Source organism: Triticum dicoccoides, chromosome 2A (genome assembly GCF_002162155.2).
Source record: "Triticum dicoccoides isolate Atlit2015 ecotype Zavitan chromosome 2A, WEW_v2.0, whole genome shotgun sequence".
In the NCBI taxonomy this organism is placed as follows: Eukaryota; Viridiplantae; Streptophyta; class Magnoliopsida; order Poales; family Poaceae; genus Triticum; species Triticum dicoccoides.
This window is the reverse complement of record NC_041382.1, coordinates 739,062,472-739,133,762: the sequence shown is the minus strand read 5'-3', so window position 1 is coordinate 739,133,762 and position 71,291 is coordinate 739,062,472. Positions and strand designations below refer to the sequence as shown.

The following is a 71,291-nucleotide window of genomic DNA, read 5'->3' as shown; positions in this document are numbered from 1 at the left end:
CAACCTGTAAATCCCCTGTAAAACTCCGTACGTCTAGCAAAGTCCAAATAATAAAGTTAAAAGTTACAAACACCAGAAAAAGTTTCGCAGTTTAGATCGATCAGCCTTTGCAATGTGGTCTATAAGGTTATCTCAAAAATGATTGCCACAAGACTAAAATTATTTTTGTCTGATATAATAAGTCCAACCCAAAGTGTCTTTGTCCCAGGGAGGTTAATTACGGACAATGTTCTTATTGCATATGAAAGCTTACATACAATTAAGCAGAAGAAAATAGGCAAGGAAGGGTGGTGTGCGGTTAAGTTTGGTATGCATAAAGCCTATGACCGGGTCAAGTGGGTGTTCCGGGAAGCTATTCTCCTCAAGCTTGGTTTTCATGCAAACTGGGTGAATATGGTTATGTTATGTGTATCTCCCGTTTAATATAGAGTCAGGTACAACTCGACAGAGACTGAAGCGTTCAACCCATCGAGAGGGCTTCGTCAGGGGGATCCTCTCCCACCACATCTTTTTCTTCTCTGCACGGAGGGACTAACTGCCCTACTGTACACACTTGCTGATAAAACCATCCATGTAGATACGTTTGTTACATATCAATGTCTCATTTATATTGGTAAATTTAGTTTGGTCCACTGTACACACTTGCTGATAAAACCATCCATGTAGCATGCCACTTCAGTACATGGTGAACAACCAAGTGGCCTGCTTAGTAAGGCAGGTTTTGGTGGTGCCAACACAGGCAGTTTAACAACCAAGAATATCATGCGGAATATGGAAGCAAAAAATTTGTATCATAGATATATGATATGTATCTACTTGCCATGAATTTAAAATCAAAGTTGATCTTCACCTTTAAAACCAAAAATATTGTTTCTATGAATAGTAGTCTACTTTAACATTCCCACCGAATTTTGAATCGTGTAAACTACACAATTGGATATCTTTTCATTTTTTCCTATGTGGTTTGGATTTACATATCAAAACGTGTGGCATGGTTTATAGTTCATACATACATACATACATACATACATACATACATACATACATATATATATATATATATATATATATATATATATATATATATATATATAATTGTAAATATTGTATAATCATCTGTGATTTTAAGTCGAATTGTGCGACAGTGGCACGGTGGCATGTAAATGAAGGATACCATCAGATTATTCTTTTCTTACACATTTACCACACGATGTATCTTTTCAAAGCAGTATGAGCTCTACGTTCAAACTTGAAAACTCATCGAAAAACTTACGTTATGATTGGTGAATAGTACCTTTTCTATCTTTGTTTTAAGTTTTCAACTGAAAATTTGCAAAAGAATAATCGTGATGTGTGCATTAGGGTAACGTAGCAAGTCGGATTATTATGATTGGAAATATGGAGGCAAGTTTTACCCAGGTTCAGGTCATCACGGTTGAGGCAAAAACTCTACTTCCTACTCCTTGTTTATCGATGATGGGGTGCACCACAACATGGATGTCCGTAGATGTATCGAGGGGGTGAAACTATGCGATGTAAGGTACCTACGACTATCCAGATCTCAACTTATAAAGGAGAACCATGCCTACGATTATAGACATTCTAGTTCGCTACGGTGGTTTGAAGAGTCCTCTGAGATTTCTGGTGATTCCTTTATCTTTGGAGGGTCGTAGGCAGGACAATAGACCTGGGCCATTGCATGGCTTGGTGGGCCCATACTTGTCCTGGTGGGCAGACTTACGGTAGCCTCGTATCTTTTTCTAACCCAAGTTTTAAGTAATTTCTGTTAGAAGTATAGTAGAATCATATCACTAGCATTTGGCTCATCGAAATATGTGAGGTTAGTCCAATCTGTGGTCTTATGCAATGTTTTTACCTGAGACATGATGGAAAGTCGAGATGTAAAGCTATAGATGATGTCTTTGAAGAACATTAATGCAAGTTTTAGTTTTATCACAAATATTCACCGTTGATTCCTATTTCAGCTTATTACATATATTGTGTTCAATAATAAACAAACGTTGGATCATTTCAGCAAAGAAACATTGTTATCTATCATGGAGAACCTTACTGGATGCCATCCAAATAGACACGCTTTTCTGTCCACGAGTACATAGAAATAGAATCTACACAAGACTAACTAGTATGAATGACTCATGAACTAAGTAAAGGAAGTGCTACATGATAGATAGAAAGCGCTCTCATGACACGATCACCTAATCCCTACTCCTTCGTACAACTTCCTTTTAAAGTAACTACTAAATGTGTACGCGCAATAGACGTTGATATTAGGTAGTATATTAATTGTCGCATATATTAGGTATGATACTATTTACGTGTTAATTATGTGATTACTGTTGACTTAGATTCTTGGCATGATACTAATTTCACACATGGGGTTAGAGCTAGTTTGGGTTAGTTGGAGGCTCAAATAACCCAAAAGTATCCAAACAGGGAGGGTTAGAATGGGTTAGTTTCATCTAACACAACTATCCCGGTGAAGAGGTGCTTATTTGGGTTAGAGTGTGTTAGAAAATAACTCTAACTCTAATTGTGTTAGAGTATCCAAACAGGGCCTATGTAGGATATTCTTTATGAATTAGTTACATGATTACCGCAAGTCTGATATTTGGTATGATATTAGTTGCATGTTAAATATGTTGAGCACACACCATGTGTGAACTGGTTTAATGATTTAGATTAGTTGGATCTACCCCTTGGGCACTTTTACATTGGTATATAGATACAGATGTTGATGATGACGGCCGACCATAGCTCGTTCCAGCTGCATTATGTGTCGACCGCATGAGCATGCGACACATTGATGGGAAATAAAAAGTAAGTTACCTCCGCTGAAGATGGTTTAGCGTTATGTTTCTTGAAACTTCATCCGGACAGATGAAGGGGGGCTACAGTGGTAGCCTTTGACATATAATAATTAGTTATTTCTTCTTACATGGTGATGTAAAATGATAAGGATTTTTCACAGAAAAATGTAAAATGATACTAGCAATCAAGTTTTGGGTGAGACATAATAATGTAAAATCTTAGCAACTTCTTTACACAAATGGAAAGCCTTCAAAAGCATGAACCCCTCCTGCATGTGTCTAACATTGATGTGAATATGCAGAGTGGCGATGTAGCGGACGGGCTCGCATGCTCCTGTTATGTGTACCAATGGGACAAGGTCACGTGGGGCTGCAGTTATTGCTGATGGAGGATACTGGCTGGTATACACGGACCGAACAGTGCACATACGGTCATGAGTCCGTAGAATCTGTGTGACGGAGTTAAGGAGAGCTCTGACGGCGTTTGTCAATTGGACGGAGAGCCCCCGGTTGGGATGGATTGGGACAGGTTCAAAATCTTTGGGTGCGTCGTCTGGTTTGGGACAGGTTCAAAATCTGTTGGATACAGTACTACTCAGTACAGGACGACTCCAACATTGCTTGACCTGAATGGCGTTTGCGAGGCCTGAGCCTGTCGACGGTGGACTGGGAACAGTCAACGGGCAAAGACGACCCTCACGCATCGGGATGGACAAAGAGTTAATTGGCTTCGTACTAGTGATGCGCTTGCGCCGATCTTGACGAGACTCCCAGTATTTTAATGGATTTGTAATTAATGGACTCCGATTTTGACAGTCAATTTTACTATCACACGGATTCAAAATTGGTCAAGAACGCTACACTTTTATTGCGTGCTGATTTAACTGACAAACAAGTGAACATACATATTTTTCAAGAAATCTGCAGGGGCACGCAGATCCCAAACCCTGCTCAGTCGCTCGATTGCCCCATGATTCATGATGTAGTTGGATCCTACACGAGGGGACAATAAGTTTTTAAATTTTAATCATTGAAACTTACAATTTTGCATCTGAAATTTTTTATTTTCTCGGTCACGAGTATCAGATTGCAGAGTTGGAACTTGAAGGTACTTTTTTGGCCAGTCGCAGGTGCTAAAGTCACGATTTTATCGGTCACTCATACTAAGTTTCAAGAATTAAAAATTAATATGTTTTTTCAAAATTCCTCAAGACTTACTTAAAATGGATCTTACTTGAAAGCCCCTATCACAAAAAAACATGAATATGAAAACAAAACTTAATTTGAACTTTTTATTCAAGAGATATAAAAAGTTTAACAATTGAAAACAAAAGAAAAAACACGTGTGAGGGACTCGGTGCCCTCGCACCTGCGTGTCCCAAATCCTCTCACATTTTTTTTAGCAAGCTAACATATGCAATATTTTTTTAAATGCAATTGTTTAGAAGTTCTTTTTTCTTGCAAATAACTAAATGGAAGTTGCACCAGAATCACGTTCCTTCTGTTATAAGTTAGCAATTTTGGTTATGCACAACTAAAGTGAACACTACAACCCAAGCAATAATATAACATATTTACGGCTTAGCCACTTCTTGAAATAGGCCCGCACCCCACTTTATATATAAATCATAAATCACAATACACTTTCCATCATGTCTTCAAGAACTTTGTCGACACTCATGTTTGCAACTACCATCAACTTTCATGTACCCTCAAATTCTAGACATATGGTTTAACAACAAAGGTGATCAGCTTGATAATACAACATCACTGTAACTATATATGTCATTATTATTAATTTGGAAATCTATGGAACATTAGAACTTGCCCATCACCAATCACAACAATGCTAGGTGAGTTGGTGGATTAGCGCAAATGAATATCTCTCTGCTATGTTCGTCTCTGAACACCCCAAATGCCCCTGCCTCATTATTTTGGCTTTCGAATTTGAAACTTTTATATGTTTTAACAAAAAATTAATTTAAGTTTCATTTTCAGATTCATATTGCTTGTGACAAGGGCTTTCAAATAAGATCCATTATATATATGTTTTGATGACTTTTTGTAAAAAAAATGTTAATTTTCAATTATTGAAACTTAGTGCGAGTGAACGATAAAATCGCAAGCTTAAAAAACGCGAACATTGAAATCTGAATGTTAGTGCGAGCGAACAATAAAATTGACTTTTCAGAAACTTTGAACGTCATAACTGTAAGTTTTAGATACTTAGAACTTTTTTGAGTTGAGATACTTGAAAATTCGTGTGCCAAAACTTGGGGTCCATAAAATCGCCAGCGTGGCCGTCTTGTGGTGTCAAAAAAAGCGTGACCATCTTGCTAAAAAAATCAATGTGTGTGGTGGACGTCCGACCGACCACCATACGGACGAGGGGGTGCTGCCGTGCATGCGTCCAGCATTATGCACATGTGGGTACAGCTCGTAGACGCCTTCACTGCTACGTAGATGTCCGTCGTTTCTTACGTCCGTTATTTGCATTAAACAAGCCACAGTACACGTCCTGAAAATACACATGCGGCCTAACATCCGGAAGCGAAGGAACGACTCACGATTCCGTGAGTAGGCGAGCCCGTCCTCGCCCATGAATTTTCGGTGAATATGTAGCTATTTTAGCACGCACTTGATCCCCTGTTTTGAATGGATCTTGAAGACTTAATTATGAAGGATACTCTTTGCGTATTGCAGGGAAACTGCATATCCTGCAGATAAAGGGAATATTCAAGCAGACTTGACTTGCAGTATGTACGTTTGATTTCGAGAGATTCAATCGCCAATAAGTGTATCATGTATGATGCATGACATCACTCGCGGAAAGAAATGAACATCATCGTGGAGCTCCCTTTCGCCTTTGTTTTCTCTAAAGGGCTGCGCATGCAATTTCGCCTCCCTAACTCGCCGTGACTACAACAGTATTCTATCTGCAAAAAGTAATTAACATGGAGGATCAGCAAGCACTGGAGTAACTTGGATTCCATCGTGGCCTACAACTTGTTGGTTTTCTAGCGAGTAGTACTGCCATGGGAAGCCCTCACTGGTTGAGGTAACTTTTGTTTCTAGCCGAGGCAATGTTAACTTTGTCCGGCAGTCGGCAGGTGCATGCATCATCTCATGTGATTGCTCCGGGGAGCTGGGGAGTGCTGTTTGTGGTTTGTGACCGTGTCCGTGCGCGTCACCTTCCTCGGTTGGGTCGAAAGTGATGCAAGTGCGTCACAGATTCTTCTGGTCTGATATTATCTCGGCCTCGGGTGACGAATGGTAAACCGGCGCCCAGGTGTCGAGTGATGACGGCGAAGGTACTCTATCGAACGGTGCTCCCAAGCCAAGCCGTCGGTAATATATGCCCTGTGGCTGATGGTGGCCCCCGGAACAACGATGTTTGTTCTAGGACTAGTAGTACATGAATGCATATTTTGTGGGGCTTATTGGAGTACTTTAACCTGGTCATTTTGTGGCATGGAATAATTTGGCACTAGGAGAATGCCGTCAACATCGTTAACATTCTTGTCAGTGTCACTTCTACCATGGACTGTGGCGGTTGAGTAAATTCACCGGAACGACATATAGGTAGATAAATCGATCTGAGGTACTGAATCTTCCTCTTGACTTGTATTCACTTTTACCATGAACTTGCCTTGCTCGTTTTGTCCTAGGAGCAAACTCTGGTGCTAGGTAAGGTAATTGACCTGCACCAGTAGAAACCAACGAAATGCCCTGCCAATGCCGTACAAAGATTTCGCAGCCTCTGGCATTAAGCTGCCGAATCCATTTATTTACTGCTTCCATTTGCTAGCGAAACTCATTTGGTAGCTTTACAGGTGCACCTTTTCCACACGCATCTATTTCCTCCGTTCGGAATTACTTGTTTCGGATATGGATGTATCTAGAACTAAAATACGTTATGAATGTATGTAGAACTAAAATACGTCTAGATATATGCATTTCTGCGACAAATAATTCTGAACGGAGGGAGTACGAGTAGCGACGGTCATCAAATCCCGCCCTGCATGCAGTACCGGATACCGTTCCGTTTCGGAGCCAAGAATGAATCCCGCTCCTTACCGGACCCAAGATTCTTTAAACGTCCGGAAGAGCCTCCCCTCCCACCCTCGCTCTCCCTATAAATACCCCGCCCTCCCACCTCCCATCCTTCATCTCCAACACACCCGAGCCAACAGAGGAACAAGAAAGAGCAGAGCATCACGTGGCCGTAGCGAGAGAGAGAGAGAGAGAGAGAGATCCAAGTGCCTACAAGGCTAGCACCTAGCACACCACCGCAGGTCCGCAGCACCAACAGCACGCATGGCGCGCTGGGCCATTGCCATCCACGGCGGCGCGGGCGTGGACCCCAACCTGCCGGAGCACAGGCAGGAGGAAGCCAAGCGGGTGCTGGCGCGGTGCCTGCAGGTCGGCGTCGACCTGCTGCGCGCCGGCGCCGCGGCGCTGGACGTCGTGGAGGCCGTGGTGCGCGAGCTGGAGACGGACCCCTGCTTCAACTCGGGCCGGGGTTCCGCGCTCACCCGCGCCGGCACCGTCGAGATGGAGGCCAGCATCATGGACGGCCACGGCCGCCGCTGCGGCGCCGTCTCGGGGGTCTCGACGGTCCGCAACCCCGTCTCCCTCGCCCGGCGCGTCATGGACAAGTCGCCCCACTCCTACCTCGCCTTCGACGGCGCCGAGGATTTCGCACGCGAGCAGGTAATTAATCCTAAGATTACCCTCGGTTAATTCTGGTTGCTACCAAAAAAATGCACCCCACTCAAGAAGGAATGCATAAACTGCCTGCATGGCGATCTAATCAACATATATCAGGACGGTAATTAACATTTTTAAATTGAAAGTTCACGTGACGGAACGGACGGAGTAGTATGGCATGCAGCCGCACTTTCTCGAGACACGTGTGGATGACGTGTGGGGCACTGTGGTGCGGTACACCATGAGTGCACATCTGCATGCAGCTAACTTGCACGGGAAATACCGTTCCTTCCAGACACGGATTTTCATTTAGGTAAACATGGCATACATACATGTAGCTTATCTGAGCTAGCTTTTCGTGCATGTATGTATGTATGGGGCACTGGGGTTAAGATACAGCTTGCTCAGCACAGCAAGTTAAGAAAATGCACGTGCGTGTATCCCTTTCGTCCCCTGCTCTGTGGAGAAATGTGTGGACCAAGTAGCACTGCGAGTTGATTTCACATCCAGCTCAAAGCAACACCAACGTAACCTGTCTGTCTACGGCTTGCTATTGGTAGTCATGTGCACCGATTAGTAGGTACTCCTTCCGTTCCAAATTACTTGTCGCAGCTATGGATGTATCTAGATGTATTTTACTTTTATATACATACATTTCTGCGATGAGTAATTTGAAACGGAGGGGCTACTATAGAGGGAGTACATGATATCATGATGCAAATAGATGAACTTTTCATTTTGAGTAAGAATCAAAGGGATAAGAAAACATGTGAAAAGCGAAGGGAAAAAACATGGGTCTCGTGGTGGCACCAGCCGCCTCGCACCTACCAAAACCATGCATCTACGCACCTTCACGATATCTCCATGCCTCTCCAACTTAAATTTGTCCTCTGCTATTAAAATTCTACTAAGCCTTAAAGTTTTCAGTCAAGATCGTGCATAGCAGCCGCACAAAGGAATCCATCTTGTCGCATGCAGGAAAGAAAATGGGCCGATGCATGTGCATGATTTTCTTTGTCGTGGCCGGCACATTTTTTAGTTAAATTATTCAAAACGAACAGTTAGCTAATCAAATCAAGCAGTGGCGGCCAATAGGAATCTCGTGACAGATCCATGAACCTAGGATGGCTACTGTAAGCCTCTGTTTCTGGCGCCAAAACTTGTGCACGGCATCGCCTCCTCCCTGCGCACCACTCGTGCCGTGTGGTGGGCAGCCGTGGCATGGATTCCTTGCCGGATCTCGTGCCGACCCGCCGGGACCAGGCCACTTGCTCCCCGTCCGACGAATCCGTCGTCCGTACATGGTCCACCACCCCCGACCATCAAGTGACAGCAACTGGATCTGATTCCTACAGAATCCCGCGCGTTTTCCCTGCAGATCTCGTGGCCCTGCACTGTGCCGCAAAATTAAAACGAATCTGCGATCTTTATATGCATCCAGGGTTAATCGGGATTAAACACAGATTGATTTTTCAATGCGTTGATCTGATTTTGATGTGTTTGCAGGGCCTTGAGGTTGTGGACAACAGCTACTTCATCACGGAGGAGAACATCGGCATGCTCAAGCTCGCCAAGGACGCCAACACCATCCTCTTCGACTACCGCATCCCGCTCGCCGGAGCCGACACTTGCAGCGCGCTGGCGGCCGCGTCAGAGAAGAACAACAGCAACGGCATGGTGATGAACGGGCTGCCCATCAGCATCTACGCGCCGGAGACGGTGGGCTGCGCGGTGGTGGACTCCAACGGCTTCACGGCGGCCGCCACCTCGACCGGTGGTCTGATGAACAAGATGACGGGTCGCATCGGCGACTCGCCGCTCATCGGCGCCGGCACCTACGCGTGTGGGCACTGCGCCGTGTCGTGCACCGGCGAGGGCGAGGCCATCATCCGCTCCACGCTGGCGCGGGACGTGGCCGCCGTCATGGAGTACAAGGGGCTGCCTCTGCAGGAGGCCGTAGACTTCTGCGTCAAGGAGCGGCTCGACGAGGGTTTCGCGGGGCTCATCGCCGTGTCCGGCACCGGCGAGGTCGCCTACGGGTTCAACTGTACCGGCATGTTCCGGGGCTGCGCCACCGAGGACGGCTTCATGGAGGTCGGCATCTGGGAGTGAGCAAGCAAGTGCGTGGAGTCGCGGTGGCCGCTCTGAACGTTCGTGTGTCTGCATCTGGCCATCCTGCGATTGCCATGTGGTTCTAGTCTGGGATCCTGATTTAGTAGCAGTAGTAGTGGATCGAGGATTGGGGATTGGAGGAATAATGATGATGATGACGATTGTGGCAGCCGTGGAAAATAATAATGTGAAAAGTTCTATGGCTTCTGAAATTACCTGTCTTGTTCAGTTCTCACTCTTCCTGAACCCTTCTTCAGTCTAGAACGTGTGTTACACGCAGTCTGGAGTAGTGGCTTGAAACAGATCCATTTTTCAATCATCTTTCTAATATAAAAACAATTTAAAACAAAACAGTGAATTCTAAGCATGATATTCTTCTTTTGCTCTGTAGCAAACGAACGAGAGTGAGACTACTTCTTTTCAGTGAGAGCTTGGCCGAACTTTATGTGCTAGCAAATTAACTTTCCGGCCTGTGTAGTCCCGCAAAAAAAAACTTTCCGGCCTGAGTACTACTCTTCATATGAAGAAACAAGGCTTAGTGGGCCCACCGTTTGCCCATCACCCAAGAAAATGATACTCCCTCGGTATCATAATGTAGTGTATATATTATTTATTTTTGCGGATGTGGTGTATATAGATTTTTTTAAAATTCAAACTTAGCGAACTTTAGCCAAGTTTATGAAAAAATTTATCTATATCTGCGATATTAAACATATACAGTATGAACATTCAACTCACGATATCTGATGATATGCATTTGGTTTTGTAGGTGTAAATATTTTTCTTTCTAAACCTGGTCAAAATTTGACTTTAAGAAAGAAAAAAACTATAAGCACTACATTATGAAACGGAGGGGTAAGACATCGGTTTCCTCTCTATTTTTTGGCGATAAAAGATTATGGTTTTCTCGTTTTAAAAAAAGTGCAACAAAAACTGTCCATATATTTTATTTTATGGATTAATTAAACAAAACATCAATCTTGATGCAGGAACAATACAAGGATTAACTTTGGATGGGTACTTAAAACCCTTCAATGACAAGCATAGTGTCCATCGATGACTAAACGTTAGTGAGATGGGAAAAAATACACCGACAGACAACATGTGCATTAGTGATAGTGGCATCTAACAGGAAAAACAGTATCGACCATACCGGCATCAATGTGGGATCTTGCCGAACATGATGTTAGTCATCGGAGACAAACGATGACAACACTACCCATAGTGAGCTAGACCATTCCGGGGGTTTTCCCATATGTTTATCGTTCTTTTGTTATTTCTTCTGTGTTTTTTTTCTCATTTTCGTTTTTTTGGGTATTCTCTTTCCTTTTATGTTTAATTTTTTCTTTCTGTTTTATTTTTCAAATACAAAAAAAATCATGAAACAAATTTTGAATTCAAGCACATTTTGAAAATCGCAAAACATTTCAAATTTGTGAACAATTCAAAAAAGTTATGATCATTTTCCGAAATTCCTAAACATTATTTTTAAACTCGTGAGCATTGTTTCGAATGTCATGGACATTTTTTAAACCAGTGAACTTTTTTTTTGAAGTCATGAATTTTTTCCAGCTCAAGGACATTTTTTTATAATTAGTAAAACCTTTCGAAACTCGTGAACAATATTTGAACTCATGAAGATTTATAAATTCATGAACATTTTTTCTATTCACGAACCTTTGTGGAAATTCATGAAAATTTAATGAGTTCACGGGATTAGTGAATCAACAAATATTTTTTGAATGGACGAATATGTTTTGAATTTATGAACTTTTTTAAGATCATATATATTTTTAAACCATGCACATTTTTCAATTTGAAACATTTTTTGAATTCATGAATATATTTAGAATTCGCGGGATTTTTTTAAATTAGTGATAGATTTTGAATTCTTCGACTTTTTCTGAATGGATGAACTTTTTTTGAATTTGTAATCACTTTTCAAAAATTTGAACATTATTTGAAATTCATGAACCTTTTTATTTAATTCTTGAACATTCTATGAATTTAATTTGAAAAGAAAAGGAACAGTAGAAAAAAAGAATACGTGCAGTGCTCGCTCGTGCATTGGCGGGCCCACTTAGCTGCAGCGCTGGCGTGTGCGGTTGCTTCATTTCCACCGCATAGGTCGCCAAATAGGAGGTCCCCAACTTTTTAGGTATTCAATCACCCTATAAAAACAGCCTAACTGAACAATGATCCGGTGCTTCCTATACCCATTAAGCGTTAAAATACTGGAGATTCACATGGAGGATGCGAAGCAAGGTGCTCGATTGGCCGGCCCATTTTAGTTAGTGCATGCACTTATGATTCCGGTTTTAAGAATAATTATTTACTGCTTTTTACCGGTATTGGAAAGCTTCCAGATGGTTATGGCATGCTTTAAATTTTTTGTTTGTATTTTACTGGTTTTTTTTGTTTTGTTCAGTATTTAAAATATCTAAAAAATATTCAGTTTTTCTAAAAAAATATTTGCTTTTTTAGGCTTGTAAAAAAAATCATGTTTTTATACGAACTTGTGAATTTTAAAAAATGTTTAGAATTCCAAAACATTCATGCTTATGTACACATTTCATAAAAATGTTTGGCTTTTCAAAGAATGTTGACAATTATAAAAAATGTTCGTGTTTTCAAAATTGCTCATGTTTTTAAAACAATTATAATTTTCAAAATAATATTATCATCTTATGTGATCACAATTTAAAAAAATTATTGCATTTTGAGGAAAAAGTTGGAATTTCAAAAAGTGTTCAAAATACTAAAAACCATATTTTCCAAAATTGTTTGAAATTTCAAAAGAAATCATGTTTTCATAGAATATTCATTTTTTAAAAAGAAGTCCACTTCTTTCAAAAAATGTTATAAAAATTATTCCTTTTTAAATAAGTTTTTCATGGTTTTTTCAGTAAAATGGAATGGAAACATAAAGGCGCTAGAACCGTCCTCCCAACAGTAGGCATGCTCGATAGATGGGCCGACTGGTCGAGTTGGGGCACTCTACGCAAAACTGCGCCAATTCGACATAGAGAGCGTCGCATTATAATGCCCACTGATCCAGTCGTAGAAATAACACTTTGCAAGATGAAAACTAATACATGAAGGGATTAACCAAAGTCCACTGCCAACACATATGTTCATTACTCACTTTATATCATAACTACGTGAAGTTCACACGTCGAGTGGAAACGAGGTGAGACCGACAGCCCAAACATCGCAGATAAAGAGATGGATTCAGCCTCCAGCGGGGCAAGCCAATATCAATGTTGATGCATCGATATCTCATGGAGTAGGCACAACAACAGTTTGCAGAGACCATCTGGGTGTCTACCTGGGATCTTCGGCTTTTATCATCAGAGGTATGGTGGATCCGACAAGTTTAGAGGCGATTGCATGTCGTGAGGCATTGTCTTTGGCCGAGGACTTGGGGCTTCAAAATCTCTCTATTACGTCCGACTGTGAGATGATAGTGAAGCACATAAGAGAAGATAGTGAAGCACATAAGAGAATCATCAGGAGGAAACTACGGTAGTGTGATCAAAGAGATTAGCTCTTGGAGAAACATCTTTACTTCTTATACTCCCTCCGGTCCTTTTTTACTTAGCATATAAGAATTATCTGAAGTCAAACTTTGTAAAGTTTGACCATATCTTTCCTACTTATAAAGGTTGGAGTTGGCGATAAGTTCACATGTGGGACCATCAACCTTAAACAAGAAACAAATGCACCAATACCCAGATGTGAGACCAACTAGCTTCATCAATAAAGAAAAGCACCTCTACCATGTGTGAGACAGACAACATTTACCAATAAACAAATGCAGTGCTACCCACATGGGGCCAACAACCTTCCAAAACATAAATAAATATACCCTACTCATATGTTGGTCCTACCACAAATAAACAACTACATTATTACTTTTATGTGAGATCAACACTTAAAAAAAGAACACATAATAAATGTAGAAATGCAACTTCAACTCAAAATAATGCTTTAGTTTTTAGTTTCTTCCTAACCAATTTCTCTCAGTTCTAGTATATCATAGAATTACGGGAGTGAACAAATTGCAATTCCAAAGTGAAGATAGCCATTGTTCTATGTTTCAACATTCAAAATATTGTGATCGCTTAAGATTCGCCAATAGCCGCCATATGAGTTTTCCTAGTATTTTTGTTCTTTTTTAATAAACTGCGTACAAAGGCGACATGAGAGAATATTTTGATGACTTCCTAAGCGAGTGACTGAACTTCTCGTATCGTAGCAACCCACGGACATTGTGCTAGTTTATATGAAAATATCAACATCTACACTACTAAAGTTATATAATATGAAAATTAAATTCATGACACATCTAATGATATTGATTTCGTATTGTGAATGTTAATATTTTTCAACAAAGTTGGTCAACATTTGTGAAGTTTGACTTCAGACAAGTCTTATGTGCAGAGTAAAAAGGGTCGGAGGGAGTATTTTTACTTACGAGTCCACGAGCTTGAACTATGAGTCTCATAACCTAGCTAAGCATGCACTTTATTTGAATCAGGGATGCCATCTTTGGATGGATCATCCACATGATCCCAATGTAATACCTATATCTATTCCACTTGATGAATAAAACTTGGTAGGTTTTCCTAAAAAAAGGAAAAAGAATTTGCACTCTGCATTAAATTTTGATGGGCGTTTAAACACCTCCGTCATGTCCATCCGTCGGTGACTAAACCGTAGTGAAGACAAAAAACACCACCAAGCATCGTGCTCTTTCGTGATAGCAACATCAAGCAAAGGCGGAGACAAACAATGTCAACACTACCTGCCGTGAGGCGAAACCGCTAGAGTAGCCCCGCAGGCCGACAAGCACAGCAACACTGTCGCACTGAAAGATGCATAGGCAGAGTTTCTCGATGGAGTCGGTAGATGAAGCAGATCAGATGTGTCCCTCAATAGAGAACCAGGCCAGAAGACGTTATTTGTCGCGGTCATAACGAAAATGCGCTTTGGGCCGAGCTACCTGGAGGCCGTTATCACATCCGTTGGTACTTGTCGTGATCAGCGTTGAGCGGGTATGCAGCTACTGTATTTTCAGTCGAGTCTGTTGCACAATGCCCGTATTTGCGGGCAAATAAACAGCGCCAGCTCATGTACACAGTCGGCGCAGCAGTGCGGGCACACATGTACTTTCATGATATAGACCCACGCGTACAACTGCGGCGTGTGTCAAAGCAGATGCTTGAGTTGCTGAGCGCGATAACAAGGAAAGGTTTCGCGCCGCTGATGACATGCATGCTGGACTGCTGGTGCTAGTAGCGACGTGATGCTCTTGGACAGCTAGTGTGATGATACGAAGCACACAAACGGGTTTTGGTGCAAATCTCTGAACAACATAACACGGTGCTTCATAAAAACAAAATAAAATAAATTCAATGAGTTAGCTGATGCATGTAATTGATTTATAAAAAAGTATATAATTGGATAGCATTCGGTAGGGCAGTATTCCTTTCTACATGTTTTTTCTTTCAAAAATGTCATCATAATATACTAGAGTGCATCTTATTTGCGCTGATTAAGAAACACTCGGTATTAAGTGTGGTTGGCTTTTTTTCTGATAAAGGGTGGTTTTTACTGATTCATAATGCAACATTAAGGGAATACCTGCACAATGAACACGAACACACACACACACACACGCACACGCACACGCACGCACGCACACACAATCCTGCTGGCAGATAGCAAAGTTATACAAGACCAAAGCTATGCTTGGGATGAAGAAAAAAAATGAAGCGATCAAAACACAAGGAAGTGTGGCTGGCTTAACAACTGAAGCGTACTGATAGTCATACGGACTGCAACCTTTGGTAAACAAAAGAGGTAAAAAACATCATTCCGTATGCGTGATTTATCTTGTGTCTCGCTAGTATCCGGTAATTAGTTTTTTTTTTTTTTGCTATGAGAGTTCCTTGGTGTTTTAATCTTTGGAAAACACCGATTGGTACACTCAAAATGGCATGGTGTTGACATGGGAGGCAGTGATGCTATGACATCGAAGAACATAACGAGGATGCATCGTTCAATTTCTAAGGGAATTCTTACTAGGGGACGACTATTTTTCAAATAAATCGCTGATATAAAAGTCAAACAATTTGAAGCCATTTTTTAACCGATCAAACAAACAAAAAAGGTGATCCAAAAATAATGGGGGAAAGTGTGTACATGATGATTGCGAAAAAAATGAGGGCAAAGGTTATTCATGACGAGAACAATTTGAATTATCCATAATTCAGCTAGTTTTTTTAACCCATCAAACCAAAAAAATGATGATCCGGAGAGGTTCATGAATCTAGTATCTCTTGATCCAGAATATCAAATAGGACGAACGAACGGACCTCCACAAACATATTTGCATCAATGGCATCAAACAACAGTGTGCATGAAGAAAGTTTCATCGATGGTGCAGGTTTGTTTATTCGCCGGAGAGGGAGGGAGGGTAGTAATGATGCCTAGATGCTGTTCGTGTGCCTGGCACGGCACCTTTGAACATGACATGCATGCATAACGCTGTGTACCCGTGGCCCATGTACAATCGCAGCACCGCAGCCCATGGCACCATTGTATTGGAATTGAATACTCGGCGTATATCCACGAGAAAACAGATCAGCACACATCACAACACTATCCTAGATGGCACAGATTTCGGCCTCCAGATAGCTCGGCCACCAAAACGCCACACTCCAGTCATAATCATTATATTGGTTTGTTTATATAGTAAGTACATTGTACATGTTCAGTTACAAGTCACACTTTGATCTTCCAAAATCTTGTTTGAACAGCCGATTGTTTACTGCGCCGAGGTTGGCTAAACTGCAATTTATACCCTCTCTGCAAGCAAGTGCAAGATCCGTGGCTCACCTCCTATTCCAATGTACGTTCACTGTCCGGATTTGGACCAAAATTTGCACTTGGCTTGGCATCCTTGACTCCTCGCCAATGATTTGGCGTCATGAAGACTCAGTTAGAGATTGATGGATTAAGGCGGTTAATGGTGGAGGTGACCGCAGGAAGGCTATCGCCTCCCTGATGTTGCTTGTCTCATGGAAAATTTGGAAGTAGCGTAAAACAAGAATTTTTCAAAAATGTCCTCGCCCGACCTCCATTGTTATCACAAAAATCAAAGAGGAGGCCCATCTTTAAACTTGGCGGGAGCCATGCAGCTTAGTATTGTTATGTCACGAGAATACTTTTTTTGCCGCCTCGCGGCTTATGTCTAAACCTTCTTCTTAATCAATGAAAATTGTCAAGTCTTTTACCTTGTTTTTTAAAAAAGAACGTGAATAATCAAGAGTGAGGTCTCTCGACCTTCTACATTCTAGCACCAAACTATAATTGCTAAGCGCTACAACTCATGATGCTAGACAACACTAACTCATCAAAGTTAACTAGCCATGAGCCAATGAAGCCGCTCGCATAATGGTGTCCTCATCGGACGAAGCTGACATGCGCGCCATCGTCGCATACACAAGGGCTGAAATATGGTAGCGGAGTGCTGCGTATCGAGCTGGCGGGGGTGGTGGATGTTGGCAGCGGCAAAGCCATCTTGCCCACCTGGTTACCAATGCGCGAGCAAAGGAAGGGATACGATGCTATGACTTGGGCATGGTGAGCTATAGGCGAAAGCTTTGCGCCGACCTTGATCGATGCCGACGACCACGATGGCCTCGACCGTCGTTCACCTTCTTGGAGGCGTCCTTGCGGAGCCCCTTCACCTCCTCTGCTATTTGAATGTCGAGCTCTGCGGGTGAAAACCTAGGTTCCGGCCAAATAGGACTGGTGATATATTTGTGTGCGTCTATACCTCGCTCTTAGAAGTGTTGGGCCAACATTCGGGTGCAGCCCATTATTAGGTATTTTTATGTTTCTTAAATATATAAAATAAATATTTATCCCACTAGTTTATATATAACTAATTTAATAGTAAAATAAGTATAAAAATTAAGTGTTATTAAAAAATATGCTCATATAAAAAGAATAAAATCATGTACTTCTAAGAGAACATTTCCTGTATTTTAAAGTTTTCATGTATTTAAGAAAATATTCGTATATTTTAAAAAGTTATTTACAATTTTTTTAAATGTTCATAAATTTTTTAAAAGTGTTCACATATTAAAAAATATATCCATGTCGTTAAAGAAGAAGTTATGTGTTTTTTAATTGCCCACTTAATTTTAAAATATTTCATGTACTTTTGTAGAATGTTAAGTAATTACAAGTATTATTATTTTTAAATGTTCACGTAATTTTAAAGTGTTTTCACATTCTAAAAAAATGTGAATATTCATGTTACTTAAAATAGTGTTCTCACATTTCAAAAGTAATTTATAGAAAGGCTTCCACCCATTTAAATATATTCATGCATTTTTCAAAAAATAGTTGTATTTTGGTTAAAAGGAAAATAAAAACAGGATAGTGAAAAAAGATATAGACAAAAAAAGGAAAAAGAGAAAAGAAAAAAAAACAAGGTAATGGACAAAGATACTAAAACCAGGAAAAATCCAACTCCCGGAGTAAAACCATGCAACACCACACACAATATCACGAGTGAAAAAGAAAAACACTAGGGAAACCCAGCCCAGACCCTGCAGACGACCAGGTCTTATATTTCACACGAGGAGATAGAGACATAGCGCATGTTGGTACTATCTAATGTTATGTTTTTGTACGTTTGCAATCATGGGATCGGGACGCTCTTACATAATAAGTAGAAAGTTTGGCATGATAATCTTTATCTAATTCGGCAGCAGTTGTTAAGTAACCCCAACAACCACGGATAGGGCTACCTCATTCATGTTTCGAAAGTTGACCATCAACGATGGCGATCTCTTCTTTTTTCTAGTTCCATCCCATGGCGATCTGTGCGACCACTAACAAAAGAAGGCTCAGCTGATTGTGTCATGTTACGGCGTCAACTCTAAAGTGGTATGTTTGGCTCTACCACACCCATCTCTGTCTTGTTTTTTTCCCGAGATATTATCAATTTGGATTTAAACTCTTCACTTTGTTTGGTTGATCCCAACCTTTTTCTTCATGCTCAATCCAAAAAATTGCTTCATTTTCTCTGCAAGGAAGCAATTATGTAGAGTTAGTGAATTACCCAGATATGAAGCTGTTATTCAAAATTCACAGCAAAACTTACAATAAATATTAATTCAGTGTTGCACACCTACGTTGTACTTCCTCTAGCGATGCAGTCCATGAACACAAATGATTCTCTGCAGTGTTGTGAAAACATCTGAAACAGTAAAATAGATAAATAGATTGGTCATCTTCAACAGCTAGGGCCTCTATAAACAACATCCATATATGTTTCCCAATGGGCATCTGAAATCCCTACTAATTAATTGATGATTAATCCAATGAAATTAAGCACTCTTACGTACTTTATTTATTTGTTTCCTCATTTATATGATGGGTTAAATTTGACGAACACTAGCAGAATTTTTTTCTAGGTCAAACTGTCTTCCAACATTGAATAAGTTCCCTGCTACTTTCAAAGATGGCAGAAAATATAGTAACACAACGCATCCGGGAAGAGCATAGATCGAAATGGACTGCACGTAGCAATCATAATATAAAATATTTTACAGAAGATGAGATACGAAGATTTACCAACAACTATGAAACTGTACTCGGTAAAGGTGGCTTTGGAGAAGTTTATAAAGGAGTCCTTGAGGACAAAAGTATGGTTGCAGTCAAGAAGTTTATCTACAATGCAAAAGAAAGTTTTGACAAAGAGTTGATCGTCCACCGTGAGATCAATCACAAGAATGTAGTCAGATTAGTCGGCTACTGTGTAGATGAAAATGCCCTTATGGTGGTCACGGAGTATATTTCCAAAGGAAATCTAAGTGACTTCCTTCACAAGGATAGCATTCCCATCACTTTGGATACACGGCTAAGAATTGCCATTGATTGTGCAGAAGCATTGGCCTATATGCATTCACAAATGTATACTCAGGTCATTCATGGTGATATCAAGCCTGATAATATACTTCTGGATGATGGACTCAGAGCAGAAATATCAGACTTTGGAATATCAAGACTAGTCAACACTGAAAATACTCTATATACTCTAAATAATATAGGAAGTATCGGCTACATGGACCCTCTGTTTGCTCAGAATGGTCGCCTCACAGCAAAGAGTGATGTTTATAGTTTTGGAATTGTACTCCTGGAACTGATCACTAGAAAGCAGTGGCGGAGCTAGACAAAAATGCTTGGGGGGGCCGAAAGACAAAAATCCATGATGAGCAACTGTTGTTGAGAGGAAATTTATAATAAGTGTAGTTAGTTCTCAGTTGACTGAGACTTAACCAAGCCTCAGTCGAATGATATAGTATATAAAAAGAAAAAGAAAGAAGCTGAAGAAAAGAATGCACAATTCTCTATACAAGATCTAAGGGATATAGTATCGACTGAGACATAACGAAGTCTTAGTCCACGGAGACTTAGTAAAACTGATTTATAATGTGTACAGTCCAATAGTGCAGTCAACGGCTGACCAACTGCCACTTAGAGAAAAAATTGTAGTGCCATCACCAAAAACTTCCCAATTAGTTAGATCAAACCACACAAGAAAAAAAACCCCAGTTTGACTCATTGTATATCAGTGTTGATGTACAGGCAACACTCTTCAGATTTAGGCTGTGCGTCACGGCGGGGGCAGCTGGTTGAGATGAACCACACCATATTGTAACACTGAACGAGTCATCCGCTGCCTAAATACTTCAGCTAGTCATGTGCTGCCGCTGATCTATCCATGCACGAACGTGCCCTACATTTAGGCTCTCTCTCTCTCTCTCTCTCTCTCTCTCTATATATATATATATATATATATATATATATATATATATATATAGACACACACACACACACATGAGCTGAGAAGCACGTGCCTGAAGATGGGTTAGTTCGTTGCTGCACTGTACTCGTGTATCAGCTCTCTCAGCCTCTTGAAGTCCACGCACTCTCTGCCAGCCCTCTCTCCTCCGCCTCCGTGCCTCGTGTATCAGCTCCGTACCTCGAGCAGAAGGTGCAGGTGGTGCGGGGACGGAGTCAGGGAGACGCCGCATCGGCGCCAGTCGCTGGAGGTGGGGGAGCTTGCTGGCAAGGTGGGCGCGGCAGGTCCGAAGTGGAGCCGGGAGCAGTCGGAGCTCGGAAGGAGGGATCGGGATTCAGGTATTCAGCGGCGGCGTGCGGCGGCTTCGAGCTCGAGACAGGGTGTTACGCTCCCCTTAGGTACCTTAACTCAATCACTAGCTTAATACAGAGGAATTGGAAGGTTTCGATCTAGAGTTCTTGGATACAGGAGGGAAAAGGGATCGGGAGAGAGAGAGCCGCCGCCAGTGTCTCGTTTCTACCTGCCTTTCTCCAGTTCGGCGCTTGCTCAAGTAGTTAGATCGTCCACTCTGGACCGGTGTAGCGCTTGTTGGGCTCGTGGGCTCTCCGGGTCCGTTGCTGCACTCCATCGCCTTGACGGGCCGCTGTGGCAGTGGTAGTAGGTTGGTCCGTAACATTCCCCCCTTCTTGAGAATCAGCTTGTCCCCAAGCTGGAGCGGCTGGGTAATGGTGTTGGAGCTCCTCGCGATCTTCCCAAGTCGCCACAGAAGCCGGTTGCCCCGTCCAGCGAATGAGTACTTGAGGAACCAGAGCCGTACCGCAATGGTGAAGGCGAGTGTCGAGGATCTCCACGGGTTCGGGGTTGGGCGCTGCCTCCGCTGGCAGCTCGTCTAGGGCTTGTTCCACTGGCAGCAAGGCCCGGCGCAGCTGGGACACGTGAAAGACAGGGTGGATGCTGCATGAGGCGGGAAGCTGAAGCTTGTAGGTGACTTGGCCGACTTGTTGCACCACCTGAAAAGGACCAAAATACCGGAAGGACAGTTTTCGGTTAGCTCTCGTAGCTAGCGACCGTTGAATGTATGGTTGAATCTTCAGGAACACCCAGTCTTTCACTGCGAACACGCGGACTGATCTCTTCTTGTCTGCGGACTCCTTCATTTGCTGACGAGCACGAAGCAGGTGTTGCCGGAGCAAGGCCTCCATTTGCGCCCGGTCTTGCAGCCAATCGTCCAGGTCCGGCACCGCGCACGACATGGGGTCGATGATGCCAAAATGCCGTGGCGCATGCCCGTACAAGGCTTCAAATGGGGATGTTCCAAGGGCAGAGTGAGGAGAAGTATTGTACCAGAACTCGGCGAGGGCCAGCCAATGGGACCACTTGGTCGGGCAAGCATGGACGAAACATCTCAAATAGGTCTCCAAGCATTGATTGACTCGCTCGGACTGCCCATCTGTCTGCAGGTGTCATGTCGTGCTCATGCGGAGTTCGGTGTGAGTCAGTCAGAACAGCTCTTTCCACATAGTGCTGGTGAAGATGGGGTAGCGGTCTGAAACAATTGCTGTTGGCAGTACATGGAGTTTGTAGATGTTGTTGACAAACACCTGAGCCACTTGAAATGCCGCGAAGGGATGCGACAAGGGAATGAAATGGGCATACCAGGAAAACTTGTCCACCACCACCAATACACTGTTGTATCTTGCTGATTGCGGTAACCCTTCCACGAAATCCATGGTTATAACTTCCCAAGCCTGTTTGGACACCTGCAGTGGTTCCAGGAGGCCAGGATACCGGACCCGTTCTGGCTTAGCTTGTTTGCAAGTCTGGCATTCCTCAACAAATAGTCACACGTGTTGCTTCATCCCAGGCCAAGTAAACAGCCGTCTCACTCTGTGATAGGTGACATTGAAACCTGAATGTCCACCAATGGCACTTGCATGTAATGCAGACAACACCTGTTTCTGAAGTTGTACATTGTTGCCGAGCCAAACTCGTCCGTGCTGCTTAATGGTTCCAGAGTCCAATGTGAATCCATCCGTGTTGGCTGTTCCTGTGGCCAGTCGTGTTAGCCATTTGCGCGCTATAGGATCGTCCTTATACCCTTGCTGAACTAACTCCAACCATGCCGGCACTGCTACTGTGATCGACGTAAGGTCTCCTTGAGCTGGTCCGGGACGCCTGGATAGTGCATCAGCCACCCGGTTGTCCATGCCGCGTTTGTAGACAATTCTGTAACGCAGACCAAGCAGTTTTGACATGATCTTCTGCTGCCACGGGGTTGCCAACCGCTGGTCCTCAAGGTGGACCAACCTGCGCTGATCCATATGAATGAGGAACTCATCACTCTGCAAGTATTGGCGCCAATGCTCCACCGCTAACAGGATTGCCAGTCCCTGCTCCTCGTAGGTGGACAGGGCGCTGTTGCGCGGGCCTAAAGCCTTGCTCAGAAATGCCACTGGATGCTTGCCTTGTTTGAGGACTGCCCCAATCCCCTTGTCCGAAGCATCTGTTTCCAATTCAAACTGAACCGTGAAATCTGGCAATGCCAAAACTGGTGCAGTGATCAGCGCCTTTTTAAGCTCCTGGAAGGCTGCTTCCTCCAATGATGTCCAGCGGAACACGGTGTTCTTTTTAAGCAGGTCTGTCAAGGGAGGACTGATGATGCCAAAGTTCTTCACAAACTTGCGGTAGTAACCCGCGAGGCCAAGGAAACCGCGCACTTCCTTGACAGTGGAGGGTGTTGGCCATTTCTCGACGGCAGCAATGTTCTTATTGTCGGTGCGCACCCCCTCCCCACTGATCTCATGCCCCAAGTACAGCAAGCTCGGGCTGGCAAACGTGCATTTGCTCTTCTTGACTTTTAACTGATGCTTATTCAATAGCTGGAACACTTGTCGCAGCTTATCCCGGTGTTGCTCTAGTGTGGCACTGTGCACCAGGATGTCTTCAATAAAAACCAGCACCCCCTTGCGATTAACTGGAGCTAGCACAATATTCATCCCCCCTGGAAGGTAGCAGGTCCACCTGTTAGGCCATACGCTAGCACCTTGAACTCAAAATGCCCATGGTGGGTCTTGAAAGCGGTCTTGTACTCGTCCTCGGGTTACGTATTTGATGGTATCCGGCTCGGAGATCTGAGCTAGTGAACCACCTGGACCCCGCGAGTTCATCCAGAAGCTCGTCGGTGACCGGGAATGGAAAACGGTTCTTGACTGTTATGGCATTGAGCTGGCGGTAGTCTACACAGAAACGCCAAGACAAATCCTTCTTCTGGACTAGCAGTACTGGCGACGCAAACGGGCTGGAGCTGGGCGCAATAATCCCCTGAGCAAGCATGTCCGCTACCTGCTTCTCAATCTCGTCTTTTTGAGCTGGACTGTAGTGATATGGGTGGACATTGACCGACTTTGCTCCCGGAAGCAGAGGGATGGTATGATCGAACGAACGCTGCGGTGGTAGCCCCTTCGGCTCTGCGAACAGGTGCTCAAACTCGCTGATCAGTGACTCAATCTCCGCAGGCACCGGCACTTCTATCAAGCTTTGCTCCCCTTGCATAGTGGCACAAAGCTGAACCATGTGCACGACCCCAGCGCAATGCAGCAACTCAGCTAGTTCCTCGCCGGAAAGGGATTTGCATTGGCTAACATCTGCCTTCGCCCCTTGGAGGTGGATGGTGGAGCCTTGGTACTCAAAATCCATCGTCTGCTCCAGCCAGTGCACTTTCATGGGGCTGTGCTGTGCTAGCCAGTCGATGCCAAGAATGACATCATAGCACCCCAACGGAAGTACCTTAAGGATGGTGTCGAAGGTGACTCCATGGGTCTGCCATTGGCACTTCGGCAGTTCTTGATCACAGCGCATGACACCACCATTGGCCACCCGCACTGCCAACGGGTGCTTGGCCTTGACCACACCTTGCAGCCGAGCGGCGAGGGATTCGCAGATGAAGCTGTGGGAGGAGCCCGAGTCGACGAGCATCAACACCTCCTGGCCTTGGACCCAGCCGTGGAGGTGCATGGTGGTGTTGGATTCCCCTCCGTCGAGAGCCTCCTTGGAAAGGACGCAGCAATCTGCCCCTTGCTCGCTTGCCGCCTCGTCTTGGTTCAGGTCGTTGGAGTCACTTGGCTCGCTGTGCATCATCGCCAGCAGTTCTTCCACCACGTGCAGCTGCACGGTCGGTCCACAGCGATTGTCGCGCCCCCAGCGCTCGCCGCAGGTGAAACAGAGTCCCCGCGCGCGCCGATATGCGCGGAGAGCTACGATCTTGTCCTCCGCAGGTTGCGAGTGCGCCGCCTCCTGTGCGCGATGGTCTGTGCTGCGCCCCTCCACGGGCACTGCAGGCTTGGTTGGAGCGAAAACCGGCGGTGGAGGCAAGGGCAGGGCCGTGCGCGGCACCGCTCGAGACGATACCGGTGTTGAATACCGACGATCGTCCTTCTTGTCCTCTCTGCGCATAGCTTCGAGCACCTCCTCCTGTAAACAGGCAAGATCGACAGCAGTATCGAGCGTTTTTGGTCGATGTAAAACTACTGCAGCTCTAATATCTTTTTTCAACCCATCAATAAAGTGTGTAATGAAATACGATGGCTCCCATGATTCATGGTGTGCCACCAAATTGTGCATGAACTGCATGAACTTCTCTGCATATTAAGTCACCGAACCGCTCTGCTGTAGACGATTGAATTGTCGCAACAGGGACTGGAATTCCTCTCTCCCAAACTATGCACACACTGCTTCTGCAAACATACCCCAGTCTGTATATATTAGGTGCGCCTTGGTGGATTGCAACCAAGACAGTGCCCCATCGATGAAATACATCGCGGCGCAGCTCACCCAAGTGTCAGGACTAAGCGTACAAACTCTGAAATACGCCTCACATTTCAAACGCCAAGCTCGTGGCCCATCTCCATCGAACAGAGGAAAATCAAAACATGGGGGAGGTGGAAATCGGGCGAATCCGAATTGACGCTCTCCCATAAACGAACTCTCTGCAGCAAAAGGGTGGAAATCGGCCATACCCGTGACCGGAGGTGCCCGCGGGGTCCGTTCCCCCGGCGACAGCCCCCGGTGATCTTGCGTCTTGCCGTGGCCAGCGGGCCCGTGGCCGTCGCCACCGCGAGGCAAGAGGCGCTCGCTGAGTTGAGGAAGACGTGCGTCCGCGATCGGAGCAGGCTTGAGTGGCGGTATTGCCGTCGACGGAAGGAGTGGAGGCAGATCTGTGAGACGAATTGGCTGCGCCAACTCCGTAGCTGTCGTAGATGCCGGATCGGGCACCGGCGCGGTCTCTGGCCGCACCTCCTTAAGTTCCTGTCGCAGCTCGCCCACCTCCAAGCGCAGGTCCTCCACCGAGCGCTCGACAGCCGGTCGCCACCCCTAGAGCTCGAGGACGATGGGATGGATCTCGCCGATCTGGGCAGATATGCCGCTGATCGCCGCTGTCAGATCGGCCGGGGCCTTGTTGGTCTCCTCAATGGTTGTGTGCTTGCCGCGGCGAGTTTGGATGATCGAAGGAAATCGAGCGGCCAGGGTTAAGGTGGTGGGGGGAAAAGGCTGCTGATACCAAATGTTACGCTCCCCTTAGGTACCTTAACTCAATCACTAGCTTAATACAGAGGAATTGGAAAGTTTCGATCTAGAGTTCTTGGATACAGGAGGGAAAAGAGGATCGGGAGAGAGAGAGCCGCCGCCAGTGTCTCGTTTCTTCCTGCCTTTCTCCAGTTCGGCGCTTGCTTAAGTAGTTACGTCGTCCACTCTGGGCCGGTGTAGCGCTTGTTAGGCTCGTGGGCTCTCCGGATCCGTTGCTGTACTCCATCGCCTTGACGGGCCGCTGTGGCAGTGGTAGTAGGTTGGTCCGTAACACAGGGCGACCTGGACGACGAGAGAGGCAGACGTGGGCAATGGGCTCGAATGTCTGGGCTTTGTCATGAGTGGGCTTTTGCCAACATATTATATGAAGTACTGCCAACGGAGTTTCCCTAAAAACAAAAAACTCGTCCAACGGAGCTGCAAGTTTGGCCGCAAAACAGCTCGATGAGAAAATCATTAAGCCAACCACAATACTGCACCGCCAAAAAAAATACAGGTACTAATAAACAATGAACTACCTTCTCGGGCCAAAAACAGAGGCGCGCCACGGTGGCCGGCCGTCGCCGCTGCGTCCCGACGAGCTGCCGACGTGCGCCCGTGTCGTGGTTCCGACTTTAACTGAAAAGCCAAAAGTGCATCTACTACTACTATAAAAGAAAGAGAGGACGAAGAACTAAATCATCCTATCCATCGAACCTGCAATTTGATGGTCTACATCCCTCCAGAATACTAAACGCATTTTACGCTTTAATTACCCACCATGCCATTACTTAATTAATTACCAATCATTGCCATTGGGTTAACATCGTTCCCCGACCACGTCGATCCCCTCTGCCCTCTCGCAACCAGCAGTTTTGGCACCGCCCCACCCCTCGCCCGCCCTCTTGCTGCAGCCGCACCAGCCAACCGCCTCGACCGCCGCCGGAGAACCTCCGCCCGTGCCTCCCGCGCCACGCACCGCCGCGCCGTCCACGCTCAAGGCGCCTGGACCGCCGCGCCGTCCGCGCTCAAGGCGCCTGGACCGCCGCGCCGTCCGCGCTCAAGGCGCCTGGACCGCTGCGCCGTCCACGCTCCATCCGCCCGGACCGCCGCGCCGCCAGGACACAGCCCGCGCCGACCGGGTCGCCGCGTCCACGCACCGCCAGGACACAGCCCATGCCGGACCTCCACGCTCCAGGTGCTTTGCCCTCACATTCTTACTGCTTGCTGTCACAATTTTTGGGTTTTTGGTTTGATTCTACGCTTCTAAATTCCGCTGGTGTTTCTGCTGCTGTCAGTTCTAGGCATTGTTTCAGCCTGGTCAGATTAATCATATACGTACATGAGCTAAGTAAATTATGGAGAATCGATCTGTTCTTTACTTGGACCATGATTTTGCTTCAGTTGCTTATTTTTGTAGTAGTAGTAGTATACTCCTTTGTGACAATCAAGAATCTACTAACCGTATTGCCAGTATTATATGTATATACTCCATATGGTAGTATATACTCTGATAATTGTTGTATATACCTTATTTGTAAAATAGTATGTATATACTTCTTGCTAACTACTCTGTATTATCATAGTGGGTTAAATAATTTTTGGTCTTCTAACTCTCTAGGATTATTAGCATCTTTGTGGGCCTTTTCAGTTTAAAATAACCTATTGATTTGATCAATAGAACAGATCTCACTTTTAAAATAGTGGTAGTTTCTCTAAAGTTCTACTTATTTAATTCATTATTTTGGTATCCACATCCAATAGCCTTGCTGTTAATTCAAGCTATGTTTATATCTTCTTCTAATAAATCAATTTACAGTGCCACAGTTAAAACAGATGCAAATTTATGTATTGCTCTAATTTCAATCCTGCACTTTATCTATGTTGCTTGCTCTGAACTCTGTAGTCCCACATTGCACATGCTGTTCCAATCCTGCACTTTATCTATGTTCAAATCCTGCATTTCCGGATATTGCATTTGCTTCTTCACCTCTTTCTGTACTTTGTTGGTTCTTCTTAACATTTGTGTTTTTCCTATAAGATGACGAAGAGTAATCCAGACAAAGTTCCACGAACAACTACGCATCGTTCCCCATTTACAGACATAACGAACTCGTCTACCATTGAGAACGCAAATGTCACTACTAATAGTCAGCAAGCAAAAAAGACTACATGGTATGCCCAACTGTCTGATGAGAAGAGAGCAGCATTCCTCGAAAAACGTCGTATGTCCCGACAAGAAAAGAAGGCTCAGTCTCTGAATATTATTACTGGTCAACTAACACCTGAGGCACATGCTTCGTTAGGATCCAAGGAATGTACCCCTTTGAGCAACATAACCAACACACACATAAATGGTATGTTCATACTCCGCATATCATAATTATTGAATGACCATTTTCTCATTTTGCTTGTTCGCCTGACTCCTGCCTTATGTCAGATGCAAGATGTACAGGGGACTCCACGGCTGCTGTTCGACATTCCGGAGATGCTAATGTCGGGCGAAAAAGGACTGCCAATAATTGGTATGCTCGACTAACAGACGAACAAAGAGCAGAACACTTGCATAAGCTGTGGTTGGTCGGCTGCAAAAAAAAGCTGTACATGACAGTGTTACGGTCGAAGTGCCTCACAGCTCGTACTCGCAATCTTCACCTGGTAATACCACCTTCAAATACCACTATATTAATGACACATCTTGCTCTGGGTTTATGAGTTTGTCTGCTCTTCTTCAAAACAGGTTCAACCATTACGGTACCAACCTCCGAGAGTACTTGTCTTCCCGTGGCACGGCACATATCGACAACTGCAACCGGCGCACCACCTGGTCAGAGCACCACCATTTGTTTTCAGTTCAAACTTGCAATGTCACATAAATTGTCGACTGAAGCCGGAATGCTTATCATCCCATGTTTTTCTACATCAACTGTAGGTATCACACATTATGGATCGGCACAATCCAGTATCACCCGTGTGGGACACACGCTGGTTGGAGAGCCAAATACAGAGGACAACGATTCTGATGATTGGCTGCATAGGAATCCAACTTATGCACGGAGAGCGAGGTCGGCTGAACACAATGACTTTGTGCCAACGAGTTTTATCTTCAGTCCGTCCATTGAACCACAAGGTATGCTGAAACTTACCAACAATTATTCATCCTGTTATATTACAACACAATGTCCTTTGGACATGACATGGAGACTTCTACCTTACCTTATATAGATTCAGCTGCACGCTACGAGAAGGAGCGCATTCGTAAGAGAACGAAATACTCAAAAATGAGCTCGGACCAGAGAGATGCCTTATTATATCGGGTTCGCGAGTACAAGAAAGGAAAGCGGACGACTTGTGCCTCATCCGACCAGAACGACCATGCTGGTAAGACATCTGGATCCGTGTGCAATTATTCATCCTGTTATATTACAGCACAATGTCCTTTCGACATGATATGGAGACTTCTACCTTACGTTATATAGATTCAGCTGCACGCTACGAGAAGGAGTGCATTTGTAAGAGAACGAAATACTCAGAAATGAGCACGGACCAGAGAGATGCCTTATTATATCGGGTTCGCGAGTACAAGAAAGGAAAGCGGACGACTTGTGCCGATTCCGACCAAAACAACCATGCTAGTAAGTCATCTGGATCCGTATGCCAGACACCATGCACACCTGCCATACAAAACAACCACATATGTATTTAATTGTCTGATTGAAATGCATAGTATGGTTTGATGGAGATCTTAAACGCATAAGCCACTTGATATTCGCACTGAGAATGCTATTATACATTTGACAACCTTGTCTGCTCTCTTGGGTTGGTTTTCCTATGTCTTCCACGAGTCTGCAACATTGACGATGACTCTGATGTAGCCGGAATTTTTGAGCCAATGAGACCGGATGTTGAAATTGAAGGTGTGTTCTCTTCCCTTCCATGATGGTACCCACATTCATTATATTTAGCTGATTCAATCATTGTGTTCCCATAGAAAACATGGACACCTCCCAGGAGGGAGAGACTGTGTATGATGATGATGATGAGGAGGAGAGTAGGCGCTTTAGCGCACAAGGTTACTTATACCATGAGATTATAATTCATTACTGTTGTGAGTCACTATTCTTTGCGACCCCGGATTTAATTCTTGCTCGTGACTTTCCAGGTAATGACTTCGAATCGTACAGAGTGACAACTGATGGTTCGTATGCTTATGAGACTCATGATCCTTACGACTACGTCTACCACAATCTACCCACCAAGCATCATGTTTTGAAGCTAGTAAAAGATTGTCTCCATTGTGGAGCAATTAGGTTCCAGTATGAAGGTCCAGCCTTCTGGCAGAAAAGGTAAGGTCAAGGTATTTATCACAGAGGTTCCTCAAGAACTGCAACGATTGTTTTCAAGTCAGGTAGATGGGGATGCAAAGTACTTTAGGCAGCACATTCGATATTTCAACTCCCACTTCTCCTTCACAAGCCTTGGAGTTACACTGGACAAACGGGTCAACACCGCGGCAAGAACCGGTGTATACACCTTCCGTGCTCATGGTCAGTTGTACCACCGTCTAGACCATCTTCTACCTGGTGATCACGGACCCAGACATTTGCAATTGTACATTTATGATGCAGATGAAGCCTTAGAACATAGGGTGAAACGCTCTCCAGATCTAGATATCAACCTCATACGGAAGATTCTGCGTATACTGGAGAACAACTCATATGTCAAGACTTTTAAGAGCCTTGGTTCAGTTCCAGACCTAGCGGAATATAAAATTACACTCAACACAAATATAAAATTGGACCAGCGGAGGTACAATGCCCCTACAGCTTCACAGGTGGCTGCAATGTGGGTTGAGGGTACTGACCCGCAACACACTTTTGATAGAAGTGTTATTGTGCATGCAAAAGGGGACCGTCCTTTGTACATCAGAGCCTACTATGGATGCTATGATCCTTTGGCGTACCCATTATTGTACCCGGTTGGGGAGACAGGATGGTAACAAATTTGTTCGTCCAATTTGCATGGTGAGTGTTCTATATCACAAAGTTTGAAGCAAAATTGCATCCTAACATCATGCATTGCTCATGTAGGATGGTTATGAGTTGAGAAAGAATATTTTGATACACTTGCTCGAGTATGATGCAAATGAAGCTGAAGACAATATCCCATATGATGTACAAGAAATTCTCAAGTGCCTCAAGTAGGAAGTTAATAAGAGATGATAAACTGGACTTGATATCTACGCATTGGTAGTCACACTGTAGTATTTTTTATCAAAATTTATTTTTCATCTCCATGGATTTGTTTACTGTATTTGCCATATGTTGTGGCTATTTATTTATAGACATGAATTTTGCGGTGCAATATGTTTTGGAGACTGAAAAAATTAAGCTCCGGCACAGCACAGATGCAGTCATTATCTTCTTTTCAATTTTATTATGCTCTTTGGGTTGGTAACAAATATGTGCAAAGGCATGTAAAATATATAGTCTTCCGGCTGTCATAAAACTCTTCGGTCGGTATCCACCGACCCATTGCTGTCAAACCCTACCTATATGGATTTGCATGCTACTTAATAATGCATGTGCAATTCACGTTCTACGGGTCTGGACAAGGGAATGGCCACAAAAATTGACGTGTTTGTCTTCTATCTCTAAATAAAAAAGGCTATATATGCAAAGGCAGGCTTATTTGTCTTTTCTTGATTTGTAATATTTTCCGGTGCAACCAAACTATCTTTATATGCATGTTATTCTCATATATACTTGGATATTAATCGAGATGTGCATTTGCACGTGCACGCTTACTAGTACTGAACAAACAGAACAACCCTCACGCGTCTAAGTTGCTGGTTCAGACATTCTACTGAAACTGAAGAAACAAGGAAGGCAACTAGGCAAGGCACACTGATTTTTCTGCAGCACCAGCCATGAGCTATCAAGACCTACGTACTTCTCAGCGACAAAAGGGAGTGCTAACATCCCGCCGAGCGCAGCTGCATCTCGACTGATCGAGCACGCAGTCATGGAGGAACGACCAAACTGTACAAGGCCATGGTACTTGGCAGCCGCGTCTCGTAATGCATCTATGCCAGATTGCTATGTCCGTGTGTTGATCTACGTAGAAGCGTCCTTTGCATGATTATGTGTGCAGTGTGGAACTTATGTCTCTGCTTTGGCTGATTGCTTTTCAAAAGAAGATAGGGAGGTCAGCAGGAGCGTACTGTCAGCAAGAGCCAGCGATATAAAATGATCATCGACAACCCGTCTTACTTGACAACAAGAGCAACAAGGACGTTGATTATAGTCACATATTGTATAAATTTTGATTTGATGCATATAGAACAAGGCATTATGCAATTCCATAGTGTGTCATCCAAGCAAGATTTGGTATTGAAACCTCACTGGGAGTCCATGGGCCAATTTCATGACATCCAAACAAGTGAAATCGTATTCATGCCCATTACAGTTTCCTCACTAAATTGGTATTGAAACCAATTCAATACGGAGTCCTTCAATACAGACATCCAAACGCAGCATAAGGCACATCAGGATGTGTCTGTGAAATGCAGGAAATAGGGTCTGTCAAGTCACCCCAGCCGGTGTGCCGGACACGTCGGGCGTATAGTGGCTCAAATTAGATGACCGCGGTTATAGATGCCCCAAGTATAGTTTTATACAACTTGCTTTTTGCTTGAGCGGAAGCGGGGGATAATAATGTGGAAATCGCGCCTGCGCACGCGTAGGAGACAGGAACATGGGGGCTCGACGGTGAAAGATTGAGGGGTTGTTTGGATTGTGACTATGGTTGTCATATATTGTCATATTATTTTTGTCACATTTTCCACACTTGCCTAACTTAAGTTGCTCAAATTGTTAGCCAAACTTTGGCTTGCCTAAGAGAATCTTACTACACTTTTTGTGTTTATAACATGTGGGGTTTACTGCTCATAAAAAAAATTCTTGCCTTAGATGTGGCTAGAACCAAACACACACCTAACTTGATCAAGTTTGTCTAAAATGAGATGTGATAAAGTGTGACGAGATGTGACTAAAAACTAAACAGCCTCTGAAAGTGGCAACCCGAGGCGACGGCGACGGCGCCCGCGCGAGATGAGAAAAAGAACGAGGCACAGCGTGCCATTTTTCTCACCAACTGAAAGTCGCCCGTCTACGATACGGTCGCAGTTTCAGGTATGGCCCAGTGGCAGCCAAAGTATGGACTTAGCTTGAGTAGAGTCAAACAAAAGCCAAACCACCAGTCAAAATAAACGGTCCATACGACTCGCAGCCGAGATCCGACGGTCAAGATAATCTCAAGAGGGAGTGGCCTGAGAGTGTTCCGTATCCTGCGGGCTGAAGGGTTAGCCATACATACGTCTGCTCTTTCTTCTACAGATCCATTCCATGGCGGTCGGCGCGACCACTAACGAAAGAAGGCTCCATTGACTCAGCTATGTTACGGTGTCCATTCTCCTCAAGTGGTATGTCTCCATGTCTTTACTTCTCTCTGTTTTTACCCCTAGATATTAGCACTTTCGGTTTTGAATTCTTCACTTCTTTGTTCAATCGATTTCAGCATGTTCTCTTCATTTTTAAAACTTTGTTTCATTTTTTCGGCTAGGAAGCAATTATGTAGAATTACCCAGATCATATCATGGTGCTGTTATTCAAAATCCATGGCAGAAATGAACAATAAAAATTGTTAGAGAATAGGCCCATGGCCCCGGGTGAGAATTTTTGCTCGGAGCCTGAAATTTTGCAAAAATCCAAACTCACCAGCTTACAACATTCAGATCATACAACACCCAGCCAGCAAAACAACCAGACCGCAACAAGCTACAAATTAACAATACATAACGTATTAAACTATAAGTTATACAAACACACGTGATTCTCTGCATCGTTGTGTAAATATGTAAACTAGAAATCCAAATTGCTTATCTTCGGCACCAAGAGGATGATTAATCCAAGGAAATTAAGCACTCTTACGTGCTTTGTTTATTTTGTTTCCTTGATTATTAGAGCAACTCTAATGGGGCGACCCATTTCGTCCGCCGCCATTCATTTGGGTCGGCGCGGACACAAAAGTCAGCCCAACGTGCCGACCCAAACGGACACGCATCTACTTTTCGTCCGCGGGCTACCCATTCCCGACCTATTTTTGAGCCGGATTTGCGTCGGCGCAGACACAAGACGGACGCGCGTGCTCGCCCTCTCCCCTTCCGGGCCCGCTGGTCGGTGGCACATTGGCCTCCCCTCTCGCCCCAGCCAACAACAACCCTCGCCCGCCTCTTTCGTCGCCGACGCCACCGCCCATTTTTTGCCGGCGACTCTGCCAGCTGCCGCCGCCCACTCCCCCGTCGCCCGCCACTGCCGTTTTGCCGCCGCCGCTCCCCTCACCGCACAACCGCCCGCGACCAAGAAGCCGCCTCGCCGCCCCAGTCAGATCTGACCGGCACACTCGTCGGACGCCAGCCCACTCATCGAATGCCGGCAGGGCAACTAGCTGATCCGTGCACGCCGCGACTCCCCTCGTCGGCCGTCTCCTTCTTCGACGCCCGCAAGCTGTTCGACAGTTTGCCAAGGTACGAAATGGACTCCGCCGATGAGTTCTTCCACAATTTCCTTTACGACTCCGATGATTCGTCGTCTGATGATGAGGAGGAGATATTGGCTGCCGTGTTGGTCCATCACCACCTAAACAGTCAGTGCCCGTTGTTCTGTGGCTTCATTTCGGGCCACCTTCCGGCGTTGAATTGCAACCGAGAGAGTGGGCATTTCCTTCTCTGGAAGGACTACTTTGATACAACAAACCCGTTGTTCAAACATCATAAATTCCGCTGCGTTTCCGTATGAGTAGGCATGTTTTCAACCGTATTAGAAAGGGAGTGATCGGCTATGATGACTATTTTGAGTGCAAAGAGGATGCCGTCGGCAAGATTGGTTTCTCCTCTTATCAGAAATGCACTGCCGCCGTTTGAATGCTTGCATACGAAGTGCCCGGTGATCTCATTGACGAGTACGTCCGCATGAGCGTGATTGGGAAACTCACGTGCAGCTGCAAAATGATTTGGTTGAGTATATGTGGGCTCATGTTGGCAACCAATAGATGCATCTTCTTTTATTCGTTTGCAAAACTATGTGAAACATTTTTATTTGTACCCGGCTTATAAAACTATACTATTATTCGGTAAACTATGTTATTTGACAATATGTTTGAATGCAAATCAATGTAATATTGGGCGGCCAGTCGGCCACGCCGACACATATGGGTCGGCGTGTTGGGCGCGCTGCCGACCCAAATATAAAAGAGGGCGGACGCCGGGTGGGCGGCCGACCCAAAAGGACAAAAAGCGGACGAAATCGCCGTCTGTTTGGGTCGCCCCATTGGAGTTGCTCTTATGTTGGATTAAATTTGACTTTTACCACTACCAAAACTGTTTCTAGGTCAAATTGTCTTCCAACGTTGAATAAGTTCCCTACTACTTCCAAAGATGGATCATCCAGAAAATATAGTAACACAACTTATCCATGAAGAGCACAGATCAAAATGGATAGCACGTAGCAATCATAATGTGAAATGTTTTACAGAAGATGAGATAAAAAGATTTACCGACAACTATAAGACTTTACTCGGTAGAGGTGCCTTTGGAGAAGTTTATCAAGGAGTCCTTGAGGACAAAAGTATGATTGCAGTCAAGAGGTTTATCTACAATGTAAGAGAAAGTTTTGCCAAAGAGTTGATCGTCCACCGTGAAATCAATCACAAGAACGTAGTCAGATTAATTGGCTATTGTGTAGATGAAAGTGCCCTAATGGTGGTCACGGAGTATATTCCTAAAGGAAATCTGAGTAACATCCTTCACCAGGATAGTATGCCCATCACTTTGGATACACGGCTAAGAATTGCAATTGAATGTGCAAAAGCATTGGACTATATGCATTCACAAATGTATACTCAGATCATTCATGGTGATATCAAGCCTGCTAATATACTTCTGGATGATGGACTCGGTGCAAAAATATCAGACTTTGGAATATCAAGACTAATCAACACTGAAAATACTCTATATACTCTAAATGTGATAGGAAGTATAGGCTACATGGACCCTCTGTTTGCTCAGAGTGGCCGCCTCACAGCAAAGAGTGATGTTTACAGTTTTGGAGTTGTGCTCCTGGAACTGATAACCAGAAAAAAAGCAAGAACAGAGGATGGGGAGATTGGCTTGGTTGAAAGTTTTAGTCAATCTCTTTCAGAAGGGATTAGGAGGGTGAGGGAGATGTTTGATTCTGAAATTGCAACATCGAGCGACATGAAGACTATTGAAGAGATTGCTAAGTTGGCAGGTAAATGCTTGAAGATGGAACTTACCAAACGTCCTCACATGTTAGAAGTTGCAGAACGTCTTCGCAAACTTAAGAAAGCTGCATGTCAGGTACAAGAAAGACCAACTCTGTTTTCTTGGATATGGAAAAATAAACAAGCTCCAGCCAAAACACCACCACTAGAAAGCAGCAGCAGTAGCCAAAACGCGAGAACTGTAGCTCCAGCTGAAAAGATGCCATCACAAGAAAGCAGTGGCAGTACCCTCAAAACGGGAATTGTGGCTGCACTCAAAGCGGCACTATCACAGGTAAGCCATGATAGTACACAAAATGTGGGAACTTCTATCATTGGGTCGACAATGACAGGCCAATTGTTCGACCTGAAAGACCTGCTTGGGGCATCGACTGAAGTTCTGGGCAAGGGTACAATCGGGACAACATACAGAGCAACACTAGATAGTGGATATGAGCTGGTGGTCAAGAGGCTGAAAGATGTGGACTTGGAGGAGGCGGTCTTTAAGCGGCTTGTTACGTTGTTTGCTGCCATCCAGAACAAACACATAGTGCCACTTCTATGGTATTACTGCAGCAAGGATGAGAGGTTGCTAGTGTATAATGTAGTCCCCATGGGTAGCCTAGCAAAAGTACTCCACGGTAATGTATACACTGTACAATGATCATATGCCTGCCTTTACATTTCCTGAAGTGTTTGATGCATCACTAATTTCATGATATGTGAATCTAGGCGACCAAGGTTCTGGCCCAGCTCAACTGGACTGGGAGCAGCGGTTGGCTATCTCACTAGCTGCTGCGCGTGGTGTGCAGGCTATCCACTTAGCTGGGCCATCAAGCTGCCATGGCAACATCAAGTCTTCCAACATCCTGCTCACCGGAACTCACAACGCATGTGTGTCGGAGCATGGCCTGATAACACTTGGTATTTATTACAATGCCTCCGGCTACTGTGCACCCGAGGTCACCCGCAATAGGTGGGTCTCCCAGAAATCTGACGTCTACAGCTTCGGCATCCTATAGCTGGAGCTTCTCACCCGCAAGTCTCCACTGAGGAAGAGATTTCAGGATGACAAGGGAGTAGATTTGCCACGGTGGGTGTGTTCCATTATACCTGAGGAGTGGACGGCGGAGGTATTCGACGTGGAGCTCCTAGCATGGGGGCAGAAGGATGGGAAAGAGGAGTGCATGGTGCGACTTATGCAGCTCGGGCTAAAGTGTTGCAGTCAAGATACTGACTCGAGGCCTACAATGTCTGATGTCGTGCAGCGGATTGAGGAGATCGGACAGTCCTAATTGCTGACAAAGAACCTCACACATCATAGTGAGTGAAAGTTGCCGGGTCACAGTTGCATTCAAATGTCATATATTTTCAGTACCACCTTTCAACTGGTTATCCCAGAGAACGATAAATAAATTTTGACGATGAAGTTATCTCAGAGAACTACTATCCTGAAAAAGACTTTCACTGCTAGTTTGTAAATTGTAATCGATCAACTGTCCTACATGTTATTGGCATATATACCCTGCACTTTTCCAAATAAAAATAAAAATTGGCATATATGCTCTACACTTTTCCAAATTAAACGTTGGGTTCATGATTCTACCAGCTAAGCTGGGATGCTTAGACATATGTGAAGACTAAAAACCTGCTAAATGTTTGCTTTACAGATTGATTCATACCAATCTGCGCTAATATGTTGATTCATCTTCCCAATTGTCATTGGCTTAATCTTCCTAGGATGAGGCTAATATCATTGTGTTGATTGGGATTGTATAATGCAATCTTCTTCGTTTTCGATGGATGCATATGCAGGTTGTTTAAATCAACTAGTTCAGGCATCTTAGTGGTTGTTAGTTTTTTTATATAAAAAAACTCTCCATTAGTTTCTCAGTAACTTTAAGTGCCATAAGAGCAGAACGTCAAATGAATTGGCAAGGTTTTAAGCATAGTACATGAAGTTTAAGTGTGTTGGGAACTAGGAAAAATAGACGACCCGAATGAAAATTTGAGTTTGTCAGTCTAGATTAAAGTTGGTACTGAAATTTTGATCTAAACGATCTTATATTTGTTTACAGAGGGAGTACATCGTATAAAAATAATAATTTGAACTGATCTAGTCATCTAAATCGGTGAATTATACACATAAATTTATAATACTGATATGGTTGCAGACAAAACAAAAAAGTTAGAAATGAAAGAACCCTAATGATCTACTATATGGCTTACTTGATGTCAATTAGAACGCTGAAATTACACAACCGGTGATGAGGCTGTGTTGTGGCGGCGGCGCACAAGCGCAAGAGATGGGCGACGGCAAGTCGCTGATTGCCGGCCGCAAGCCAAGCCGGATACTGCGTGATGCTGCGATCGCGCGATAGGCAGTTTCGGGCGGCTCCGCAGGTGCCGTATCATGCGTTGTGCTTTAGCAAAACTGTTTTTTATATATGCGTGCGTGGACTAGGGGTCTGATCCATCGAATCGTAGCGTTCGTGGCCGACGTAGCCTAGGCTGTTTCTTGGCGGTGGGCTTCTTATAGCCTTTAACAGATTTAGAATATATGGGCCTTTGAAAATAAAAAAGAAATTGGGCTGAGTGGGGGCAAAGCAATGGGCCAAGTGGGGGCACACGTTGCTCGGCAGGATCGACGTAAGTGTACGATGGAAAATCGAGTGGGGGCAGCTGTCCCGGGAAAGTATCTGGTGCACCGGTCCTTGTGGTGCTACCGGTGCACCGACACCGTATCACGTTAGAAAATATTTCAAAAAAAAACTGAAAAAATGCAATATATTGACATAACATTGGTCTATGTTGTCGCAAAATTTCAACTCAAAATTCGAAACATTGCATGAGATACAAAAATGATAAATTTGGCATCAATGTGATAATGGGCCAAATCTTAAAGCCCAACTTATGTTATGTACTATTTAGTGTCAACTTTGTGATCTTTTTACCTCAAGAAATATTTCGAATTTTGACTTGAAATTTTGCGACAATATAGATCGATGTTGTAAGAATGTGCTGATTTTTTTTCAATTTTTTTCCGAACAATTTTAAATGCAATATGATAGTCCGGTGCACCGGTAGCACCACAAGCCCCGGTGCACCGGATACTTTCCCCAGCTGCCCCCACGACCATCAACGTGCGTCCGCCCCTGTACGTATCTAGTTTTTGTATGTGTACGTGCATGGGTTCAACTTGGGTTGCTAGATGATACAAAAGAGTAGTTGCAGTTTTATGTATCCAGTACAGTAAAGACGCATACATGCACCAAGATAAAGTCCATGTATCTTGTCTCTGTGTACTCAATTATTTTTATAAGTTTTTATAAAATATTGCATGAGTTTTAAACTGGGGGCGCACCGGTAGCACAAAAGCCTCGGGTGCACTATGTCCTCGATGAGCCTATGCTCACCTCTGGGTTACCGCTACATACATGTTACAATTCATAGTTCCAAATTGGCACCCAAACTAATAAAAGCAAATGTAATTCTTCACCATGTAAGTAAAATCATCTTGGAATTTCAGACGACTCTATAAAATCCTTTTCCAAGCTGTACAGTCTAGTTTCTTCTCCGCCTTTACTTCCCTTGTATGGTTGATCATTTATAGCATTTCGGTTCACTCTTGTGATCTGAGAACTAAGATTGACTCTTGAGTTCTGAACATCTTCAAGTACTGTCTCCACTTGTCTCATTGTAGGCCTTTCTTCACCTTTTAAACTTAAGCATGCTTCTGCGAGTCTTGCAACCACCTCAACATCTTCAGCCCCTCCCTCCTCAACAATTTGTGCATCTAGAATATCTGAGAATCGATTGTCTCTTATATGTGATACAAAATGTGATGCTAGGCTTGTCCCTTCTGATGAATGAGAAGAAAAAACTGGTGTCACCCTTGTCAGTAGCTCTGCTAGGATGACACCAAAGCTGTAAACATCGCTTTTCTCCGTGAGTCGACTAGTGTAGTAGTATTCAGGATCAAGGTAACCATGGGTTCCTTGGACAGCTGTAAGTATTCCTGTCTCATCTATTGCAATAGACCTCGAAGCTCCAAAATCTGATACTTTTGATGTCAAGGTATCAGTAAGTAGTATATTTGCACATTTGATATCTCTGTGGTATACTGATATTGAAGCAGCAGAGTGTAGATATGCAATGGCCCTTGCAGTTTCTAGTGCAATCCTCAACCTATCTTTCCATGATAATGGGTTCTCACTTTGGCCATGGAGATGAAATGAAAGAGCTCCATTTGATATGAATTTGTAAACAAGTAGAGGAACTTCTGTCTCAAGGCAACAACCAAAAAGCTTCACCACATTCCTATGGTTTGTCTGTGAAAGTATGACAACCTCGTTGATGAACTGGTCGATTTCCCTTTGTACAATAATTTTGGCCTTCTTGATGGCCACAATACGTTGATCAGATAAGATGCCTTTGTACACCGTGCCATGGCCACCTCCACCAAGGATGCGATTATGGTCAAATTTGTTGGTCGCTTGCTCCAGTTCTTCCAAGCTAAAAACCCTTGTTCTTTCGGCTATATCGTTGTTTGAAGAGATTAACTGTTGTAGAAGCAATCCATGATTTTTCTTGAAGAATTTTTGTCTCAACTTTTTGGCTCTTCGTTGCTTGAGTTTATTAGTGATTTTGGCAGCACCCAGAAGTGAAAACAGTAACCCAAAACCAGCAGTTACTGCAATTGCGGTAATTAAACCTGCAGAGAATGGCAGTGAGGTTTGATAGTACATAATATGCCACAGACACATTTAAATTTTGAACTGAAAGTTTGAAACTGCTCAACAATACCACTTCAATGATTTTTTTCGAATATTTATCAGAGCAAACATATTGGAAGTAACAAAAAATATATTTCAGGAGTGGTCACATGGTTTACTAGCTTAAGAAGCACATAATAGTCATTATTTCATTTGTTTATTTGTTGTTGTAGTAAAAAGGTGTGATTAGGGGTGCCTTCAGCAAACTGGTTGTAATCAAGTTATCATGGATGCCGTTGGTAAGGCAAGCACAATGAATATTTAATTAGGGGGGTGTACAACACCCTTATGGCAAAGGTCATCATACACCGACAAGATTAACACGTCGATATTTTTTGAATATGTTTGCTGCCTCGAAGAAGCGCAACTAGTCCTATGCTAGGAAGGTGTAGAGAGAGGTTTGGTCACATGCCCCAAGTCGGTCAGGTTCCTCAGTGCCCTTTCCAAGCTTCTCTTCCTTAACATTAGTCTGTGTGAATGAGATTCCACGGACATGACTCTAGAGCTCCCACGGCGAGGCACGGTCGCCCAAGACCATGTGCGAGCGATGCGACCGCACAGGGTCCCCAAATCCAAGGGGGCCCAATTTTGGGCCATATATATTTCTCGTTAGGCTATTTCATTTCTTTGCACTCTTTTGGGCCTGCCAGCCTGGTTTGATCGCCCGAGCTTCTTCCCGATCGATCGATCACACCGAGCCTCTCCCAAACTCCCTGTAGGTCAACAAAATCACGCCACACGATTGGTTTCTAGCCTTCCCAGGTACGACAACTTGATTGAATCTGCTTGGTGGTGGCACAACCGCAAGGAGCAGGATGGCAGGGCAGATGGCATAATTCGTTTAACAAATTCGAACGAAAATAAGCGGCGGCAAGGGCCAACGTGGCCAAGAAAAGCAGTAGGGGTTCGGCGGTCCAGCACACAGGCTTAGGCTAGATCGATTTGGAGATTTAATTTTAGGCATCACAGATCAGTCCATGTCCATCAGGTGCGCCCAAGCAAACCAGATTTATTTAGGTCATTTTTCCAGTTCAATAATTGAATGGCTAGTGAATATAGTGTACATGTGCATCAATTCTTGAGTTAATTAACAAATTGCTAAATGTTTATCGCTCCATGGATGAATTCTTTAGGGAAGATAGTTGGTGTATTAGATCTATTTCATAATATTGTACGAAATACCACACATTTAGAGGCAATATAACTTAACTGTGAATATGCTTTAGTTGTATTAATTTTCCAGTTATAAGAATTTTTAGATTGTGGGGCATCATTTGCATTTTGCACCTGGGTCCCGAATTTCTGGAGACGACCCTGCGGCGAGGCTTGAAGCTCTCTAGTGCCCTCCCCTTGAGTTTATTCAAGTGAGAGTTAGTTAGCTACATGTCCATGGGAGTTTATATAGGCTAGGGGTACTTGAGAAGTTATCAAGACTGCCCTTGAAATGGTAGGTGGGGAGGTCAAAAAAGATAACCTTTGGTTCATAGGTCCATGGTGGACAAAGGGAGAGAGAGGAAGGGAGGGACCGAGAGGAGGCAAGTCCATAACCCTACAGTGGACCAATCACTCTCGTACCTCTGCCATGGTGGGCTTGAATCTTTACTTGGGCTTCTTTGCTCTCCTTTATCCATTTGACTTTGCATTCTTATGTATTTTTTATTTCTTGTCTTCTTAATCATGACAAGGGATTGACTTGTGTTCACTTGGTTGTTCCTTGATAATCAACTTAGTGTGTGCCTTCTCGGGCTAAGTAGGAACCCGGGGTGTTATTGATTATTCCTACAACATTGTTATTTATTTATATTTATTCCATTTTCTCTTTCTTTTTGAATGGTCAACCAACTGATGATTTCAATGTTCAAGTAGTAGAAAAACTGATTTTAAAATCAAAAGATGCAGTAGAAGTATTTCTGCAGCCGTTCTACTGGTACACTACTAGCTATGCCCGCGCGGAGACACGCCGCGCCCCATCAATACATTACGTGTGTCGTGGTATTTTTATTTTGTGTGAGAATTTAGACCAAAAATACTTTTATGCACATATGTTTGTAGTCACGGAAACGAAAGTCATGCATTGAAGTAATTTGAAAAATACACATTTATCATCACCATATTTATATAGAAAGAAACACTCCAGAAATTTTGGAAGAAGCGGTGTCGAGAGTCTCAACACAACCACACCTTATGATTTTAGCGCGGGACGCAACTACGTGCATGGGAACATGTGGTCATATCATGCATCCATGCACACGTGGTCATATCATGCACCACGTTAGTTATCATGCAAAAGGTAGCAATGTAAGAAGCAAACCCACGGATCTCTACACCCACAAAGGGCATTTACAATGGGAGAGGGGCGCTTTTTTTGGGTGCTTAGAACATTATAAAAAAATTAACGAAGGAAGAAGCGCCGATGGAGAAGTCTGCCTACTGGAGCACTACTGTAGTCGGTTGAGAATCTGATGCGCTCGTTAGAAAGGATCACGTGAAAAAAAGGAGGCCAGGCACCCGACGACTGGCTTGGCATCCATGCCAGCTAGAATCCTGGGAACGTTCAGGATTTTTACGAAACGACCAGCAATTGGAACCTAGCGCCTTATCTTAGCACCTGCATTGTAGATACCCTAAACAACGAAACATGGATCACACATCAACAAACAATTGGCAATCCACCCAAGAAAATGTGCCCAACAAAATCCCTGAATAATTCAACATAGATTAGTCCAATGAACACAAACAGAAGTTCAAACACAAAAACCTCTTCAAAAAGGCAAATCAAAGATAGACATATTCATTGAATGGTAAAATAAATTTTAGACAAACAAATACCTTTTTGTAAATAATAACCAAATGGAGAAAACAGGCAGCACAAATAGAACAAACAAAATGGTACAATATGTGATTTCAGTAAAAAAAATTGTAGAAGTTTTCACTAACCAAATAAAGCAATTGTATAATCAATTAACTAAATAGAGAGTCAAAGATAGACAGATTCATCGAGATATAGAAGATTCATCAAGTGGTAGAATACAATTTTGACAGATAATTACATACCAATTTAAAATAATAGAAAAATGGGAAAATTGTGCAGCACAAGTAAAACAAATAAACTGGTTACGATTTCAGTAAAAAAAATGTTGGTAGAAGTTATTTCACTAACTAAATGAAGCAATTGTATAATCAATTAAGTGCAAATAGGCATTGAACAATCAGTTGTATCAAGTAATACTCCTATTATGAGAGAAATTGATACTTAGTGGAAGAGATCCATGAATGTTTACAGCAATCTACAAATCAGATTCAGACTTGAGGGAAAATTATGTCTAGAAACTACATTTTATACCAATTTATTTAAGGAAGACCACACATGTCCAAGATTGTCTATTATCTAAGCACTAAGCAAGTTTGGAGCATGATTTTGCCGAGACCTCCACAGATGTCATTTCATCACAAAAATTGGCACGCATGTGAAAGATACATAAATGTTTGTTGCCAAAAAGTTTCAGATTTTTTGATTTCTAAAAAGATTGATTTTACTGTAGCAAAGGGTGCATGTGAGCTCGAGCTCACATACTCCATGCCCCTATACATACACATACACACGTATATATAACTTCTAGAGTTGTAATCACACCAGGAATAAATCAAGTAAACAACAGCCACGTAACATGCCCATGTTTTTTTCTCTTCAAAGAAGTGTCAGGAGCTCTGTCATTTCTATTAGGATGAGTGAGAAATAGTATATAATCAGACTACAGATACGGCAGGCTTTAGAAAGCACACGAAAAGCGGCACCGATTAAAGAAAATGATATAGTCAAAACGACAGCGACAAGAGAGGGAAGCACAGAAGAAACAATGTCGTACGGATTGTTCCCCAGCCAGCAAAAAACACTAAACTTACCAAGCAAAACTGTACGCTAGTTCAAAAAATTTGAAACAAAAATCTAGGCACACCACTCATTTCTACACAGCCATATACCAAAATAATACATGTGCCATATTCATATTTACCCATGGGCCATTTTCAGCCAAGTGGTTTAACCTTAGAGCAAAAACTTGGTTAGATATAGTGGTTTTGGTATATAACAAATTAACAGCTACTCCTCTGTTCAAAATTAATTGAAGATTTATGTTTGTCTGAAGTCAAACTTAAGTTTGACCATGCATACGCAAATGTGTACTGAGATCTACTCCCTCTGTTTCAAAATAGATGACCCAACTGTGTACTAACTTGAGTACAACATAAAAATATTGGTGCATTTTTTTGTAGACTTGGTCAACTTAAACAAGTTTGACTTAAGACGAGCTAAAACTTAAATTAATTTGGACCTGAGAAACTCCTTATACCAAGCAAATGAGTTGTATTTGTACCTGGGAGGCTGATGATACGTTTCTTTGTTGCACATCGGTATGTCCCCGGCATATTAATGCAGGTCCCATGCACACATGGATAAACTGGCTGTTGGCACTCATCGATATCTAGAAGGGAGAGGAAAAGGGAGTAAACAAAAAAGGAAAGCTCAAAACCAGGGTGACGTTGTAAATAAAAAAATGTAATGATGTTTATCAAGTAAGTTTCAAGTGCAGTTGAATCCTCAATAAGATTAACACAAAGGCTATAATTCATGGTACATTACAAAATCAACAAGATAAAAGGGAGGAGAAAAAGAAATACTCCCTGCAGGAAGCAATGGAACCACTGTACTAAACCACGTCACTTATTTTAGGACGGAGAAGTAGTATTTAGCAGAACTCAGGTATCAGTCATCAACCGCTAGTTGAATTCAAAGTTGATTCTAAGATACTACTATAAGAAAGCAATGGAACCCTGTTAGTCGATATCGACGTGACTAAGGGCCTGATCGGAAGCCCCCCAACTCCGCTCTGTGCCAACAGTGCACGTAGAGCCAGCTACGAGAAGTAGTGTTTGGCCGTAGTGTATTTCCGAGAAGTTGGAGAAGCTGGCAATTTCCTGCGCCCCGGAATCCTCAGAAATGCGGAGTTGGCAAAAATTCCTCCCCACTGCCACCGATAAATGGAAAATGAACGGCTCGGTAGGATTTAGACTAAATTACGATGGAATGCCACCCTCTCCCTCATGTTGTTCCTCTCGTCATCCTACGTTACCCTAGCGCAGCCGGCGCCACCATCCCACCCCCACGCCCGCTCAACCGAGGCCACCCAGTGTCTGCTGAGCCGCCACCTGAATGATACCCAACCCCACACAGTCACCCTGGTTCGCCCACCGTCCCAACTGGAGCACGCCAACGACATAAGGGGCCTAGTTGCTGCCATGGCACAGCTCAGGGCGACGCGGGGACCGCGATGCCTCGCTGCTTGGCAACCATTGGCCGCCCCCGCTGCGTGCTGCAGGAACTGTATGTAGGAATCGCCGCTGCATGCTACAGGGTATGTAGGGAGGTGAAGGGAGAAGTACCAGCCACCGGATGAGGCGACATGAAGGAATCTCGGACGCCCATAGTTTCCCTTCGAACTGGCGAGGCGCCGAGGCCTGACCTCTCTTATCCTCTCTCCAACTAGGCATAAGGGCTCTCTCCAGGCAGGCCAGCCAGCCTGTTAGCACAAAGTAGTCCATAGCATGTCAGAAAACTCTTCGTCATTTCTTACACCTGGAATGTCGACCCTCCAGCTGGATTTGTCTCGGTAACATAATGGTAGAGTGAGGAAGCTAGTTCTTCTGCTCGTGTTGTCGGTGGTTTGTCTCCAGTATAAATGATGTTGAAGCTTGAGGTTGCACGTCCTGGCTCTCGACGAATTATGATGCTCGGTGTTCATATGGACAGCTTGAGTATCGGACAAACCTTAGTTTTGAAGGTCTACCAAAAACTGCCTGGGAACCGGAAACAATGAGGTTGATTATTGCAGGCCTGAGAGGCGAGCTCATTGAGATATTACCGTCCGAAGATCGATGGATAATTGAAGTAGTTGCATGGCTTGCTAATCCTAACAAGGTACCTAAATCAGTGGAAGTAGAGGTGCCGACACCACCTCTGCCACCTTGGAAGCCAGACTCTGACGATGAAGGAGAATCGCCACCACGTCCGTCATCACCTACCTATAGGAGAGTGATGGTTTTCCCTGTGACCATTCATGTGAAAGAGGTTTTGGACCGTGGTCCCTTGATGTCTGAATTGCCATCTGCATATCTTCCTGACGAAGGCGTGGATCTATCTCGAATCCATGTGTTCGACACCTGGCGTGGAAAAGTTGATGGCAGTGGCCCTGGTGATAATGAAATGGCCTAGATCATGCCCTAGCAAAGTTGCTGAATAGCAGCAGCTTCATTCTTTCCTTTTTCAATAAAATTGTCAATTGTATGATGTATGGTTGTATGCTGCCTTATTTTATGTAATTAAGGTATTTTATGTAATTAAGGTATGTAATCTTTGCAATTTATGTACTTCGTTAAATTCTTTCACGGCATTTTTTTCTTTCTTGGTTTGGTTGACAAGTGATGCATGCATTTGCCAGTCCGCACAATAAACTTAGATTACGCTGCTAGGAGAAACCGAGTAATTCACAATATAGGTGGCCAGCTTTTACAACGCATCTAGTTACTACTGCTAAAAGAGGTAAAGAGAGAGAGAGAGAGTCCCAACTTGCACAGGAGTAAATCACAATACAGGTAGTAGATTTTACAGCACATCTAGTTACTTACTGCTAAAAGGGGTTAAAAAAAGAGAAACACGCAGCACTTATTTTTACAAAGTCCCAACTTGCACATCTTCTGATGACAGCTACTTGTTCAGTTGATCAATGCCTTGATGGACGCTTCCATCTTTCTGAATTGCATGCATGTCACCATAAAAGGCTCAGTCATGTCAAGTAGCTCGATCGACACTTGTCTCATCTTGATTTGGCGTGGGATGAACCTCGCGTCCTCACACCAAGCAGTGCAATCGTAGGATGAGACGATGTTCTCCTCATGGTCCTCTAATGGATCATCAATAACAGTCTTGTGCTGCTTCACCATGCAATACGGGCTAAGAAGGTACTCAATTATTGGAGCCGTCTAAAAACTGCATGGCATGCCATGGATCCTGAGCTCGACTGTGCAATTGATTGGAAACCCAAATGATCCAAATGCTGGTGTCCATGGCTGGATGTCAACCTCACCAGCACGGATCTCAACTTCAAATATGGTACGTACAGTGTGATAGAGCGAGCGACCCGTGAGAGGAATGGAGGTTGATAGCAAAAAATCTGACGACGTGAGCTTTCTGGCTTTAATTTTGATGTATCTTATATCACCTAGATAAGTCACAAGACTATCAAAGGATGAGAAATAGGTTTCAGCATGCGGTGAAAAAATGACCATGCTAGACAAAGTCTGAATCTGGGCGGTATCGATAAACCTCTGGGAAATAAAGCATTGGATTGGTTTGCTTCCAGAACTGGTTATTAGCACGGTTGGGCAGTAAGGCTGTTTCACTGGGTGGGCCCCGATTCTGTACTCGCTGATGAACAGATTTACATTATATGCGCTAAAGAAGGCCGTCTGTTGGTCTGCGGTGTACGCGTCCTCGTCGGAAACGTTCACTTGTATGGTTGGAGGCACCGCGATGGATGGACTGGCCCACGCATAGCATGTAAAAGTGGATGGATATTCTATTAAGAGTGAGTCCTGTGTGACATAATCTAAGGAGCAATATGGAGTGAGGATTTGCTCTACTATGATGCTCTTCCACAGATGAAGTGGCAGATTTCTCATTGAGATAATAATGTACTGATTGGTAGAGATTCTTCCTAGATGGAGCAGTGCGTCATCTACCATAAATCTATAGCGGACACCTTGGATAATAATAGTGGAGTGGCTTCTAGAGAAATTGTAGACACGGTTTCCAGTGGTGTGGTGGGTGCAGGTCATGACAATCCTATTGGCAGTGACATCATGGAAGGATAGCTTGTAGTGCCCGGTGAACCTAGCGATGAGAGCAGCAAGTACATGCCGAGACGAAAGATCATTAGAGGGAGAACATGGGGTGACTATGTAATTACGATGGAGAGGCACGCAACTACGGGTTGCAAGCTGGATCGCTCCCATGAAACATTTTTCTGCATCTGGGCGATGGAAGCCCACATCGTTGGTGGAAGAAAGTTCGTCGTCCATCAGAATAGAAATGCCTGAAAAGAAATGACAACAAAAGAAACGAAACCACAAGGCATCAGCAAGTTTGAAAGCAAGATGACCGAAGAACAAAACAATTTAGTAATCTTATCTCTCCAAAAGCATGCCTACCGTTAGTCAGAATAGTGGCAAAGTGTCTCAAGGCACCATTGTTTATTCACACACGCTGTAAAGGTTTGGAAGCATGTGAACCCATAGCATGGACCAGCCTCTTTATATAGCAACTGGCCGTATATACTGTAGAACTACTGTCACCTGCATGCGTGTCGTACCATGGTAGATCGTTTGCATGCAGGAGCTGTAAAAATCGTCCCGTGCAGTAACTGTAAAACGTTCCGTGCGTGCCATCGCCATGGTAGACCGCTTGCATGTAGAACACTTGGCTAGTAATCAGAGACTGCTTCCGCCGTCCTCGGTGGGACAACGTATTGCACAACATGCAAAAGATGATAGTACTTTACACATGCGTGTCTCAGGTCTGCGCAAAGCAGTCTATGCATGTCTAGTCCAGAAATATATCTTTAATTACAATGCATAGTTATTTGCATCTTTTATTTGTCTTGTTGATACGTTCACGGGTGGGCAGAAGTAGGACGAGGCGGACCTTGCTGTGATTTATGGAGAAAGCTGCACAACTGCATGCGGGCTACAGTGGACTAATTGGTCAGGCACAGCTACAGTGCGCTATAGTAGACTAATTGGTCAGGCAACTACAGATGTGGGTAGGCACAAGTACATCAGTGTAACCTGGGCGCGGCAAGGTAGACAGGTCTGGCCTGGGCTGAGCGAGAGCGTGCTGGCGCGTGGGCTGGACATGACCAGGTATGTACGCGAGGAACCAGACAACCAACCAGCAGTAAAATAGGGACAATACAAAACTTCCACATCAGATGCAACTCTAACAGCAACAAGACAAGGATCAACCAGTTCTTCAAGTACAGGCCGAACGTTCCTTCCAACTGCAAAAGTCAACCAATTAGCAATTTTTTTCTAAAAACAATACAAAAGGAGTTAAAAAAAGAAAGCACCCACCAGACGATGAATCAACAGGACGCTTCCCACGACGGATATCTTGCCGTGCATGTCATCGTCGCCGCGCCTCATCAGCACCCAAATCTGAAAACACACAGCCACGTAAAAACAACCAACCGCGCCTCATTAGCACCCAAATTTGAAAACACACATGCACGTAAAAACAACCCATTTTTTTACTAAAATCACACATAGCTAATAAATGACTAAAAAGAGCAATAATCATACTAAAATCACACATAGCTAATAAAAGACTAAAAAGAGCAATAATCATGAGAAACAGAACTACCTTCGGCAAGAAACCTCCCATCAACAGCACCAACCGAGGAAGAGGAATCCAACGACGTGGAGAGAACACGCTGGGAAGCACGCGCACCGGAACGAACCATAACAGAGATGGAACGAACAAGAAGAACTCAGCAAGACGGACATAAACAAAGACTCCCCTCCCTCCTAACCGCGCACAAAATCTCAGGCGTGGCAAGGAGGCTTCGATTCTGATCTACATGACAAAGAGAGGTGCCGCCAGGGTAAGGAAACGCAGCGGCTGTGTGCGGGAATTCCCTGTATACGCTAGCACCTCGTCCCCGCTGAGAGGAAACGGAGGGCCTGGTGCTAGGGGCTGGCCGATGACCAGGCTGGGGAGGATGGAGCTGCGTGCCGCACCACTACACCTTGGCCTCGCTGAGGGGATACGGAGAGCCTGGCCGGCGACCAGGTTGGGAAGGACGGGCTTGCGCGCCGCGCTATCACCTCGGCCTCGCTGGGGGAAACGGAGGACCTGGCGCTATGGGCTGCCAACGAACAGGTTGGGGAGGACGGGGTCACGCGCCTATGCAGAGACGGAGGAGAGGAGGCAGCGGCGGCCTAGAGCTGGGCTGGGATGATTTCTTGGGGAAACCGTGAACCAACACCAGGCCAGCTACTTATAGCAACCAAAAGCAAAGAAAAAATAAAGATGAAGCCCACCAGAAAAGCCCAGAAGCCAACGTGTCGATCAACAAACTGCCAGTCTACAACGTGTGAGGCAGACGTGGCGGCATGCATGGCCCATGCAGCAATCAGACGAAATCTAGAAGGCCATTGATCGCCCGTCTGTCCTCCCTCCTGTGCACCATGTACGTCCATGCATGCAGTTCAATCGTCAGCTAGCGCGCAGCGCGGAATAATAAGGTGCGCCCTGCTTTGATCGAAAGCGCATGCATGTGAAAGCTAGCTAGCAGGTGCATGTGGATCATACACGGCGGCAGGGATAGCTGTATGTACCTATTTTACACGGTAGGGTACGTGCGCCAGTCTACAACGTGTGAGGCAGACGTGGCAGCATGCATGGCCCATGCAGCAATCAGACGAAATCTAGAAGGCCACCACAAAAGCTCACGTGAGATAGACCAAGGCATGCATGCCACGGCAGTCAAACAAATATATTAAAAAGAAAACGAAGGAAAGACTGCTGTAGGATGTACTGCACAGGAGGAGGTAACGTGTCGCTCAAATAGCATAGGTAAAAAAAATCCAAAAAATCCAGAAAAATGGAACCCTTACGGGCCTAGTATTCTTAGGCTAGATCGATTTGGAGATTTAATTTAGGCATCACAGATCAGTCCATGTCCATCAGGTGCGCCCAAGCAAACCAGATTTATTTAGGTCATTTTTCCAGTTCAATAATTGAATGGCTAGTGAATATAGTGTACATGTGCATCAATTCTTGAGTTAATTAACAAATTGCTAAATGTTTATCGCTCCATGGATGAATTCTTTAGGGAAGATAGTTGGTGTATTAGATCTATTTCATAATATTGCACGAAATACCACACATTTAGAGGCAATATAACTTAACTATGAATATGCTTTAGTTGTATTAATTTTCCAGTTATAAGAATTTTTAGATTGTGGGGCATCATTTGCATTTTGCACCGGGGTCCCGAATTTCTGGAGACGACCCTGCGGCGAGGCTTGAAGCTCTCTAGTGCCCTCCCCTTGAGTTTATTCAAGTGAGAGTTAATTAGCTACATGTCCATGGGAGTTTATATAGGCTAGGGGTACTTGAGAAGTTATCAAGACTGCCCTTGAAATGGTAGGTGGGGAGGTCAAAAAAGATAACCTTTGGTTCATAGGTCCATGGTGGACAAAGGGAGAGAGAGAAAGGGAGGGACAGAGAGGAGGCAAGTCCATAACCCTACAGTGGACCAATCACTCTCGTACCTCTGCCATGGTGGGCTTGAATCTTTACTTGGGCTTCTTTGCTCTCCTTTATCCATTTGACTTTGCATTCTTATGTATTTTTTATTTCTTGTCTTCTTAATCATGACAAGGGATTGGCTTGTGTTCACTTGGTTGTTCCTTGATAATCAACTTAGTGTGTGCCTTCTCGGGCTAAGTAGGAACCCGGGGTGTTATTGATTATTCCTACAACATTGTTATTTATTTATATTTATTCCATTTTCTCTTTCTTTTTGAATGGTCAACCAACTGATGATTTCAATGTTCAAGTAGTAGAAAAACTGATTTTAAAATCAAAAGATGCAGTAGAAGTATTTCTGCAGCCGTTCTACTGGTACACTACTAGCTATGCCCGCGCGGAGACACGCCGCGCCCCATCAATACATTACGTGTGTCGTGGTATTTTTATTTTGTGTGAGAATTTAGACCAAAAATACTTTTATGCACATATGTTTGTAGTCACGGAAACGAAAGTCATGCATTGAAGTAATTTGAAAAATATACATTTATCATCATCATATTTATATAGAAAGAAACACTCCAGAAATTCCGGAAGAAGCGGTGTCGAGAGTCTCAACACAACCACACCTTATGATTTTAGCGCGGGACGCAACTACGTGCATGGGAACATGTGGTCATATCATGCATCCATGCACACGTGGTCATATCATGCACCACGTTAGTTATCATGCAAAAGGTAGCAATGTAAGAAGCAAACCCACGGATCTCTACACCCACAAAGGGCATTTACAATGGGAGAGGGGCGCTTTTTTGGGGAGCTTAGAACATTATAAAAAAATTAACCAAGGAAGAAGCGCCGATGGAGAAGTCTGCCTACTAGAGCACTACCGTAGTCGGTTGAGGATCTGATGCGCTCGTTAGAAAGGATCACGTGAAAAAAAGGAGGCCAGGCACCCGACGACTGGCTTGGCATCCATGCCAGCTAGAATCCTGGGAACGTTCAGGATTTTTACGAAACGACCAGCAATTGGAACCTAGCGCCTTATCTTAGCACCTGCATTGTAGATACCCTAAACAACGAAACATGGATCACACATCAACAAACAATTGGCAATCCACCCAAGAAAATGTGCCCAACAAAATCCCTGAATAATTCAACATAGATTAGTCCAATGAACACAAACAGAAGTTCAAACACAAAAACCTCTTAAAAAAGCAAATCAAAGATAGACATATTCATTGAATGGTAAAATAAATTTTAGACAAACAAATACCTTTTTGTAAATAATAACCAAATGGAGAAAACAGGCAGCACAAATAAAACAAACAAAATGGTACAATATGTGATTTCAGTAAAAAAATTGTAGACAAATACCTGCATTGTAGAAGTTTTCACTAACCAAATAAAGCAATTGTATAATCAATTAACTAAATAGAGAGTCAAAGATAGACAGATTCATCGAGTGATAGAAGATTCATCAAGTGGTAGAATACAATTTTGACAGATAATTGCATACCAATTTAAAATAATAGCAAAATGGGAAAATTGTGCAGCACAAGTAAAACAAATAAACTGGTTACGATTTCAGTAAAAAAAATGTTGGTAGAAGTTATTTCACTAACTAAATGAAGCAATTGTATAATCAATTAAGTGCAAATAGGCATTGAACAATCAGTTGTATCAAGTAATACTCCTATTATGAGAGAAATTGATACTTAGTGGAAGAGATCCATGAATGTTTACAGCAATCTACAAATCAGATTCAGACTTGAGGGAAAATTATGTCTAGAAACTACATTTTATACCAATTTATTTAAGGAAGACCACACGTGTCCAAGATTGTCTATTATCTAAGCACTAAGCAAGTTTGGAGCATGATTTTGCCGAGACCTCCACAGATGTCATTTCATCACAAAAATTGGCACGCATGTGAAAGATACATAAATGTTTGTTGCCAAAAAGTTTCAGATTTTTTGATTTCTAAAAAGATTGATTTTACTGTAGCAAAGGGTGCATGTGAGCTCGAGCTCACATACTCCATGCCCCTATACATACACATACACACGTATATATAACTTCTAGAGTTGTAATCACACCAGGAATAAATCAAGTAAACAACAGCCACGTAACATGCCCATGTTTTTTTCTCTTCAAAGAAGTGTCAGGAGCTCTGTCATTTCTATTAGGATGAGTGAGAAATAGTATATAATCAGACTACAGATACGGCAGGCTTTAGAAAGCACACGAAAAGCGGCACCGATTAAAGAAAATGATATAGTCAAAACGACAGCGACAAGAGAGGGAAGCACAGAAGAAACAATGTCGTACGGATTGTTCCCCAGCCAGCAAAAAACACTAAACTTACCAAGCAAAACTGTACGCTAGTTCAAAAAATTTGAAACAAAAATCTAGGCACACCACTCATTTCTACACAGCCATATACCAAAATAATACATGTGCCATATTCATATATACCCATGGGCCATTTTCAGCCAAGTGGTTTAACCTTAGAGCAAAAACTTGGTTAGATATAGTGGTTTTGGTATATAACAAATTAACAGCTACTCCTCCGTTCAAAATTAATTGAAGATTTATGTTTGTCTGAAGTCAAACTTAAGTTTGACCATGCATACGCAAATGTGTACTGAGATCTACTCCCTTTGTTTCAAAATAGATGACCCAACTGTGTACTAACTTGAGTACAACATAAAAATATTGGTGCATTTTTTTGTAGACTTGGTCAACTTAAACAAGTTTGACTTAAGACGAGCTAAAACTTAAATTAATTTGGACCTGAGAAACTCCTTATACCAAGCAAATGAGTTGTATTTGTACCTGGGAGGCTGATGATACGTTTCTTTGTTGCACATCGGTATGTCCCCGGCATATTAATGCAGGTCCCATGCACACATGGATAAACTGGCTGTTGGCACTCATCGATATCTAGAAGGGAGAGGAAAAGGGAGTAAACAAAAAAGGAAAGCTCAAAACCAGGGTGACGTTGTAAATAAAAAAATGTAATGATGTTTATCAAGTAAGTTTCAAGTGCAGTTGAATCCTCAATAAGATTAACACAAAGGCTATAATTCATGGTACATTACAAAATCAACAAGATAAAAGGGAGGAGAAAAAGAAATACTCCCTGCAGGAAGCAATGGAACCACTGTACTAAACCACGTCACTTATTTTAGGACGGAGAAGTAGTATTTAGCAGAACTCAGGTATCAGTCATCAACCGCTAGTTGAATTCAAAGTTGATTCTAAGATACTACTATAAGAAAGCAATGGAACCCTGTTAGTCGATATCGACGTGACTAAGGGCCTGATCGGAAGCCCCCCAACTCCGCTCTGTGCCAACAGTGCACGTAGAGCCAGCTACGAGAAGTAGTGTTTGGCCGTAGTGTATTTCCGAGAAGTTGGAGAAGCTGGCAATTTCCTGCGCCCCGGAATCCTCAGAAATGCGGAGTTGGCAAAAATTCCTCCCCACTGCCACCGATAAATGGAAAATGAACGGCTCGGTAGGATTTAGACTAAATTACGATGGAATGCCACCCTCTCCCTCATGTTGTTCCTCTCGTCATCCTACGTTACCCTAGCGCAGCCGGCGCCACCATCCCACCCCCACGCCCGCTCAACCGAGGCCACCCAGTGTCTGCTGAGCTGCCACCTGAATGATACCCAACCCCACACAGTCACCCTGGTTCGCCCACCGTCCCAACTGGAGCACGCCAACGACATAAGGGGCCTAGTTGCTGCCATGGCACAGCTCAGGGCGACGCGGGGACCGCGATGCCTCGCTGCTTGGCAACCATTGGCCGCCCCCGCTGCGTGCTGCAGGAACTGTATGTAGGAATCGCCGCTGCATGCTACAGGGTATGTAGGGAGGTGAAGGGAGAAGTACCAGCCACCGGATGAGGCGACATGAAGGAATCTCGGACGCCCATAGTTTCCCTTCGAACTGGCGAGGCGCCGAGGCCTGACCTCTCTTATCCTCTCTCCAACTAGGCATAAGGGCTCTCTCCAGGCAGGCCAGCCAGCCTGTTAGCACAAAGGATCGGCTGGATTTGTGCTAACCGGACAGGTGGAACTCCTCGACAGAAGCCAGTGCACGGCACACGGCGCTGGATTTGAGGGTTTTGTCAAGATGTTTGACATATGAACAGGCTCTAAAGCAACATAGATCAAGTTACACATGGCGTAACCCTAAAAAAAGTTACACATGGAGTACATTTGCAGAGGTGATTGCGTCACACCCTTTGCCACATGGGGCCTTTTTTTATTAGTGTCTGTTTTTAGAGGTGTTGGTGATATCGTGCCAAAGAGCGCAAGGCAGGCGGCGCAATGGACCCCTACCTTCGGCAAGGAAGCAGCACGGTACCTCCCCACTCCCCTGCCCCACACCCATAGTGGCAACAAAAACCAAAAACCATCAGTGCTGCCTCCTTTCACACATGCGTCGACCACAAAGGCAACTAACCATGCCCATTGCATGGTACCAGTGCGGACACATGAGACACAAAGAGCCACACACACATGCAACGCATACATGCAAGTGGGCCTAACAACCCCTACATAACCAGATCACTCACTCACAGTCGGGTCCTAAGTGGTGCCCCAGCCTAAATGCATCACAAGGCTTCCTTTCTACTTCCCTCCGTTCAAAAAAACTTGTCCCTCAAATGAATGTATCTAACACCGAGTTAGTGTTAGATACACCCATTTGAGGAACAAGCTTGGGACAAGCTTTTCCGGACGAAGGGAGTATCCATCAAGTGCCTGGTCCGGCGACAGGCATCTGGCACTGGCAGCACAAATGAGAGAGCATGAGGTCTCGCTTGCCCCCAAGGCCGTTCGCGCAATACACAGCAGACAGTAACATAGTGGTCCAAATAGGCTATGACACTAGCGATGATGTTGCATTCCATATCTCACGGCTAGCTAGAAACCAGCTGTGCTTCGTGGAGACTATCCGGGGCCTTGTGGCCAGCAGACGGGAATAAACACTTGTGCCATCGGCCAGGCATATGTTAACCACTTCCACACCAGCGATAGCTTCCATGGATCATCTCATCGCCCGTGTGGTTTAAGCCCCAGGCTTAGGCACCCTTGCTGGAAGCCGAAAGCTAGGAACCAGAGCTGCTAATGTGGCCACTATAAGCCGAAGCATCAGCCCTGCAACTGCAACAACTATGCTTTTCTGGACGGGGTAATGGAAAACAACATCATCTTGCAAACGTAAGTACTAGCTAGTGGAGTATATCTTTGGCACAAGGAAAATATGTCTAGTCAATGCCCATTTTACTTATTCTTGTTTAATGAAAGGAAGGTGGCATGGTTAGCCAGTGAAGATGTGAAAATCTAGTTGCCTGACTTGTCTATGCCTATAGGCTATAGTAATAATTCGGGAAGGCCTGTTGTTTCAAAGAAAATAGGCTATAGTGATGTTTGTCAGTTTGTGGACTGGAGGCATCGGTCACTTGGTCGTACCGTGCCATCCTGGGCATAATCAGTGGCCTGACAATCTTGTGTTTTATTTGGAAACTCATGTCCAACTTGTCTATGCCTATAGTGACCTTCGCAGACCGGAGGCATCGGTCGATCGCTGTGTTGGTCAATTGGTCTTACCGTACCATCCCGGGCAAGGAGATGGCCACAAACTGCTTCGGTGGTTCAAGTCCAACCAGGCAATCAGAGTTTCTATGACCAGAGAAAAAGGAGACCTCAATGCTGCTCAGCCTCGCCCTATCTAAACGGTATCAATAGTTTCGGTAACCCACCCAACATACCGCATGGACTAGATTAAAAGCACAAGGGCCACTAATCTTCGATCCCTTTCGAAATTTGTAAGGTGGACTGAACTGCCATATGTGAAGCTATTTTGTTGCAAATCTCTTGCACAACGGAGGTGCAAAAAAAATATTGGAAGGGGGAGAACAAAGGAGAGTCGGCACTCGGCAGAGTGGCGTTACCTTGGCATCCGTGAATGATGTAAGGGTTGCCTTCGTATCCATCCGAGCAGTTGCACCTTACCTTGTTCACTCCACCGTCGATGTTTGCAGCGGAGCTGTTCAAGCTCATGCATCTCCAACCTGATACAGAATGGGGATCCAACACGACCAAGTCACGGTCGCTTTTTTACATCCAGCCACCATTCCAGCACGGTGGGTACCCTGGTCACCTTGGGACTGCTCCGACGAGATCGATACGCGCTTCCGAAATCACCGAAAGTGCTATTCTGCATGGCGCCTACGTTACTCCCGGTGAACCACTGGCGATCGACAATGAAGGCTTCCCCGGACAGAAGGCGTGAACTGACGGGTTTGCCTTTGCCTGCGTACGCGGCTTCAGTCTGGTTCAAATCCTTGAGCTGCACCCCGTACGCGGGCAAACCCTGCGAGATGGTCGTCCGGCAGCAGCCGACGCCCGAGCACGAGGTGTCCCCGGGTGGCGGATAATCTGAGTCACACAGCGTGGCGCATGCGCTGACGTACACGGAACCCCGGTCACTGCCTGCAGCGAGGTAGCCGATGAAGTTGCATCCGATGGCCACGAAGACGTTGTGCTCGGCCGACACCGTTAGGCCGCCAGACCACGAGCCGTCGTAGCCAATATAGGGCTTCCCAAACAGAACGCTCCTGTTTCGGTTAAGCGCTTGGTATGGCACGTTCCTGTAGTCCCACTCGCCGTTCACGATCTTGCTCTGGACACGCACCGTGCCGCCCACCAGTGAGATGGCGTCCACTTCCACGTCGTTGTGCAAGAACAGCTTCGGCTGATGGCCCGTCTCGTCGCAGGTGAGGTTGAAGCCCTTGTGAAAGCAGCCTTGCCGGAAGCCAAAAGGGTAGGGGACGGTGACGCCGCCACAGGCCTCCGGGCAGCCAGGCAAGGCTAACGGGGCAGCGGCGACTGTTGCCACGAGGAGCTCAAGGGCCATCAGTACTATTAACATCGGCACGAGGAGATTTTGCCTGTTGCTGTGGGGAAGGAACGGAGGGGAGGAGAAGGGTCATCTTCTCCTGCAACTTGAGCATGCTGTAAGGAATCATCTTCTCCTCTTATATTATATATATAGAAGAAACAACCTCACTAGTTGCCTTTGGTCTTCTCAGTAGACTTCAACGCCGGCTAGGTACACGGATATAGACTAATCAATATAAGCATGTTGCATGTCAGGTAGCTGAGTTAGAACAATCCTCATGCTACAGATTCTTTGGTAAGGAAAAGTCTATGCCGTGGTAAGAAAGGTAGGGGAAACGAGTGTGGCATAATCAGTGATGTGACAAGCTTCTGTTTTGTGTGGAAACTCAAACTCGTGTCCAACTCGGCTACTGTTGGTCAGTGGTCACACCGTGCCATCCGGGTTCGGTGGATGGGGTGTGTTGGGCAGGTTGAAGCCCTCGTGGAAGCAGCCTCGCCCAAGGTTTCCACTCAACCAGGCAATGGCAATTTCGAATCTATATCTATACTACTATTAATAATAATTATAATAATTATAATAATATATAATATATAATAAATATTAAAAGAGCAAACTTAAATTACCCTATAACCACACCAAAAAATGTACACAGGATTACCAGGGGCGTCCGATTAATCCCACTAAGTCACATCTAACAGTCTATATTACATCAAGGTTTCATCATACAAATAAAAGTCCCAGATTAAATGTTCTGCCGGCAGACAATCCTGCGTATGCCCTGCCCCTCCCCTCGCGCGCAAATCATGCCCCAGATTAGCACGCCCACCAGCGCCCCTCCCCTTTGGATCGCCACCAGCGCCCCTCCCCTTCCGGCCGCCGCCACGCCCTCCTACGCGCCGGACCGCCACCCCACGTTCCTCCGCACCAGGCCGCCGCCACGCCCTCCTCCGCACCGGGCCGCCTCCCCACGTTCCTCCGCACCAGGCCGCCGTTGTTGCAGTTCTCCAGGATCCAAGACCAATCGACTAAGGGCTTGGAGCTGGCCGCGAGAAGGTGCTCGAGGTCGGATCTCCATCTCCATTTGTGATGTGTGCTCTGGTGCCATTGAAGCAGAATCCCGTGCTTCCCAAATTGGTGGGTCTTCTCTTTCCTCCCTTCTTTCTCCAATCTCCACCCCCAACCCGTTGGTAATTCTAGACGATGATGCATACTTCATGAAATTAAGTTGGTAACGTATTGAAGATGTTTGGTTCACTGTGTGTGAAATATCTGATTGGTACAGAAGCTGCTTGTGCACGTCAATCTAAGTCGTATTTTATATTCAATGTTGTTTGTTCAGATAGTAATGCACAAAGTTCGGCGTCTGCTGTTCTGGGTTCAGTGCTAGCAGATCCTGCAATGTCTCAATTTCAGTTATCCTATCATCATTTGGGTCTAGCAAAATTATGTTCATGCCTACATCTATAGTAGCCCCATCAGTTACTTCCTTCAGAGTTGTAACTTACAATGTAGATTGTTAGTGCTTATATGCTTAGTATATATGGCTGTCATGGTAATATTCATGCAGTATGTAGGACACGATTGGAGACTCTGGAATTTGCATTCATTCAACGATTATTATTTTTAGATCAGTACATGTTGTGATTGATGATGGTGGAAATTGGAGGGATTCTATTTACTTATTTTTGCGAGGAGGAATTATCTCCAAGGTTGCCCTGTTGAGGTATTAATTATTGTAGATTATAAAAAAACAATGCATTTAACAAAGTGTTCTTGTTTAGGATGAGCTAGCAGGCAACAAGCCCAAGTACTATAGATTATCCTATGCATTTCCTTTATTAACAGAAATTGGCAATTCTATAATCTGTCAGGCATTACATCTCTGTTTTGCGCAGGAAACTTCAAAAATTAGGCTTTTCTTTGTAAATGAATTCTCAAGACTGGTTTGATTTCTGTTCCTTGGTCACAAAATAGTCATGGGATTTCATTTGAATGGTTATTCCTGAGATTATGCTGAACTAAATATGAGCGGTTCAGTGTGGTGTTTGGTTCGAATGGCGAATTTGGTGCGGTATTTCTGCAGGAGTTTCTGAATCTAAAGCAAGGGTGAGCGCCAAGGAAGGAGACGCCGCCACGGGCGACGGTGGCGGTGCTGACCGCTGGCGGCCGCAATAATTAATATTGTTCCTCAGATCCACCATCATTATGCTGCTGCACAATCTGACAAGGAGAAGTCTTATGCGGCGCATATTAACACTTACCGAGGTGAAGACCCATTGTTGATGAAGTACTTGCTAATTGACCCATCCGGCACCCAGCTATTTGATCTTATTAGGGACGGTGTCCTGCTCTGGTGAGATGGCTTTCTAGCTAGCTACAGGTTGTATGCTCATTTACTCTTTGAACAGAAATTGTTTGTGAGCCGTAGCTGATGTTTATTCATTGATCAGTAGGTTAATCAATGTAGCTGTATGTGGAACCATTGATGAGAGAGCAATAAATAAGAAAAGAGTTCGTAACCCATGGGAGAGGAATCAAAATCACATGATGTGTCTCAACTCTGCAAAGGACATTGGATGTACTGTTGTCAACATTGGTACGCAGGATTTAGTGGAAGGAAGGGTATGTCTTTCCCCACTTGTTATCCTTTCTTGATGTAGTGTCATTGGTATACAAATGTTCCAGAGCTCTGAACTATCCTTTTCGCAGTAACTTAAATCATGACGTCTCCCTTTAATTCTGTCATATCCTGTATCGTGATATTAAATATTGTTGTGATGAATTGGCAGGTAAATTTAGGTACCAAATACTCTTATCATTACTCTTATCAGTCAATATTGTTTAAGGCCCAAATTTTTGATTGAACTTTTGGTCAGTTTTAAATATTTGTTCATCATATTCAGGTCCAAAGATATGTAACAACCTATTTGAGCAAGTTGGAAACACATTCGGATCAGGATTAGTACATCATGCATCTGCTATCTTATTTTGCGTTTGTAATTGTAATAGATGTCTCCAGCTTCAGTATGCTGTTAGTGACCCACAAAAAAAGTATGTTGTTAGTTTACCTCAAGAACGCTTTAGGTTTGGTGGAAAGGAGAGAGAGAGAGAGGCTGAAAAGAAAAAACTTATGGAAGTGGCACAGGCCAAATTGAGCGCCAAGGTACCCAAAGAGGGGGGCACCCATAGTTAAAATGTTGTGGTCTTAGTAACATCAAGAATCTGTCATAATTATTGGCTTTCGCTATTCACTCGCTGGTTAGCCCATAGTCCAGAATCAGCTAACACTTTTTTGTGCTCCAGTTTTGGGCCATCATATTTCCCCGAGAATCAAGGGAAAGGAAGAGGAAAGTAAAATGTTGATACATGATCTGTTGCAAGTGTTTACGTCGCGCAGGTTGGTTCAGTCTATATGATTTGGCTACACAACATCTTATTTGTAAGAAAACACAAGAACACACTTCTGTGTGTTGTGTAATATGTTGATAGATCTGTGGTTAGGGAGCAGACTTGGATTACATGGTTTCTCCTTTCAGCCCGCTTGCATGTTTGTTAATGTCCATCTTTTTTTAGTTATCATGCAGAAACTTTAATCTGTTGTGCAAAATACATTTCTTCAGAGAAACCGTTGGTTGTGTGCAGAATATATTTCTTCAGAAAATGTGTTATTGTGCAGAAACTACAATGAAGTTGTCGGGGAGAAGATCCAGTGAACAAAGCTACATCGAGTTAGGTCAAAGTGACTGGTACGTTTTCCTGATCTGCATCCTATTTCAATGTATTTCTGTTAGTAAGCACATTTTAATTCTTTGAAGGTATGTCGTATAATTATCCATAATAACGTATTGTGGGTTTTGTACATATTCAGGTCCTTGAAACGGTCTATTGTGCATCGAAAGTCACGTTCATCTCTGGGAAATTTCACCGCAGCCTCCGTCGTACATGTGCTTCGATCTATTTTCGTATTCTTTTCTTGGATGTTTGACAAATGCTTCACAAACTAAGCTCATGTTAAACATGCACAACTATGTAAGATAGTTTCACCTCTCTTATGTACTTGCAGATTGACATCCATTGCCAATTTATATTGTTTCTAAACTGAAAAAATGATGCCCTTGTTCACCGATTATCTATGAACTGAGATGATGCCCTCATGTACTACATTGGTCTTTCAGATGCTGGTTGTGCACACATGGCCTTATTAGCTTGTCCTTTTCTACTTTATTTGTTTAGTTCACTGAAAATGGAACTACCGCCTGAAACTTTTATGCATGTGCTACCTTCGATTTTCAGTTCCTTAATATATCTTGTTAAGCTTACCTGCAAAGGTTATCATAAACCATAACTATCTAACATGTATTGCACTCTGACCTGATGTAGTAATTCGCAATAGCAGTGCCACGGTTCAGTTCAGCATGGGGACCAACTACCTGTATAATGTCCACTCCTACTGGTCTTTCACCTGTCAAACAAGAAGACGTGGTGCAGCTAGCTACTGAAAAGGAGATGACCGTGGTCCTCTTGACAACAAAGATGAAGACGCAGCAGACCAAGCCTTTGCGTTCTCCACTCGCATGCACAAGGAGTTCCGCAAGATGGCCAATGTTGTTAAGAACCAGGTCACTAGCAACTACTAGTACACATGCACATGCAACGCACGTATCATAATCTACAATAAAAACATCTATTTGAGTATATTTTCTCTTCTAGCGAATTTTTTACTGACCCATTCAAATCTGTCTTATGCTCAGTGATATGAGCGCGCGTGTAACATACGACCCAGAAACATGTCTTCATATAACATTGATGATCACATAATTCTATTATAATTTGTTACATAATTTAAAAAAACACACAACTAAACAACATTATCTCTTGAAGGTCCATTTGTTGATACGATCTATGGTGCTTCATCCGATGGATGGGATATTGGTTTGAGCTTGGTTCCCTTCGCACTTTAAAATATATTTCAAAAACTTCCTCCTCAACTTCAAGTCTTGATTTCTTGTATTATCATCATTTTATTCCTAGTCCACTAAAATGACATATAGTTTTGTTCTGAAATATGTCATATGATCCTATAAAGTAGTAATCAGAGTTAGTTAGTTTTGAAATAGTGATACGACATAATAAGTATAATGATACAGAACGAAAAATACCTGTATAGGAGTATCAGACAACATATCTCCGGTGAAGTAGTCCATAAAATTTATATAACTTTACAAGAGGGAGTATTTCATAAAATTTACCATCCACACACCACAAGATGACCTACAGGATTACAAAACATAAAATATATTCAGTTTTATTTAATTTTTATAGATATTTATACAAAACTTTTTAAACCATCAACTGATCATCATGATCATAAAAAGCCATGATGATTAAAAAAATGGCACCCAAAATCGAACATGCCCCTATAAAAGAAAAGTATTTTTCTAGAAGATGAAAGAAAATTGGTTTGGACAACGCCACAGTCACTCACAATCCTTCTCTGGACACTGCTAGTATATACTGTAGTTGTACTAAAAAAAGTCAGTCATTCCACCGCCCCTGTCTTTTCTCCTCCCTTCCCTAATCTTCCATGGTCGCCAGATCCCTCCCTCCACAGCCGGCGCTCCCTGTAAGGCCGCCCGTCCCCTTCGTCACCCACGCCGACGGACGTGCATGCCCCTGCTCCACCTCACTCCTCCTTCGAATTCGGCCGTCGAAGTGCTCGAGGAGGCGGTCGAGCTTGGCATGCTCGCCGGTGACGCCGGCCCCTTACCGCACACGCCGGCTGCCGACCTCTCAGGCGGGCGGCGCACGCCGACCCCAGGAAGAGAGAAGTTCCCGTCCCCACGGAGAAGCTGTCCACGGATCCAAATCTGTAAGCAGAAAGAAAAGAACCTGATCTTGGATTTCTTCACTTGCGTTATTCAGAGTCATCCTAATCCACCATACGTTCCCTTATTCAACTGGATGACCGCAGAGACGGGGGAAGGCGGGGTGGTGTTGTGCTGGTGGCCACCGGGAGCTTCAACCTTCCCACCTACATGCACAGGCATGTTTGGTAAGCCGCAGCACCTGTTAAATCTGTTTAGCAACTATGAAGTGGTGTGTTAATATTAGAACAGGCTGAGAATCAGAACAAACAGATTACATATTACCCCATCTCTTGTTTCATACGTACAGAGGTTGCGAAGGATGAGTTGCAGCAGCGAGGGTAGTCGGTGCTGGGATGTTACTGCCTTAATGGATACATGTCCCTGGTGAACCGATGCTAACAAGAAGAAGGTACTATGCGGAATTGGACACGTGTATGGGTTTGTGTTAACACCACATTCTCATGACCGAATTCGCAATTTGGGGCTGCTCATGACCTCTTGCCGTCTGCTCACCGGATTCGCCTCTGCGAATTGGCATGTTGAAGCTCGTCTTTCGTGATGGTTGATCCATGCATAATAACCTGATTTTTCATGTTACCAGTACATGCGTACCATTGGATTTTCACTGTCACATAAGGTACTTTCAGTTCGGACGATGTGTTCATTTGATGGACACATTCTTGTGTTCTTGATACAGGCAATGCAGAAAGGTCATCAGCGTACCTTGACCATTCTCTCAAGAGTTAAGAATTCTTCTGTGCAAGGACGGCTTAGCTAATCAAGGTATATGACAATGATTTTTGTTGTTGCAACACTCAATGATTTTTGTTGTTGCAACACAGTAGTGTCTTCTCTCACATTGTTGGATCTCCGAATGTATCAGTACTATAACACTGTATATAAATCAGTTGTTTACGACTTGCGTTTTGTCTCAGGAAGTGTCAAGGTAATGCTGCTATGTGGTTCTGACCTGCTCGAGTCATTCAGCAAGCCAGGGGTATGGATTCCAGATCAGGTACAAAACTTGAACACTTTTTGGTACCCAAAGGGGATGGGAGCAACAAGTCTGAATCAAAGAGTATGGTTTGAATCTTCGTTGCATTGCACAATATTTTTATTGTTCTAAGAAATTCATGTAGTTGTATATGGAACATTTCCTTGATGTGATGGTCGGGCATATTTGTTTACTAAATCATACTTCCAGATTACCTTTGTCGGCAACTCTAAATATTTCTTAGATGGCTTACCACAAGCATTAGTCCTGCGAAAACATATATTCTAAACCGGTTCATGATAGATCAAGAAAATCTTTGTTGATGCTCTCACCTATTAGGATATGCACATGAAAAAAAAAAGATATGCCAAAGTTGCGTAGTTCCAACAAACAGACATTCAAATGCACCATTTTGTACTCAGGAAGCAGGAAGTGTGACTTCTTTAGTTTTCAGAATTAGAATGGATCACGTGTACTCTAGATGTTTTCAGTTTAAATAATCATGCACATTCTCAATCATCATGTGTGCAAAGGTGGGTTTATACAGATTTATACAATTCATTGTAACATCCTGGAGCTGGATAGATGCTATATTACTTTGTAGAACGATTGTGTTGGTGGTCATGTTGATGGAACTTGATATAGTAAAGTCACTTTCCTGTATTTACTTGATATAGTAAAGGCAATTTGCAACACAAATCCAGTTTCATTATCCTCATATAGTCAGTATGTGAAATGAACGGCTTATAGCATTTTGCTGTGCGACTGTTTATTATTTAGAACTCTATTATAAAAAATCTAATCATGAGTAATGCTGCAACAGTCAAAGGAAGAAGTCGAACCTGAAGAAGTCCTCGGAAGAATCACAGCTGCGTGTGCCCGGCTGGTTCAGGGGACGCGACAGGCGCTGGCGCCCTGCCCCGGCGGGCGTGTGCGCGGCGGCGTGGGTGCCAGTGCAGGGTGGGCCCGGCGGTGCGGGTGCCGGGGCAGGCTCTCTCCTGGGCACTGGCGATCTCGCGGGATGGATGCCACGCTGCGAGCGGCAACAATCGGCGATGGCGATCGTGCATGGAGGTGACGGGACGGTGCAGTGCGGCGTGGTCGCCGTGCAGGCAGGAGACGATATTGGTGTGCGGCGTATGTGCCAGGCGGCGAGGTCAAGGTCAAGGGCGTGAAGTTCCCTTAGCTTGCGATCTGATTTTCCGTGATTGTAGGGGACACTGGGCTGGTTGTTAGCTTGCGATCTGATTTTCCGTGATTGTAGGGGACGCTGGGTTGGTTGTTAGTTTGCGATCTGATTCCGTGATTGTAGGGGACACGCGGGGCTGGTTGTTCGACTACTACCCTCCTGGTGAAGTATGGTCAGTCATTGGTAAATGCTAAGTGCACACCGTAGAGGTATTGGATTAATGATGGCCGTTAGATTGAGACTTGTTGGCCTAATCGTGTGGTACTGATTGGCTTGGGCTTATTGTGGGACTAATTGCAGGGTGCGCGTAAGAAAGTTCTTGTTTGATTGTTTAATAGTAGTAGAGATAGAGACTACATGGCTGACTTGACCAAGCCCGCTCTTGCAAGACTTCAATTTACCGCAACCTGGTAAATGATGAGTATAATGAATGATGCGCTCAGCAGACTGGTTGTGCGAGTAGGTTCGACATTTGTACCCCATGACTACGTTTCCATAATTGATTGGGACATCCCCACTTTTCTTTAGAGATGAAGGGAACATTTGCACTCCCTCTATGTCATGCCTGCGACCATGATTACTCATTATACCCATGTTCATTTTTGGGTCATGTTTTTGAACCATGTATATTATTTATGTGTGTGAACCTGTGGTGTCCTTTTAAAAATACATATTGTTGTGCATCGATTTTTTCATGGTCATGCCTTCGTCTATTTTTTCAAAAATTTCATAATATCAGTGTAAAATTTATATTCACGTGACTTGTTTATTGGCAAGGATTCGAAAAGGATTTGGTCCATAAAATCGTGATATACTTTTTTAAAGTTTTCCCTCGAACATTGTCAGTTTATTAATGATTGACAAATATGTTCACTAAATATTGCGTCTCTTAATTATGTTAGCACACTATTATAGTTTTGTTTATTGTTTTCCAAAAGGAATGACAATTTTTTACACGATAATACGTGCGTTGCACGTGCACATTTAGCACATTTACTAGTACAGAGAAGGAAGCAAATTACCTCAATGCTGCCTGGCCCCGCCATCGACCCCCGCTCGGCCCGAACTCACTTGAGCATTTCATCAAACAGCTCGCCTGCACGGTGGGGGACTCAAAATCGAACCATAGGAACTCGTGACTGCAATCTCCAATTCACGGGAAATATCAAGCCTTTAACGAGTTGCTCACCGTTGAGCGGTGATTCGGATCCCCGCTGACTGAATTAGCAGCGAGCACCAAGCCACCAATCACCTCGGGAAGAAATTAGAAGAGGTGGACTGCCCTGCGACAGCGAGAGTGCACGAACGTCAGGCTGCCGGTCTCCTGCGCACCCACAGCCCTTGCCTCGCCGGACGCCAGGCGCCATGCTGCCGAGCAGATCCCCCATGGATGTTCTGCTAACCAACGCTCCATTTTTCTTGAGGGAAACCGCCGCTCCATTTTCCTCTGCCAGGCGCTGCTCTTTTTAGTTTTTCTTGAGACAATTTTTTGTTTTCTTTTCAGAATAACTCCCAGGTGGTCTTTAGAGCATGTAATTCAATCTTTCTTTTACAAATTGCTGTTTTTAGTTGACTTTTCAAATTGCTAAGCTGACTAGATTTCTCAATTATAATGCTAAGCTGACAGGATAAATTGAAAAATGTTGTTCCAAAATTTCAGGTGACATGAACATATTTTTTTATCAAAGAAGAAAACCAAATAAGCATGGAAAACGACAATTTCCATGTATACGGATTAAATTTTGTAGTGTAATTAAGAGACATTAAATATGATTAACAATGATTTACATTGATATTGACATTTTTACGATGGATGGAGCATACTTTTAAAAAAGTTCACATGGACGACATTTTATCTATTCAAATAATTTACAGACGATACGTGAACATTACATATGACATACTTGAACATATTCATAACTATGGAACCTATTTAAAAACAATTGTACACAACACTTTTTAAAAATTCTACCTTTGATACAAGTATTCTTATTCTAAAATCAAATAAAAAACTACACATTGCAATATAACTGATTATTATTGTAAATGTACCTTACAAAATATTATTGTTATTTGCGGGGGACCTTAAAAATATTAGTTAGGCTCATCCAGAGCTTGGGCCAGCCTGTACCTGGTCCACAATGTTTTTGAAAAGGAAACACAAAAAAAGAGGAAAAGGGCAAAATAGAAGAAATTTAATAAAAATATTGAAACCGGATACAAAACCGGGTCAACAAAAAGACCACACTAGAAAGGATATTGAGAAACTCACACGAAACTAGCAAAAAAAATTGTTGTATTCGTCTGGGCCACGTGGGAACGACTGCTGCAGGCAAGCGCTCCTTATCGCTCGCAAAAGGCGAGATATATCCTTTGCGTGCTAGCCGCACCCAAAAAATAAAGTTCAGGCCTTCTTTGGTTCATAGGATAGGAATTTTATAGGAATAGGAAAATTATAGGAAATGAGATGACATGTATGTCAATTTCTATAGAGAAAGAGATGTCATTTGGTGCATAGGATAAGAATTTTTTCATTGAGTCTAGGCTAATGTTTTTTTTCCTCCAAAACGTGAAGGATTGATTCCTATCCTACATAGGAATAAGAATCCATTCCTACAAACCAAAGGGCTTCAAAGGAATTTTTCCTTTGCAAATCCTATCCTATAGAATTCCTACAAAAATCCTACAAACCAAAGGAGGCCTCAATGGGTAGGTTGAATGTTTGTGTCGAATATTGTGTACAAGGTAGGTTACAGTTGGACTCTGAGTTGTATTGTGTTTAGATAGGATATGGAGTCGTGTTCTAATAGGACACTTGTATCCTAGGCCTCTCATATATAGCGGGGTTAGACACACGATGTAACATATGCCAACATAATAGCACAGGCGCGCAAGGGGGAGCCGGCGGCGTGTGCCGGCGCCCGGGTGGCCGGTGTGCGGTATTGTGACGGTGTCACAGGGAGGAGCGCCCGTAGTCAAGCCCCGGGGATGTAGCCATATCGGTGAACCTCGTTAACAAATCTCGGTGTCGTGCTCGTGTGATTGCTTGGTCCTCGGATGATCAACGGTATGCCTCGGATTTATTCTAACAAGTGGTATCATGAGCAAGGTTTGAAGAGGCCTTTTATGTTGATATAGAGGAGATGAAGCTGGTTTTCTGTTTATTTCATCACGGCGGCGAACGGATCAGCAAACGGAAGCCTCCGTTGATAAGCAATCAGAATCATCTGGATGTCGGCGAGATCGAAGCGAATCGGATTCGGCGGCATATGGCGCAAGCAGCGGGATTGTCTATTGACGCGGCGGCTGGAAGCGGCCTGTTAGGTGTGCGTGGCGCAGTGATCATGAAGCCCAGCTGAGCAGTGGCGCGGCTAAGGCCTTGTACAATGGGAGGTGCTTAGGGGAGGTGCTTACAGAAATAAATCAGACTTTTCTTAACCACCGGTGCCTATTTCTACAGGAGAGACCACTAGTAGAAAAAGGGTCAAACGTGAAGCACATTAGTGCCGGTTTGAATTTGAGCCGGCACTAATGGTACCATTAGTGCCGGTTCGAACGGCTATGCATTAATGCCGGTTCGTGTTGAACCTTTAGTACCGGTTCATGCCACGAACCGGTACTAAAGGGGTGATGGCAGGCTGGCGTCAGGCCGGGGCCCCACGATCACCTTTAGTACCGGTTCGTGTCACAAACCGGTACTAAAGGGCTAACCTTTAGTACCGGTTTGTGCCACGAACC

General features: G+C 44.0%; 2 protein-coding genes, 1 long non-coding RNA gene and 1 pseudogene across 3 annotated transcripts; 3 read left to right on the top strand and 1 right to left on the bottom strand.

Annotated features, from left to right (window-relative positions):
* Positions 1-7,002: 7,002 nt before the first annotated feature.
* LOC119356820 (probable isoaspartyl peptidase/L-asparaginase 2) lies at positions 7,003-9,878 on the top strand. Its single transcript, XM_037623806.1, has 2 exons — positions 7,003-7,541; positions 9,045-9,878. The coding sequence occupies exons 1-2, from the start codon at positions 7,146-7,148 to the stop codon at positions 9,648-9,650; spliced, it is 1,002 nt and encodes a 333-aa protein (XP_037479703.1). The 5' UTR covers positions 7,003-7,145; the 3' UTR covers positions 9,651-9,878.
* Positions 9,879-33,481: 23,603 nt separating this feature from the next.
* On the top strand, positions 33,482-37,971 carry LOC119356818 (wall-associated receptor kinase-like 10). The gene is made up of 3 exons (XM_037623805.1): positions 33,482-33,583; positions 35,550-37,082; positions 37,174-37,971. Exons 2-3 carry the CDS (start codon positions 35,597-35,599, stop codon positions 37,461-37,463), a joined length of 1,776 nt encoding a protein of 591 aa, XP_037479702.1. The 5' UTR covers positions 33,482-33,583; positions 35,550-35,596; the 3' UTR covers positions 37,464-37,971.
* Positions 37,972-39,953: 1,982 nt separating this feature from the next.
* Positions 39,954-59,518, bottom strand: LOC119356815 (annotated as a pseudogene).
* An 802-nt stretch (positions 59,519-60,320) lies between these two features.
* Positions 60,321-67,859, top strand: LOC119356817. The gene is made up of 13 exons (XR_005172061.1): positions 60,321-61,226; positions 61,399-61,856; positions 61,954-62,125; positions 62,213-62,900; positions 63,180-63,249; positions 63,372-63,532; positions 63,884-64,122; positions 65,099-65,372; positions 65,475-65,555; positions 65,678-65,779; positions 66,068-66,153; positions 66,306-66,385; positions 67,188-67,859. It is a non-coding gene; the product is annotated as an uncharacterized LOC119356817 (long non-coding RNA).
* The last annotated feature ends 3,432 nt before the right edge of the window (positions 67,860-71,291 follow it).

Bases quoted from the DNA above. Each gene is read 5' to 3' on its own strand.
- LOC119356820 (XM_037623806.1), top strand. From the start codon at position 7,146: ATGGCGCGCTGGGCCATTGCCATCCACGGCGGCGCGGGCGTGGACCCC. The intron at 7,542-9,044 runs GTAATTAATCCT...ATGTGTTTGCAG, and splicing joins AGGATTTCGCACGCGAGCAG to GGCCTTGAGGTTGTGGACAA.
- LOC119356818 (XM_037623805.1), top strand. From the start codon at position 35,597: ATGGATCATCCAGAAAATATAGTAACACAACTTATCCATGAAGAGCAC. The intron at 37,083-37,173 runs GTAATGTATACA...ATGTGAATCTAG, and splicing joins CCTAGCAAAAGTACTCCACG to GCGACCAAGGTTCTGGCCCA.